Source organism: Leopardus geoffroyi, chromosome X (assembly GCF_018350155.1).
Source record: "Leopardus geoffroyi isolate Oge1 chromosome X, O.geoffroyi_Oge1_pat1.0, whole genome shotgun sequence".
NCBI classification, from domain to species: domain Eukaryota; kingdom Metazoa; phylum Chordata; class Mammalia; order Carnivora; family Felidae; genus Leopardus; species Leopardus geoffroyi.
The window spans coordinates 50,241,344-50,313,432 of NC_059343.1; the positions used below are offsets into that span (position 1 = coordinate 50,241,344).

Here is a 72,089-nt window from a genome sequence, read left to right on the forward strand (position 1 = left end):
AATATCATAGCAGAAGTAAACAATATAGAATCTAAAAAAAAAAAAAAAGTAAAGCAGATCAATGAAACCAAGAGTTGTTTTTTTGAAAAAGTAAACAAAATTGATAAACCTCTAGCCAGGCTTCTCAAAAAGAAAAGGGAGAGGACCCAAATAGATAAAATCATGAATGAAAATGGAATTATTACAACCAATTCCTGAAAAACACAAACAATTATCGGGGAATACTATGAAAAATTATATGCCAAGAAACTGAACAACTTGGAAGAAATGGACAATTCCTAAGCACCCACACACTTCCAAACCTCAAACAGGAAGAAATAGAACACTTGAACAGACCCATAACCAGCAAAGAAATTGAATCGGTTATCAAAAATCTCCCAACAAATAAGAGTCCAGGACCAGACGGCTTCCAAGGGGAATTCTACCAGACATTTAAAGCAGAGATAATACCTATCCTTATCAAGTTGTTCAAAAAAATAGAAGGGAAAGGAAAACGTTCAGATTCATTCTTTGAAGCCAGCATTACTTTGATTCTTAAACCAGAGACCCAGTAAAAAAAAGAGAAGAACAGGCCAATATCCCTGATGAATATGGATGCAAAAATTCTCAATAAGATACTAGCAAATCGAATTCAACAGCATATAAAAAGAATTATACATCATGATCCAGTGAGATTCAGACCTGTGATGCAGGGCTGGTTCGACATTCGCAAATCAATCAATGGGATACATCGCATTAATACAAGAAAAGAAAAGAACCATATGCTCCTGACAAACGATGCAGAACAAGCATTTGACAAAATTCAGCATCGTTTCTTACTAAAAACCCTCGAGAAAGTCAGGATAGAAGGAACATACTTAAACATCATAAAAGCCATTTATGAAAAGCCCACAGCTAATATCATCCTCAATGGGGAAAAACTGAGAGCTTTCTCCCTGAGATCAGGAACACGACAGGGATATCCCTTCTCACCGCTGTTGTTTCACATAGTGTTGGAGGTTCTAGCATCAGCAATCAGGCAACCAAAGGAAATCAAAGGCATCCAAGTTGGCAAAGATGAAGTCAAGCTTTCCCTTTTTCCAGATGACATGATATTATACATGGAAAATCAGATAGACTCCACCAAATGTCTGCTAGAAATGATGCACGAATTCAGCAAAGTCACAGGATACAAAATCAATGTACAGAAATCAGTTGCATTCTTATACACTAATAATGAAGCAACAGAAAGACAAATAAAGAAACTTATCCCATTCACAATTGCACCAAGAAGCCTAAAATACCTAGGAATATACCTAGCCAAAGATGTAAAAGATCTGTATGCTGAAAACTATAGAAAACCTATGAAGGAAATTGAAGAAGATATAAAGAAATGGAAAAAATATTCCATGCTCATGTATTGGAAGAATGAATGTCAATACTACCCAAAATGTCAATACTACCCAAAGCTATCTACACATTCAATGCAATCCCAATCAAAATTGCACCAGCATTCTTCTCGAAGCTAGAACAAGCAATCCTAAAATTTGTATGGAACCACAAAAGGCCCCGAATAGCCAAAGTAATTTTGTAGAAGAAGACCAAAGCAGGAGGCATCACAATCCCAGACTTTAGCCTCTACTACAAAGCTGTACTCATCAAGACAGCATGGTATTGGCACAAAAACAGACACATAGAACAACGTAATATAATAGAAACCCCAGAACTAAACCCACAAAGTATGGCCAACTAATCTTTGGCAAAGCAGGAAAGAATATCCAATGGAAAAAGACAGTCTCTGTAAGAAATGGTGCTGGGAGAACTGGACAGCAACATGCAGAAGGATGAAACTAGACCACTTTCTTACACCACTCACAGAAACAAACTCAAAATGTATAAAGGCCCTGAATGTGAGACAGGATACCATCAAATTCCTAGAGGAGAAAGCAGGAAAAAAACCTCTCTGACCTCAGCTGCAGCAGTTTATTACTTGACACATCCCCAAAGGCAAGAGAATTAAAAGCAAAAATAAACTATTGTGACCTCATGAAGATAAAAAGCTTCTGCACAGCAAAGGAAACAATCAACAAAACTAAAAGGCAATAGATGGAATGGGCAAAGATCTTTGCAAATGACATATCGGACAAAGGGCTAGTATCCAAAATCTATAAAGAGCTCACCAAACTCCACACCCGAAAAACAAATAATCCTGTGAAGAAATGAGCAGAAAACAGGAGTAGACACTTCTCTAGAGAACACATCCAGATGGCAAACAGGCACATGAAAAGATGCTCAATGTCACTCCTCATCAGGGAAATACAAATCAAAACCACACTCAGATACCACCTCACGACAGTCAGAGTGGCTAAAATGAACAAATCAGGAGACTATAGATGCTGGCGTGGGTGTGGAGAGACAGGAACCCTCTTGCACTGTTGGTGGGAATGCAAACTGGTGCAGCCGCTCTGGAAAACAGTGTGGAGGTTCCTCAAAAAATTAAAAATAGACCTACCCTATGACCCAGCAGTAGCACTGCTAGGAATTTACCCAAGGGATACAGGAGTCCTGATGCACAGGGGCACTTGTACCCCAATGTTTATAGCAGCACTCTCAACAATAGCCAAATTATGTAAAGAGCCTAAATGTCCATCAACTGATGAATGGATAAAGAAATTGTGGTTTATATACACAATAGAGTACTACGTGGCAATGAGAAAGAATGAAATACGGCCTTTTGTAGCAACATGGTTGGAACTGGAGAGTGTTATGCTAAGTGAAATAAGTCATACAGAGAGGGACAGATACCATATGTTTTCAATCTTATGTGGATCCTGAGAAACTTAACAGAAGTCCATGGCGGAGGGGAAGCAGAAAAAAAAAAAAAAAGAAAGAGGTTAGAGAGGGAGGGAGCCAAAGCATAAGAGCCTCTTAAAAACTGAGAACAGGGGAGCCTGGGTGGCGCAGTCAGTTGGGCGTCCGACTTCAGCCAGGTCACGATCTCGCGGTCCATGAGTTCGAGCCCCGCGTTGGGCTCTGGGCTGATGGCTCGGAGCCTGGAGCCTGTTTCCGATTCTGTGTCTCCCTCTCTCTCTGCCCCTCCCCCGTTCATGCTCTGTCTCTCTCTGTTCCAAAAATAAATAAACGTTGAAAAAAAAAAAACAACTGAGAACAAACTTAGGGTTGATGGGGAGTGGGAGGGAAGGGAAGGTGGGTGATGGGTATTGAGGAGGGTACCTTTTGGGATGAGCACTGGGTGTTGTACAGAAACCAATTTGACAATAAATTTCATATTGAAAAAAAGATTAAAAAATATTAAAATTAAAAAATTAAAACACACACAAAAAACAAATCTAATAAATGATGCTTGATCTTAGGTGTGTTTTGGTCTGGGTGTTGAAAGTAGTTGAATAATTAGAGAAAAAAGTGGGGAGGGGAAGGAAATCATTTGAGAATTTGAAAAAATGAATACACTGAAGTAGACTAAAATGAAATGTTGGGCATAAACTAGAATTTGAAAAAAATTTACACAAAAGTAAACAATATAGTAGAAAAAATTAAAGAAAATAATTTCAATAAAAATTAAAAATGAAAATGAATTTTTTCTCTTTCTCTTCAAGAAGATGAAAAGAAACAAAAAGAGAAAATATTTTTAAAAAAGAAAAAAAAGGAAATTATTTGAAAATTTGAAAAGGTGAATAAACTGAAGTAGACCAAATAAACTGATGGAAGTAAATACAATTTGAAAAATTTTACACAAAAGTAAAAAATATAGTAAAAGAAAAATAGTTTTAATAAACATTGAAAATAAAAATGAATTTTTTCTCTCTTTGTATTCAAGAAAAAGAAAGTATTGGAAAAGAGACTAAAAAGGAAATTAAATAGATGGACCTGGTAACAGTTTGAAATACAACTGAAATTGCTTCGTTTTTTCCTGGAAGTCAGACTATGAAGCGCTTTATAGTCCATAAACTAAGCAGGCGATGAGACTTGTGTTCTTGAAGAGAGAATGGCCCAGTTGGGCGGGGCTTAGTGTAACAGCCCCGTTCTCCACTAGATGGCGCTGCTAGCTTACTGGAATGGAATGTTGTGGCCCTCCTAGTTGCATATGTTCATGCGTGGGAGCGGTGAAAATGTCGTCAGCCAGCTACCCATTCTCTAGTATTGGAACTCTGCTCTCCCCGATCAGCAATCACGCACCCGTCCTCTCTCCTCAGCTTTCCTCTACCTCCCGCTTTCTCACTGTCCGTGACCAAGCCCCAGGCAGTACCTCTCTCCTGAGTTTTGTCTCAGATGTGGCTGTTTTCCCAGGCCCCTTGCTTCTGAAGGACTGTGGCTTTGACCCATTACACCCCTCTGTGAGAGGGTCTCACTAAGCAATGGCCGAATGTTGGCTTCACCCAGGAACGCTTCCTGGACCCTGCTGCTGCTGGTGCCCCGAGACTATGGCCAGGTTCCAGCCCACCCCAGAAAAAGTTCGTGAGATAGTGTAGCAGCAGCTTTTCATGGATTATGGAAAATCACAACACACATCTGGCACCAGACTTCACCCTTAACAACCTTGTTCCAGCACCAGTGAATGTGGCCATTCTCTGGGGTCTCCTGGGACCAGGTGGCCTCAACAGTGTATACCAAATGTCCTTCCAGCAGTGGAACCGCTTTTCCCCGTGTGGCCCAAGAGCCTCCTAGATCCCACTTTGCTCCTGGGGATTCACCCTTCCCCCCAGAGCACTGCCAGGTATGGAGCTGTGGAGTTGCAGCCTTTGCATTCCCCTTATTTACAGTCTTAATGTAATTTAAACCCTCTCCTTACTCCTTTCTCCCTTTTTAGTTTAGTCCCTGCAGCTGTTTCCAATTTTCCACTTTCTCTCCAGCTGCTTTTGGGGAGGGGTGCTTTTCCTGAATTCTCCCACCTCCCCGCCCCCCACCATCTCTGTCCTCTCTCCACCCACAAAAGCGGCTCCCTGCCTGCTGAGGCTCCTCTCTCCCCAAGTTCACCTCTCCACGCCATTTACCTGCTGAATTCTATGGTTCAGGTTGTGCAGATTGTTATGTTAATCCTGAAATCAGTTTTTTTTTTATGTGTGCAGGATGTTTTAGTGTTGGTCTGGCTGTATTTCATGGATGCAAGACACACAAAAATCTTCCATGCTGTTCCACCATCTTGGCTCCCCAGTCCCAATAGTTTATTTTTGACTTTGTTTCCTTTGTCTGAAGAGTCATTTACATAAATATGTTGCTAAGGCCAGTGTTCAAGGGACTAAAGCTTATGTTTTCTTTTTAGAAGTTTTGTGGCTTCAAGGTCACCTCACACCAGTCAGAATGGCTAGTATCAAAATGACAAGAAATAGTATGTGTTGGTGAGGATGTAGAGAAAAGGGAACACTTGTGTACTGATGGTGGATATGTTAATAGATGCAGCCAGTGTGGAAAACAGAATGGGGGGATTCCTCAAAAAAATTAAAAATTGGAATATCATAATGATCCAGTAAGTTCGCTAAGTATTCACCCAAAGTAAAAGAAAACACGAGTACAAAAGGATATATTAATCCTTCTGTGTATGGCACCATTATTTACAATAGCCAAGGTATGGAAGAAATATAAGTGTCTATCAATAAATGAATAGATAAAGAAGAAGTGGGACATTCCCAGGTATCTTATTTTTGTTGTCGCAGTTGTAAATGCGATTGGTTCCTTAATTTCTCTTTCTGCTGCTTCATTATTGGTGTATAGAAATACAAGATTCATGTGCAACTTTACAGAATTTGGGCATAAGTTCTAGCAATTTTTGGGTGGAATTTTTTGGGTTTTCTATATAGAATATCAAATAGTGAAAGTTTGATTTCTTCCTTGCCAATTTGGCTGTCCTTTACTTTTTTGTTGTCTGCCTGGTGTGGCTAGGACTCCCTAACCAAAGAGTTGAAAGACGTGCACTCTGAAACTATAAAACACTGATGAGAAAAATTGAAGAGGATGCAAATAAATGGAAAGACATACCATGCTCATGTATTGGAAGAACAAATATTGTTAAAATGTCCATACTACTACCCAAAGCAATCTACACATTTAATGAAATCCCTATCAAAATACCATCAGCATTTTTCACAGAGTTAGAACAAACAATCCAAACATTTGTATGGAACCACAAAAGACCCTGAAAAGCCAAAGCAACCTTGGAAAACAAAAGCAACACTGGAGGCATCACAATTCCAGACCTCAAGTTATATTACAAACCTGTAGTGATCAAAATAGTATGTTACTGGCACAAAAATGGACAGACAGTTCAGTGGAACAGCATAGCAAACCGAAACTACTGCTTCGTGTAGTAGTATGGACATTTTAATATTTAATTGAATTCTTCACTTTTGGGGTGTAGAGATTCACAAGTTCTTTATATATTTTGGATACTAACCCTTTATCAGATATGTCATTTACAACACAGTGTGCAGAACACATGACTAGACATTTTTCCAGAGAAGAAATCCAGATGGCCCACAGATACGTGAAAAGATGCTCATCACTAGTCATTGGGGAAATAAAAATCACAACTACCGTGGCATATCACCTCACACCTGTCAGAATGGCTAAAATCAACAACACAAGAAACGACAGGTGTCGGCAAGGATGTGGCAAAAGGAGAAGTGTCTTGCACTGTTGGTGGGAATGCCAACTGGTGTGGCCACTCTGGAAGACAGCTTTTTTATTTTGATATGGTCCCAATTGTTTATCTTTGCTTTCATTTCCCTTGCCTCAGGAGACATAGCTAGAAAAATGTTCGCCCAGTCGATGTCAAAGAAGTTACTGCCTGTGCTCTCTTCTAAGATTTTTATGCCTTAAAGTACCACATTTAAGTCTTTAGTCCATTTTGATTTATTTTTGTGTATGGTGTAAGAAAGTGGTCCTGTTTCATCCTTTTGTATGTAGCTGTCCAGTTTTCTCAACACCATTTGTTGAATGGTTTGTCCTTTCCCTTTGCATATACTTTCCTGCTTTGATGAAGACTAATTTAGCATAAAATTGTGGGTTTATGTCTGGATTTTCTATTCTTTTCCGTTGATATATGTGTCTATTTTTGTACTAGTGTATACTGTTTTGATTACCACACCTTTGTAGTATAACTTGAAGTCTGAAATTCAATACCAAAACTGGTATAACTCCAGTTTTGTTTTTCTTTTGCAAGATTGCTTTGGCTATTCAGGGTATGTTGTGGTTGCATATAAATTTGAGGATTGTTAAGAGGTTAGAGAGGGAGGGCGCCAAAACATAAGAGACTCTTCAAAACTGAGAACAAACAGGGTTGATGGGGGGTGGGAGAGAGGGGAGGGTGGTTGATGGGTATTGAGAAGGGCACCTGTTGGGATGAGCACTGGGTGTTGTATGGAAACCAATTTGACAATACATTTCATATTAAAAAAATAAAAATAAAAGGATTGTTTGTTTCAGTTGTGTGAAAAATGCTGTTGATATATTGATACTGATTGCATTAATCTGTCAATTGCTTTGGGTGGTATTGACATTTTAACAATATTTTTCTTCCATTATACGAGCATGGAATGTCTTCTCATTTCTTTGTGTCATCTTCAATTTCTTTCATCAGGGTACATGTCTTTCCTCTCTTTGATTATGTTTATTCCTAGGTATCTTATTATTTTTGGTGGAATTTTAAATGAGATTGTTTTCTTAATTTCTCTTTCTGCTGCTTCATTATTAGTGTATAGAAATGTCACAGATTTCAACAATAGCCAAATTATGGAAAGAGCCTAAATGTCCATCAACTGATGAATGGATAAAGAAATTGTGGTTTATATACACAATGGAATACTACGTGGCAATGAGAAAAAATGAAATATGGCCTTTTGTAGCAACATGGATGGAACTGGAGAGTGTGATGCTAAGTGAAATAAGCCATACAGAGAAAGACAGATACCATATGGTTTCACTCTTATGTGGATCCTGAGAAACTTAACAGGAACCCATGGGGGAGGGGGAGGAAAAAAGAAAAAAAAAAAAAGAGGTTAGAGTGGGAGAGAGCCAAAGCATAAGAGACTGTTAAAAACTGAGAACAAACTGAGGGTTGATGGAGGGTGGGAGGGAGGAGAGGGTGGGTGATGGGTATTGAGGAGGGCACCTTTTGGGATGAGCACTGGGTGTTGTATGGAAACCAATCTGACAATAAATTTCATAAAAAAAAAAAAGAAATGTCACAGATTTCTGTACATGTATTTTAAATCCTGAGACTTTACTTAATTAGTTATCACTTCTAGTACTGTTTTGGTGGAGTCTTCCTTGTTTTTTTAATATATAGTATCATGTCATCTGCAAATAATGAAAGATGTACTTCCTTCTTACCAATTTGGATGCCTTTTATTTCTCTTGTCTGGTTGCTGTGGCTAGTACTTCCAGTACTAAGTTCAATAGAAATGGTGAGGGTGGACATCCTTGTCTTGTTCCTGACCTTGGGGGAAAAGCTCTGTTTTTCCCCATTTAGTATTATTTTCACTGAGTTTTTCATATAAGTATTTTATTATGTTGAGGTCTATATTCCTTATAAGCCTACTTTGTTTAATGCTTTTGTCAGAATGGTGATTGTACTTTGTCAAATGCTTTTTTTTGTATCTATTGAAATGATCATATGCTTTTTATCCTTTCTTTTATTGATGTGATGTATCACATTGATTGATTTGCAAATATTGAACAATCCTTGCATACTAGGCATAAATCCCACTTGATCATAGTGATTTTTTTAAATATATTGTTGGACTTGGTTTGCTAGTATTTTGTTGAGGATTTTTGCATCAATGTTCTTCAGAAATATTGCCTGTAGTTCTCTTTTTTGGTGGTGTTTTTATCTGGTTTTGGTATCCGAATAATGCTGGTCTCATAGAATGAGTTTGGAAGTTTTCCTTCTTCATTTATTTTCTGGAATGGTTTGAGATGAATAAGTATTAACTGTCCTTTATGTGTTTGATAAAATTCCCCTTTGAAGCCCTCTGGTCGTAGGATTTTGGTTTTTGGGAATTTTTTAATTACTAATTCCATTTCCTTGCTAGTAATCAGTATGTTCAAATTTTCTATTTCTTCCTGATTCAGTTTTAAGATGTTATATGTTTCTAGGACTTTATCAACTTCTTCTAGGTTGTCTAATTTTTGGCATATAATTTCTTATAATATTCTCTTAATAATTGTTTGTGTTTCTGTGGTGTTGGTTATTAATTCTCCTCTCTCATTTGTGATGTGTTTGATTTAAGTTGTTTCTTTTTTTTCTTGATAAGTCTGGCTAGAGGTTTATCAATTTTATTGATGTTTTCGAAGACTCATCTTCTGGTTTCAATGATCTCTACTATTATTTTTTTAATTTATATATATCATTTATTTCTACTCTAATCTTTATTATTTTTTTTCTTTCTGATGGCTTACAGCTTTGTTTGTTCACCTATTTCTAGCTCTTTACATGTAGGGTTAGGTTGTTTATTTGAGAGTTTTCCTGCTTCTTAAGTTAAGCCTGTACTGCCATGAACCAGCTTTCCTTTGACTTCCATTTGCATGACAAATGTTTTCTCCATTGTGTCACTTTCAATCTGCAGGTATCTTTAAGTTTGAAATGAGTCTCTTACAGAAAGGATATAGATGGGTCTTGCTTTTTCTACATTCTGTAACCATATGTCTTTTGATTGGAACATTTAGTCCATTTGCATTCAAAGTAATTATTAATAAAAATGTATTTATTCCTATTTTGTTACTTGTTTGGTTGTTACTGTACGTTTTCTCTGATCTTTGTTCTCTTGCTCTCTTTCATGGTTTGCTTGTTTTCTTTAGCAATATACTTGGATTTCTCTATCTTTATTTTTTGCTTATCTATGACCTGTTTTTGATTTGTGGTTACCATTAATGTTGTATATAACATCTTCAGCATATAGTAGTCTACATTAAGTGGATGGTCACTTAACTTTTAACTGATTCTTTACTCCTCTCCCTGCCACATTTTACGTATATATTGTCATATTTTACATCCTTTCATTTTGTGAATCTCATGACTAATTTTTACAGATATACTTATTTTTCATACTCTCATTTATGGTATTTCCTTTCCAATCAAGGAGTCTCTTTTAGTATTTCCTGTAGGGCTGATTTAGCAGTCATAAACTACTTTAGTTTTTGTTGTCTGATAAACTCTATCACTCCTTCTATTCTGAATGATAGCATTGCTGGTTAGATGATTCTTGCCTACAGATTTCTCCTTTTTAGCACTTTGGATATATCATTCCACTACATTGCTGCTTATGAAGTTTCTGTTGAAAAATATGCCGGTAGCCTTGTGGAATTTCCCTTGTATATAATGTTATTTTCTCTTGCTGCTTTATTTTTTTTTTCTTTATCACTACTTTTTGCCATTTTATTATGTATCTTGCTGTGGATTTCTTTGGGTTGATTTTTGGGGGATATCTCTGTGCCTCCTAGATCTAGATGTCTGTTCCCTTCCCCAGATTATGGAAGTTTTTAGCTAGTATTTCCTCAAATAAATTTTCTACTCCTTTTTTTCTCTGTTCTTCTGGTATCCTTATAATGCAAATGTTATTACAATTGATGGAGTCACTGAGCTCCTTAAGACTATTCTCAGTTTGCATAATTCTTTCTCTCATCTGGCCAACTTGGTTACTTTCCATTACTCCATTTTCCAGGTCGTTAATTTGTTTTTCTGCTTTATCTATCTACCTTGCTCTTTTAGTCTATTTTAATTTCCTTTAGTTTTTTCTTCATACCTGATTGGTTCTTTTTATGTTTTCTCTCCCTTTGTTAAGGGTCTCACTGATGTCCTCCATTCTTTTCTCAAGCCCAGTGAATTCTCTATCAGGCATATTACTAAGGCTCACTAAGGTCTTCTGCTGTGATTTTGTCATGTTCTTTCGTTGGGGACATATTTCTCTGTCTTCTCATTTTATCTAACTCTGTGTCTGTTATCTGTGTTAGGAGAATCAGCTATGTTTTCTGTTCTTGAAGGTAATGGCCTTTTGAAGAAGTCCTGAAATGACCTGCAGTGCAGTGTGCCCTGTTCCTAGGACCTGGATCTTCAGGAAGTTACTCCTGTGTGCATTGTGTATGTTTTGTTGAGTTCTTGCAACCTTTCCCTTCAGTCTAGTGGCACTCTTTGCCTTTTGTGGGCAGTGTTTGATTCCCGGCAGGGGGTGGGGTGCATTTTAATAGGCACATGCTGGTCTGCTTGTTAAATAAGAACAGGAGCCATGGCTGTTGAAAATGGGTGGCCTAAACAGATCTGCAAAGTGCAAGTGGCTGGGTCATGCACTTTTAACAAGATGCACCTTAGGTTTCAGCAGTCCCTGCCTTTACTATTGCTGCCACTACTACTGCCACAGCTACTGCCACTGCCACCAGGACCAAAGCCCTGCAAAAAACTCAGGTCAGAAGAGGAGCTGCTGGGGAGGTTTGTGGTGTTCTTCTAGGAGAGGGTTCCCATAGCATCAGGACTGAGGCAATTGTGACTGCAAAGGGTAGATCCACAGAAGTATGAGTGTGGGAGGCACCAAGTTAGTGAGCGTTGGTGCTTTGCTGTCTCCTACAGGTGGCAGTGTGTTTATACTGGGGAGTGGAGGAGGTAAATGCTGCCTGCCCACTCCTTTGTTTCTGGAGGAGTCTCACTGAGGTCCCTATCTCCAGGACATCCTGTGTGTGATGAGTAAATCACTCTTCTTCTTGTGTGCCCCAGGCATTTTTCAAACTGTTGGTTCTATGCTGTATGTTCTCAAGCTGTTTGGCATGCTGCCACTTTAAGGGCAGGGTCTCAATTTCCTAATGCTCTCAGAGATTTTCCTAAGCCTGAGCTGGGGCCACTGATTTTTAGAGTTCCAAGCTTTAAGTCGCAAAGGTTGTTAAGAGTTCACAAAATTTGGCCCCTCTTGCTTTCAAAGTCAAATGTTATGGGGATTTGTCATTCCCATGTGGGATCTCCAGTATAATCGACTGTTTCTTACCCTCCCCCATGCTCCTGGAAACCTCTCATCTATGAAGAACCACAGTCTCTTTAGGTCTCAAATTGCATACCTGCCTTTCCTATATCTTTAATGTGGCTTCATCTCTACCTTTGGTTGTGGAGTTTGTTCTGTTTGTCTTCAGGGTGTTTTCTGAACTATTTAGGCTAATGTGAGTGTCACCTAGTTGTATCCATGGGAAAAAGTGTGCCTAATATCCTCCTACTTGACAATAACCCCTCTCCACAAGGTATTGCAGTTTTCTGTTGAAAAGCATCATGCCTGCTTTGTTAAATACATCAGTGGCTGATTCTGTTTTATGCTATTTAAAATGCAATCATATTCCTAACATTTTTTCTGATTCTTCATTTTTAATTTTCAGATATATAAGTATTTTTTTATTAATCTTTAATTCTACAACTTTTATGAATTATTTTATTATATCCAATGTTTATTTAGGGCACGGTTGAATATTCTCTGTATAAAATCATGATATTTGTGAATATATAAGGTTTTACTTCTTTCTTTTAAATTTGATGGAATTTTTTGTTTTGTTTGCATTTTTTTGCTTGCCTAACTGCTTTGAATAGATATTCCTGTATAATACTGAATAGCAGTGGCAAAATTGGGCATCTATGTCTCGCTTCTGATATTAAGGAGAAAGGTATCAGCCTTTCAGCATTGAGTATAAAGGTATGTGTGGATGTTTTTCTTTAAACTTTTTTTTATCATATTGAGGAAATTTCCATCTATTCCTAGTGTCTTGAAAATTTCTATTATAAAATGTATTTTCTTGGGGCGCCTGGGTGGCTCAGTCAGTTAAGTGTCTGAATTCAGCTCAGGTCATGATCTCATGGTTTGTGAGTTTGAGCCCCGCGTCAGGCTCTGTGCTGACAGCTCAGAGCCTGGAGCCTGGTTCTGATTCTGTGTCTCCCTTTCTCTCTATCCCTCCGTGACTAGTGTTCTGTCTCTCTCTTCTCTCAAAAGTAATGAGTGTAAACAAAAAATTAAAATGTATTTTCTCAAACGCTTTTTCTGTATAAGTTGAGATGAGTGTGTGTGTGTGTGTGTGTGTGCACACATGAGCCTATATTTTCTTTATTTCCTTAATGTGCTGCATTGCATTTTATTATTTTATTATTTTTTTAATTAAATATAATTCATATCAAGTTGCTTTCCATATAATACCCAGTGCTCATCCTAACAGGTGCCCTTCTCAAGGCCCATCACCCTTTTCCCCTCTCCTCCACCCCATCAATCTTCAGTTTGTTCAAAGTATTTAAGAGTCTCCTATGGTTTGCCTCCCTCCCTCTCTGTAACATTTTTTCCCCTTCACCTCCCCCATGGTCTTCTGTTAAGTTTCACAAAATCCACATATGAGTGAAAACATATGGTATCTGTCTTTCTCTGACTGACGTATTTCACTTAGCATAATACCTTCCAGTTCTATCCACATTGGTGCAAATGGCCAGATTTCATACTTTCTCATTGCCAGGTAATATTACATTTTATACATAATACACACTTTCTTTATCCATTTGTCAGTTGATGGACATTTAGGCTCTTTCCATAATGTGTCTATTGTTGAAAGTGCTGCTATAAACATTGGGGTACAAGTGCCCCTATGCTTCAGCACTCCTGTATCCCTTGGGTAAATTCCTAGCAGTGCTATTGCTGGGTCATAGGGTAGATATATTTTTAATTTTTTTGAGGAACCTCCACACTGTTTTCCAGAATGGCTGCACCAGTTTCCATTCCCACCAACAGTGCAAGAGAGTTCCCATTTCTCCACATCCTCTCCAGCATCTATAGTCTCCTGATTTGTTCATTTTAGCCACTCTGACTGGCGTGAGGTGGTATCTGAGTGTGGTTTTGATTTGTATTTCCTTGATGAGGAGCAACGTTGAGCATCGTTTCATGTGCCTGTTGGCCATCTGGATGTGTTCTTTAGAAAACTGTCTATTCATGTCTTCTGCCCATTTATTCACTGGATTAATTGCTTTTGGGGTGTGGAGTTTGGTGAGTTCTTTATAAATTTTGGATACTAGCCCTTTGTCTGATATGTCATTTGCAAATTTCTTTCTCATTCTGTTGGTTGCCTTTTAGTTTTGTTGATTGTTTCCTTTGCAGTGCAGAAGCTTTTTATCTTCATGAGGTCCCAATAGTTCATTTTTGCTTTTAATTCCCTTGCCCTTGGAGATGGGTCAAGTAAGAAATTGCTGTGGCTGAGGTCAAAGAGGTTTTTTCCTGCTTTCTCCTCTAGGGTTTTGATGGTTTCCTGTCTCACATTCAGGTCCTTCATCCATTTTGAGTTTATCTTTGTGAATTGTGTAAGAAAGCAGTCTAGTTTCGTTTTTCTTCATGTTGCTGTCCAGTTCTCCCAGCACCATTTGTTAAAGAGACTGTCTTTTTTCCATTGGATATTCTTTCCTACTTTGTCAAAGACTAGTTGGTCATACATTTGTGGGTCCAATTCTGGGCTCTCTATTCTATTCCATTGGTCTATGTGTCTGTTTTTGTGCCAATACCATACTCTCTTGATGATTACAGCTTCGTAGTAGAGGCTAAAGTCTGGGACTGTGATGCCTCCCGTTTTGGTCTACTTTTTTTCAATATTACTTTGGCTATTCGGGGCCTTTTCTGGTTCCATACAAATTTTAGGATTATTTGTTCTAGCTTTTAAAAGAATGCCTGTGCAATTTTGCTTGGGATTGCATTGAATGTGTAGATTGCTTCGGGTATTATCGACATTTTAACAATATTTATTCTTCCAATCCATGAGCATGGAAGGTTTTTTCCATTTCTTTGTACCTTCTTCAATTTCCTTCATAAGCTTCCTATAGTTTTCAGCATACAGATTTTTTACATCTTTGGTTAGGTTGGTTTCTAGGTATTATGATTCTTGGTGCAATTGTGAATAGGATAAGTTTATTTCAATTTCTGTTGTTTAATTATTGGTGTATAAAAATGAAACTGATTTCTGTACATTAATTTTGTACCCTGTGATACTGCTGAATTCATGTATCAGTTCTAGCAGAATTATGCTGGAGTCTGCCAGGTTTTCCATGTAGAGTATCATGTCTTCTGCAAAAAGTGAAAGTTTGACTTCATCTTTGCCAATTTTGATGCCTTTGATTTCATTTTGTTGCCTGATTGCGGATGCTAGGAATTACAGCACTATGTTAAACAGCAGTGGTGAGAGTGGACATCTCTGTCGTGTTCCTGATCTCAAGGGGAAAACCCTCAGTTTTTCCCCATTGAGTATGATATTAGCTGTGGGCTTTTCATAAATGGCTTTTATGATGTTTAAGTATGTTCCTTCTATCCCAACTTTCTTGAGGGTTTTTATTAATAAAGAATACTGTATTTTCTCAAAAGCTTTTTCTGCATCTATTGACAGGATCTTATCTTCTTTTCTTTTATTTGTGTGGTGTATCACATTGATTGATTTGTGAATATTGAATGAGCCCTGTAGCCCAGGAATGAATCCCACATGATCATGATGAATAATTCTTTTTATGTGCTGTTGAATTCGATTTCCTTGTATCTTGTTGAGAATTTTTGCATACATATTCATCAGGGATATTGGCCTGTAGTTCTCTTTCTTTACTGGGGCTCTGGTTTGGAAATCAAAGTAATGCTGGCTTCATTGAATGAGTCTGGGAGTTTTCCTTCCCTTTCTATTTATTGGAACAGCTTGAGAAGGAAATGTATTATCTCTGCTTTAAATGGGTCTAGTAGAATTCTCCAGGGAAGCTGTCTGGTCCTGGACTCTTATTTCTTGGAGATTTTTGATAACTGATTCAATTTCTTCACTGGTAATGGGTCTGTTCAAATTTTCTATTTCTTCCTGTTTGAGTTTTGGCAGTGTGTGGGTGCTTAGGACTTTGTCCATTTCTTCCACGTTGTCCAATTTGTTGGCATATAATTTTTCATAGTATTCCCTGATAATTGATTGTATTTCTGATGGATTGGTTGTAACAATTCCATTTTCATTCATGATTTTATCTATTCGGGTCCTCTCCCTTTTCTTTTTGAGAAGCCTGGCTGGAGGTTTATCAATTTTGTTTATTTTTTCAAAAAAAAAAAAAAAAAACAACTCTTGGTTTCATTGATCTGCTCTACAGTTTTTTTTTTAGATTCTATATTGTTTATTTCTGCTCTGATCTTTATTATCTCTCTTCTTCTGCTGGGTTTGGGGTGTCTTTGCTGTTCTGCTTCTATTTCTTTTTGGTGTGTTGTTAGATTTTGTATTTGGGATTTTTCTTGTTTCTTGAGATAGGCCTGGATTGCAATATATTTTCCTCTTAGGACTGCCTTTGCTGCACCCCAAAGTATTTGGATTATTGTATTTTCATTTTCATTTTCATTTGTTTCCATATATTTGTTTAATTTCTTCTCTAATTGTCTGGTTGACCCATTCCTTCTTTAGTAGGATATTCTTTAACTTCCATGCTTTTGGAGGTTTTCCAGAGTTTTTCATGTGGTTGATTTTATGTTTCATAGCATCGTGGTCTGAAAGAGTGCATGTTATGATCTCAATTCTTGTATACTTATGAAGGGTTGTTTTGTGACCCAGTATGTTATCTATCTTGGAGAATGTTCCATGTGGTCTCACGAAGAAAGTATATTCTGTTGCTTTGGGATGCAGAGCTCTAAATATATCTGTCAAGTTCATTTGGTACAATGCATCATTCAGAGTCACTGTTTCTTTACTGATTCTGTGTCTAGATGATCTATCCATTGTTGAAGTGGAGTATGAAAGTCCCCTGCAATTACCACATTCTCGTCAATAGGGTTGCTTATGTTTGTGATTAATTGTTTTATATATTTCGGTGCTCCCAAATTCAGTGCATAGACATTTATAACTATTAGCTCTTCCTGATGGATAAACCATGTAATTATTATATAATGCCCTTCTTCATCTCTTGTTACAGCCTTTATTTTAAAGTCTAGTTTGTCTGATATAAGAATGGCTACTCCAGCTTTCTTTTGGCTTCCAGTTGCATGATAGATAGTTTTCCATCCCTTCACTTTCAACCTGAAAGTGTCCTCAGGTCTGAAATGAGTCTATTGTAGAAAGAAAATAGATGGGTCTTGTTTTTTTATCCATTCTGTCACCCTATGTCTTTTGATTAGAACATTTAGTCAATTTACATTCAGTGTTATTATTTAAAGATATGGGTTTAGAGTCATTGTGTTATCTGTAGATTTCATACTTGTAGTGGTGTCTCTGGTACTTTGTGGTCCTTGCAACATTTCACACACAGAGTCCCACCTAGGGTCTCTTATAAGGCTGTTGTAGTGATTATGAATTCCTTGTTTTTGTTTATTTGGGAAAATGTTTATCTCTCCTTCTGTTTTGGATGACGGGATTGCTGGATAAAGGATTCTTGACTGCATATTTTTCCTGTTAATCACAGTGAAGATTTCCTGCCATTCTTCTCTGGACTGCCAAGTTTCAGTAGATAGGTCTGCTACTACCCTTATGTGTCTACCTTTGTATGTTAGGGTCCGTTTATCCCTAGTTGCTTTCAGAATTCTCTCTTTATCCTTGTATTTTTTCAGTTTCAATATGATATGTCATGCAGAAGATCGATTCAAGTTATGTCTGAAGAAAGTTATTTGTGTCTCTTGGATTTCAATGCCTGTTTCCTTCCCCAAATTGGGGAAGTTCTCAGATATGGTTTGTTCAAGTATACCTTCAGCCCCTTTCTGTCTCTATTCTTCTAGAATTCCTATGATGCAGATATTGCTCTGTTTGAATTCATCACTTAGTTCTCTGATTCTCCCCCTCGTAATATTGGATTTTTTTTTATCTCTCCTTTTCTCAGCTTCCTCTTTTCCCATAATTTTATCTTCCAATTCACCTATTCTCCCCTCCTCCTCTTCATTCCACACTGTAGCCACCTCCATTTTATTTTGCACCTTGTTTATAGAATTTTTTCATTCATCATAACTATTTTTTAGTTCCTTGATATATTTAGCAATAGATTCTCTGCTGTCCTCTATGATTTTTTCAAGCCAAGCATTTAATTTTATAACTATTATTCTAAATTCTTGTTCAGTTATATTGCTTAAATAGGTTTTGATCTATTCATTAGCTGTCACTACTTCCTGGAATTTCTTTTGAGGAGAATTCTTCTGTTTCATCATTTTTGGCTTTTCTGTCCCTTATGAGTTTTAGAACTTTGTTATGTACTCTGCACCTGAAAGCACTGCTATATTAAAGGAGAGATAATAGGCTTTCTTGGGCCTGGCCCTTCAGGAGGTTTTTTTGTTGTTGAGTGTCATTTGCTCTCTGTTGTTATGACTTTGGTTATTTTGTTTCCCTACTCGTAGTGATGTTTTTTACCCTCCACCAGGTGTGCTTTGATTTGTTCCCTGGAGTAGCCCTATAAAGGAAAACAAACAGACAAACAGGAGACAAAAACATGCAAACACACAAACAGATACAACAAACAAACAGATAAAAACAAAAAACTAAAAACTAAAAACAAACAAAAAAAACCAAAAACACCCACTACAAGTAAAGAATATGTGGAGACAGTGCTGATGGAAGAGTACATACAGAGAAAAATGACAGGACCGGGGGGAAAAAAATAAATAAACAGTGACTAGGCAGAAAGACTAAAAGTCTTAATCCATAGGTAGAGAAAGGAAAATAAAGAAGGAGGCTGGGAAAAAGAAACAAGATAAAGTTACCCAGAGAAACTGTATGGCTTGATTATTCAAGAGAGAGAAAGGAATGAAAAGAAGCAGGTGTAGAACATGTATCAAGAGAATGGATTAAATATGTCTATTTAGGCAAACCAATAACCAGAGTAACCAGTCTAGAAGAGGAAGAGATAAGGAGGAGAAATGGAGGGAAGAATATGTCTATATATCTAGAACTGACCTAGAATTAATCCATGCTGCAGAGCTGGTCTAGAGGAGCTTTCCATCTGGTTAAACAGGGTCTGTTTGGTTCCAGTCAATATGCAGTTACCAGGCATGGAGGGGCATGGTTTGGTGTAGGCTGGTCCCACCTCCACTATGGGCCCCAGGACTGATCCCTGAGGCCCCGCCTTGGTGGTAGTGGGGTGGGAAATGGCAATCTCCCATTTTCTTCTCCACGGACCTGGACCCGGTGGACTCCATTTGAGTCATCCTCACTGTGCCATGGACACAGATGGGGCGATCTTTCTCACTCAACCAACCCCCCTGACCATGTGCTTGGCTAGGATTCAAAGACCCGCTTGTGTTTTATGGCACTGGGGAAGCACCTCTCAGTGCAGCCCCATATGTGGTCCTGTCTGGATTTGTCTGTGCCACCACACTTCACGGAGGACCACCGTCTCCTATGGACTGTGCTGTCAACCTCGCTTCCGCTGCCAAGCCTTGGGGGTGGTGGATGCAGGCAGGCTTTGCTCTGTCCTACAGTATTTCAGGGAGGGGGCCACTTTCTCCTACTTTGGTCTGTGTCCCTGACCTACCCAGGGTTGGCTCCCCTTCTCCCCAGGTGCATTAACAGGGAGCCAGCCCCAGTCTGAAAAAAGCCCTGCAGTTAGAGATAAGATCCCTCTCAGTCCCAGTCTGAGGTCTTTCTCCTGCCCAGAAAAAGTCCTGCACTTCCTTAGCCGCTCTTTTTTTCTCTTTGCCTCTCTGCAGAAGGGGATCCCTCTCCACCGTGCCTACGAGGCCTGTTTTATCTCCCCCAGTTTGCTATCATCCACCTATGTTTTCTCAAGTTGTCTCGTGTTCTTTCCAGTACATTCAGTGTCTTTTCCTCCCAGACTCTTGGGGTTAAAAGTCTTTTGGCTTCAACCCTTCTTTGTTTGAGAGACATGGGAAATATGGATCCCTACCTTGCCATGTTGGCCCCAGCCTCCCCCTATATTTAATTTTAATGTGTTGAATAAACCATGTATTCTTGGCCTATATCTTGCCTTTGCATAATGTATAATCATTTTAATATGCTTCTGTATTTAGTTTACTAGTATTTATTTCATTAAAAACTTTTCATCTATATTAGTAGCAAGGTTTTACAAGCTTTTGATTACTATTTCATCTTTACTTGTTATAAGTTAGTTCAGATTTCTTACTTCTTTTTGAATCACCTTTAATATATTTGTTCTTAGATAATTTCCCATTTTATCTACTGAGGAATAATCAATTTACTGGTGTATAATTTTTATAGTATTTTTATCATACTTTTTATTACACACTATCTTGTTTACTACAGGTTTGTAGCATATATTGAAATTGAAAAGTGTATGTTCTCTAACTTTGTTTTTCTTTATAAAGATTGCTTTGAGAGAGTTCTCAAAATGGCAATATAGGTTGTTCTAACTTTAGTCCCCTTCACAAGAAAAGAAACTAGCAACTATACATATACAAGATATCATTGTCAAAATTCTTGAACATAGAGGTGAGGGTGAAGTGCACCTATGCATCACAGAGATCAAGAGGAACCAAATTAGAAGTGTAAGAGAAGCAACTATGTTTTGAGTACAAAACATCTTTTGCAAGGTAGTGTAGCATTGAACTGTGAAGGCCCCTCTGAGCTTATGGTTTCTCCAGTGGGAAAAAGAGATTGCAAAGTCAACATCCAGCTCACTCAGTGTTGTGGGTCACTTTCTGGGTGATTTTCTCAGGTCTTCTCACAAGGGTATCATGGGGGAGTTTATGGGAATTGACCACTGGTGATTAGATTGTGACAGATAAGGTTGGAAGGGCTTGCAGCAATCAGTACTGAGAACACCCAAGAAGTGAAATATAGCAGCATCCAAGTATATTTTTCAACCAGTTGCATTGCCAATCTGCAGAGCCAGTACATTTGCCCCATCTGCCCATGAAGCTCAAGGCACAGTTTTACCTGTTTTCAGACACTAAAAATGTGATTTGCTAGTCATGGAGACTGATTTGCTGATCTATCCAAGCAGGGGAAACAATTTATAGTCTGAACTACTAAGAATCGTCTTTGTCCCCACCTGACCAGGAAGCCTGTCCACAGCACCTAGAAAGTTGCATATCTCAGCAGCACTTGAGCACTCAGCACAGAGTCTGACCAGCAGCTCTGTAATTTAAAGAGGCCTCACCTGGAAAGGTAGATTGGTAATTTTTGCTTTAAAACTAGACTTATGAATTTAAATTTTAGTGTGATGTGTATTATTGCATCACTGCATATCTTATTCAGCACTTTTTGTTGTTGGGTGCAATTAAAATGGATGGAAACAGTTTGATCTTTTGGTGTACTTTTAGGCAATTAGGCACATCCTGAGCAGGGCTCAGTCTAGGTTTATTGCTCACTACTGACCTAATTGCTATATCCAATGCTCTCTGATCTAAGTTTTTCCAATGCACTGCTCTCAGTATAGTGAATGCGGGGCATTGTTACTTTTAATTCTTTCATTTGACTCTTTTCCTTTTCTCAAGTTATTAAAGATGAATACTCAATATCTCTGAAATCTCTCTCTAGACAACTTTCTTTTTGGTCTTTGTCCCATGAATTACTTCCACATTCATCTTAGGTGCTCAACTTCGTGTGCTCAACATACAAATTCTACTGACCTTTACCTGTGTTTCCCTTCTTTATGCTGTGACCTGCTATTGTGACTTTGTTAAATTAACGTTTTAGTAGATCCCTGTAGTGTTGGATGGTGAGCCTGAGTTCAACAACAACACAAAAGAATTGACATACAGAAGTGGTAACTTAGTAATTGGTAACAATATAAGTCCTGGAGGACCTAACACACTTTGAGGAACCACGCAGGAATGCAGGGTGCAGGCAGAGAATGCAAGGGGAAACCTGGAGCACATGCGTGTGTTATTCAAGCCAAAAATAACAAGGTATTATCTAAGGGATACACGAGAAGAATGTGCTATGAGACAAATAATGCTTATCACAAGGACAGCTGGGGGAGTTAGAAGCTGACATTTGCTTGTGATTCTGTGGGTTCTTATCTAAGGCATACGCATTCAAAAGAGGTTAGGGTAAGCTCAAAGCCCCTGCAGCTCAGGCCACTTGACCATGTAAAATGGATGCTGAGATCTCACATTTATATATCTAATCTATTTGGAGTTTATTTTTGGGTATGGTGTAAGAAAATGGTCCAGTTTCATTCTTTTGCATGTAGCTGTCTAATTTTCTCAGCACCATTTGTTGAACAGATTGCATCTTTCCCATTGAATATACTTGCCTCCTTTGTTACAAATTAATTGAGGATATAATTATGGGTTTTTATTCGGTTTTCTATTCTCTTCCATTGATCTGTGTGTCTATTTTTGTGCTAGTAGCATATTATTTTGAATACTATGTAATAGAATTCAGTACTATTCAACAGAATAGTAATACTATACTATTTTGAATACTATTTGACTTTGTAGTGTATCTTGAATCTGGGTTTGTGATACCTCCAGTCTTCATCTTTTTCGAGAGTACTTTGGCTATTTGTGGTCTTTGGTTTTATACAAATTTTAGGATTATTTGTTCTAGTTCGGTGTAAAATGTTGTTGGTATTTTGGTATGGATTGCATTAAATCTGTAGATTGTTTGGGTAGTATGGACATTTTAACAATATTGGTGTTCCAAATCCATGAACATGGAATATCTTTCCATTTCTTTGTATCATATTTAATTTCTTTTATAAATATTTTACAGTTTTCAGAGTGCAGATTTTTCACCTCTTTGGTTAAATTTATTTCTAGGTGTTTTAATATTCTTGGTGCAATTTCAAATGGAATTTTTCCTTAATTTCTCTTTATGCCACTTTATTATTAGTGTATAGAAATGCAACATCTTTATTGCTGCACTATTTACAATAGCCATGATATGAAAGCAATCCAAATGTCCATTTGTAAATAAATGGATAATTAAAAGCAGTACACACACCAACACACACTCACACACACACACAAACACACACACACACTGGAATATTGCTCAGCCATATGAATAAAATCTTGCTATTTGCAACAACATGGATTGATCTAGAAAGTATAATGCTAAATGAAATAAGTCAATCACAGAAAGATAAATAGCATGTGATTTCACTTAGGTGTGGAATTTAAGAAGCAAAACAAAGAAACAAAGGAAAAAATAGAGGAACAAAGAACAGATTCTTAAATACAGAGAAGGAACTGGTTGTTGTCATTGGGGAAAGGGGGAAGGGGGAAGTAGGTGAAGGGGATTAAAAACACATTTACCATGATAAACACTGAGTAATGTACAGAATGTGGAATCACTATACTGTACACCTGAAACTAATATAATACTGTATGCTAATTATACTGGAGTTTAAACAAAAAATAAAAATTTAAAATTGGATACTGAGGTAGCAATATTGTGGAGTATTTTAACTAAACCTATAATACCTGCAAATGCTCACAGCAGTAGACTGGGAAATCAAAGTTCTGACCTTTTTATTTATTTGTTTATTTTTACTATTTTTCAGGTATGAATGTAGTTTAGTGTCATATGTCCTGTGTATTGAAAGCTGTTTGTTTCTGTATTTTGTCTTTTTTTTTTTTTTTATTTCAAACTCAGGAGAATATGTTCAGTCTTTGTTAATCCACCTTTTCTAGAAGGACAACTATCATCAATTTTTTAAAGATAATAAGATATTCCCATTGTTCAAAATAAATTTCTAAAGCATTAGAAACAACTGATCAGAAAGATTTTAATTGCTACAATATATGTGTTTTCCAATATGAAAAAAATAATCTGGTATACAATTCCCTTTACAATGGGTTACTTTATCCTGAGAACATAAACATGGGTTAAATTTAAGGGAATATTGGTTTTATTAATAGTTAATGAAAATTATTTATATAAATTTTGTCTATAGAGAAAAATAAATGAACAATATAATAATTAAGTTGAACCTAAGTATAATATTTATACATGTGACTTTCACCATATCCAGAAGAGGGAATCATATTGAGAAGGTCAGTCTCAGGGGAGAGAGAAGTTGGCAGAGTAATAAGTGGACCCTATGCTTTCCTCATCCCTGGAACACAGCTAGATAAATAAATAATTCTGAACACCCAAGAAATCAATTTGAGGATTGAGAGAACAAACTGCACAACTAAAGGGAGAAAAGAGGTCACATTGTGGAAGATAAGAGTTGCAGAGATGTGATTTGAGGTAGAAAAAAATTGCAGGTGCTGTGAAGGGGATGAAACCCTGACCACAGAGAGAGAAAGAGACAGAGAAGAGAGAGAGCACATGTGCAGGAGATTGCATAAGAAAAACACTTCTTCAAAACCATTGACCAGGAGCATGAGAGAGGCTGATTATTGCAAGTATTTATAAGCAGCATAACTCGTCTGACATTTTAGAAGTCCATGCCATTGCCAGAGTACAGCCTGACAGAAATAGTGGTACTCCTGTGGAGAATGATGGTGGGGACTCAGGAAAAAACAGCATAGCTTGAGAATCTGCTGGGTCACACTGGGAGACACAATTCCCCTTCTTGGAGTGCATTTGGGAGAGGTAGCACTGCCTCTCTGGGGACAAAAGAGCTGGTGGATGACATTGAGCTGTTCTGCTCATTATCATAGGTGCAGAGGCACCTGCTGAGGGTAGCTAACCTGGATGCCAGTTTTTGCTCTGCTTTTCCATAAATTCCATACCCTGTGCATTCATGCAACTACCCTTCTGGACAAACTGGTACAAGGCCCAGCATGGTGAGACCCTCTCCCAGAGAATCAGTGCAGTTCCATGCTGTGCTGGATCCCTAAAATTTGGAGTTCTGAAAAACAGACAGTGAACCTGAGATAAAACACAGGAGCATTGCATTGCCAGATGAGCAGATGGCTCAGACACAGGGTAAAAGCAGGCACCTGAGGGATGCCTGGGACAAATGAGAGCAGATGGTTCAATCTTTTGTGAGGGCTTCCGAACAAAGGAAGGCAAGAACTCCTCTGTCTGAGAAAGAGAGAACCAGGTTAGGCCATTTTTATCTTGGCCCATCAGCAGGGACGAACCTCAGGGAGCAGCACAGTGCCCACAGTGCAGGCTTGACTGGCTTACACCAAGCCTACCCCCCACCCCGTGTTCTACTGGTGCTTTTTTCTTAGGTCAAGTGTGCCTGAGAGCCAGAGCATCAGCAAGGCCCTTCCCCCAGAAGACCAGCAAATCCCCCCCACACACCAAGTCTACTGACCAGAATGCTACAAAACCTCAGCTTTAGTGGAAATTGGATCATGACATTTTTAACAAGTAGACCAAAACATACCTAGTGAAAACTTACCACACACTGGACAAAGTCCATACACTACCCATTGCAGGCAAGGTGAAACTCTGCAGAGAACTGACCTGAGGGAAGAGTGCTTAAAAACAAGAGTTCACAAACCTGTACCAGAAACACTCTTTGAAGTGCAGGCACTAGTCATTATATGACATCTTTTTAATATAGCCATTACTCCCAAGAGCAGAAAATATAACAGGTTTTCACAAAGAAAATAGACGCTTGGGCAAAATGCCAGGAAGGAGGAATTCACCCCCCCAAAAAAAGAACAAGAAAAATTCATGACCAGAGATATAATTGAAACAGATGTAGATAATATGCTTGAACCAGAATTAAAAACAACCATGATAAGGATACTAGCGGGGCTTGAGAAAAAGCATGAAAGACATCAGAGAGACACCACAGAGATAAAAGAGCTAAAATCCTATCAAGCCAAAATGAAAAATGCAATAAATGAACAAGATTTGAAACAAACTGGAAGTAATTGCTACAAGGATAGAAGAAGCAAAAGAACATAACAGATATAGAAGATGAATTATGGAAAATAATGAGGTGCACAGAAGAGAGGAAGAAAAATCTTGGATCGTGAATGTAGACTTAGAGAATTCAGATACTCCATAAAGAGTAATAAAATTAATATCTTAGGAATATCAGTTAAAAAAAAGAAAGAAAAAAGAGGGCAGAAAGTTTATTTGAGGAAATTATAGCTGAAAACATCCCTAATATGGGAAAGGAAAGAGACAGAGAAACCCAGGAGGCACAGAGAAATCCCATGAAGATCAACAAAAACAGGCCTACACCAAGACATATCATAGTATAATTTGCAGAATCCAGAGACAAGGAAAACATTTTGAGAGCAATGAGGGAAAAGAAATCCCTAATTTATAAGGGAAGACAAATCAGGCTAGCAGTAGACTTATCAACAGAAACTTGGCAGGCCAGAAGAAAATGAAATGACATATTCAACATATTGAAAGAGAAAGATATGGAGCCAAGAATACTTTATCCAGCAAGGCGGCATTCAGAATAGAAAGAGAGACAAAGAGGGGCGCCTGGGTGGCGCAGTCGGTTAAGCGTCCGACTTCAGCCAGGTCACGATCTCGCGGTCCGGGAGTTCGAGCCCCGCGTCGGGCTCTGTTCTGGCAGCTCAGAGCCTGGAGCCTGCTTCCGATTCTGTGTCTCCCTCTCTCTGACCCTCCCCCGTTCATGCTCTATCTCTCTCTGTCCCAAAAATAAATAAACGTTGAAAAAAAAAAATTAAAAAAAAAAAAAAAAAAAGAAAGAGAGACAAAGAATTTTATAAACAAAAACTAAAGGAATTCATGATCACTAAACCATACCTGCAAGAAATATTAAAGGAAACTCTTTGAGTGGGAAAGAAGGACCAAAAACACCAAATCCTAGAAAGGAACCAACAAAATCTCCAGAAACAATGACTTTAGAGGTAATACGCTAGCACTAAATTCATATCTATCAATAATCTGAATGTAAATGGACTACATGCTCCAATGAAGAGGCATCGGGTATCAGAATGGATAAAAACAAGACCCATCTATATTCTGCCTTTGAGAGACTCACATTAGACCTAAAGACACTGACAGACTAAAAGTGAAGGGATAGAGAAATATTTATCAGGGTAATGGATGTCAAAAGAAAGCTGGAGTAGTCATACTTATATCAGACAAACTAGATTATAAGCCAAACACTGTAGCAAGAGATGAAGAAGGGCACTATACCATAATAAAAGGGTCTATCCAAAATGAAGATCTAACAATTGTAAATAATTATGACCCAACTTGAAAGCACCCAAATATATAAATCAATTGATAACAGACAAAAGAAACTCATAGATACAGAGAGGGAGGGAGGCAAACCATAAGAGACTCTTAAGGACTGAGAACAAACTAAGGGTAGATGGGGGTGGGGGAGAGGGGAAAGTGGGTGATGGGCAGGGAAGAGGGCACTTGTTGGGATTAGTGTTGTATGGAAACCAATTTGACAATAAATTATATTTAAAACAAAAACAAAAACAACTCCTAAAAAAAAGAAAGAAATGAATATACTAATATGATAATAGTAGAGGACTTTCATACCCCACTTACAACAATGGACTGATCATCTAAGCTGAAAATCAATGAGGAACAATGGCTTTTAGTGGTGCACTGGAACAGATGGACTTATATTCAGAACATTTTATCCTAAAGCAGCAGAATACATATTCTTTTCGAGTGCACATGAGAAATTCTCCAGAATAGTATTCTCCAGAATACTTGGTTGAAAATCAGACTTCAACAAATACAGAAAGATTGAGATCATATCATTCATATTTTCTGACCATAATGTTATGAAATTTAAAGTCAACCACAAGAAGAAAAATTAGAAAGACCGCAAATACATGGAAGTTTATGAACATCCTACTGAAGAATAAGTGGGTTAACCAGGAAATTATAAAAGAAATAAAAACATGCATGGAAACAAATGAAAGTGAGAATATGACCATCCAAACCCTTTGGGATGCAACACAAGCAGTCATGGGGAGGAAGAATATAGTAATATAGGTATACATCAAGAAGCAAGAAAAATCTCAAATAAACCTTACAGACAAAGAAGCAAGAAAAGGAGCAGCAAATGAAGTCTAAGGCCAGAAGAAGGGAAATAATAGAGATTAGAGCAGAAATAAATGATACAAAAAGAACAACAAAAACCCCTAGAACAGATAAATTAAAAAAACGGAGCTGGTTCTCTGAAACAATTAATAAAATTGATAAACCCTTAGCCAGACACATAAAAAAGAAAAAAGAAAGAACCCCAAAAATAAAATCATGAATGAAAGAAGAGAGATCACAACCAACACAAGAGAAATACAAACAATTATAAGAGAATACTATAAAAATTGTATGCCAACAGATTGGACAATCTGGAAGAAAGGGATAAATTCCTAGAAACATATGAACTACCAAAACTGAAACATGATGAAAGAGAAAATTTTATCAGACCCATAACCAGCAAATAAATTGAATCAGTAATAAGAAATCTCCCAACCAACAAAAGTCTAAGGTCAGATGGTTCCCAAGGGGAATTCTCACAAACATTTTTTAAAGCGTTAATACCTATTCTACTCAAACTGTTCTGAAAAAATAGAAATGGAAAGAAAACTTCCAAACTCATTCTAAGAGGCCAGCATCACCTTGATTCCAAAACTAGACAAAACCCCACTTGAGAGGAGAATTACAAGCCAATATTCCTGATGAACATGAATTAAAACATTCTCAAAATGATACTAGCAAATCGAATTCAACAGTATATTAAAAGAATTACTCACCACAACAAAATGCTATTTATTCCTGAGCTGCAAGGGAGGTTCAATATTCACAAATCAATCAATATGATACACCACATTAATAAAACAAAAGAACCATATGATCCAGTCAGTAGATGTAGAAAAAAAAAAAACATTTGACAAAATAAAACATCCATTCTTGATAAAAATCCCCAATAAAGGAGGGATAAAAGAAACATACCTCAATGTCATAAAGACCATATACAAAAGACCCACAGCTAATATAATCCTCAATTGGGAATAACTGAGAGATTTTCCTCTTCAGTCTGGAACAAAACAAGGATGTACATTCTCACCACTTTTATTTAACATACTACTGGAAGTGCCAGTCATAGTAGTCAGACAAGACAAAGAAATAAAAGTCACTAGATTGACAAAAAAGAACTCAAACTTTTGCTATTCACAGACAACATGATAGTCTAAGTAGAAACCCTGAAAAATTCCACTAAAAATTTCTAGAACTGTTACACGAATTCAGTGAAGTTGCAGGATATTCAATCAATGGGCGGAAAGTTGTTACATTTCTATACACCAATATTGAAACAGCAGAGAGAGAAATCAAGGCATATGTCCCATTTATAATTGCACCAAAAAAACGTAAGATACCTAGAAATAAACCTAACCAGAAAGGTAAAAGATCTGTACTTTGAAGAGTATAGAACACTTATCAAAAATTGAAGAATACACAAAGAAATGGAAAAAAATATTCTAAGCTCTTGGATTGGAAGAACAGATATTGTTAACATATCTATACTACCCAAAGCAATCTACATATTGAATGTAATCCCTATAAAAATACTACCAACATTTTTCACAGATCTAGAATAATCCTAGTATTTGTATTGAGCCACAAAACTCCTGGATAGACAAAGTAATCTTGAAAAAGACAAAGCAAAACTGGAGGCATCACAATTCCAGATTCAAAGCTATATTACAAAGTTGTAGTAATTATGAAAGTATGGTAGTGGTAAAAAAAAAAAAAAAAAAAAAAACAGACACATAGATCAATGGAACAGAATAAAAAACCCAGAAATGGACCCACCACTATATGGTCAACTAATTTTCGACAAAGCAAAAAAGAATATCCAATGGAAAAAAAAAAAGACAGTCTTTTCCACAAATGGTGTTGGGAAAACTGGACAAGGACATTCAAATGAATGAACTGGACCATTTTTTTATACCATACACAAAAATAAATTCAAAATGGATGCAAGACCTAAATGGGAGACAGAGAACCATCAAAATTGTAGAGAACAGAGGCAGAGACTTCTTTGATATTGGCCACAGCAACTTCTTACTAGGCACGTCTCCACAGGCAAGGGAAACAAAAGCAAAAATTAACTATTGGGACTTTTTCAAAATAAAAACTTCTGCACAATGAAGGAACCAATCAACAAAACTAAAAGACAAAGTACTGAATAGAGAAGATATTTGCAAATGTCATATTGGATTAAGGGTTAGTATCCAAAATCTATAACGAACTTAGCAAACTAAACACCCAAAAAACAAAAAAATCCAGTTAAGTAATAAGCAGAAGACATGAATAAACATTTTTTTCCCAAAGAAGACATACATTTGGCTAACAGACACATGAAAAGATGCTCAACATCACTTATCATCAGGGAAATACAAATCAAAACCATCCTGAGGTATCAACTCACATCTATCAGAATGGGTAAACTTACCAACACAAAAAAGAACAGATGTTGGTGAGGATGGGGAGAAAGGGGTACCCTCTTACACTTTTGGAGGGAATGAAAACAGTTGCAGCCACTGTGGAAAACAGTATGGAAGTTCCTCAGAAAGTTAACAATAGAGCTATCCTACAATCCAGCTATTGCACTACTAGGTATTTACCCAAAGGATACAATATTATTCATTTAAAGGGATATTTTCACTTCTATGATTATAACAGCATTATCAACTATTGACAAAATATGGAAAGAGCCCAAATGTCCATCTTCTTACTAGAAATGTCTCAGGAAGCAAGGGAAACAAGAGTACAAATGAACTATGGGACTTTATCAGGATAAAAAACATGTGCACAAGAGAGCCTGGGTGGCTCAATCGGTTAGGCATCCAGCTCTTGATTTTGGCTTAGGTCATGATTTCACGTTGGTGAGATTGAGCCCTGCATGGGATTACTTGCTGACATTTCGAGCCTACATGGGATTCTCCCTCTCCCCCTCTCTGTCTCTGTTAATTCCTTGCTTGTTCATGTGCTCTCTCTCTCAAAAAAAAAAAATTAAAAATCATCTGCACTGTGAAGGAAACAATCAACAAAACTAAAAGGCAACCTAAAGAATGGAAGAAGATATTTGCAAATGGCATATCAGATAAAGGGTTGGTATCTAAAATCTATAAATAACTTATCAAACTCAACCCCCCCAAAAGAAATAATCCAGCTAAGAAGTGGGAACTAATCATGAACAGACATTTCTCCAAAGAAGACATACAAGTGGATAAAAGACACATGAAAAAATGCTCAACATTACTCACCATCAGGGAAATACAAATCAAAACCACAATGTGATACCACCTCACACCTGTTACAATGGCTAAAATTAATAAGTCAGGAAAGAGCAGATGTTGGCAAGGATAAGGAGAAAGGGCAAGAAACACTCTTACACTGTTGATACGAATGCAAACTGGTGAAGCCACTCTGGAAAACCGTGTGGAGGTTTGTCAAAAAGGTAAAAATAGAACTACCCTATGACCCAGCAATTGCACTACAAGGTATGTATCCAAAGGGTACAAAAATACTGATTTGAAGGTGTGCATGGACCTCAATGTTTATAGTAGCACTATCAACAATAGGCAAATTATAGAAAGACCCCAAGTGTCCACAAATGTCCATCAACTTATGAATACATAAAGAAGATGTGGTGTGTGTGTGTGTGTGTGTGTGTTGGAATATTACTCAGCCATAAAAATGAATAAAATCTTGCCATTTGCAAAGATGTGTTAGGAACTAAAGTATATTATGCTAAGTGAGATAAGTCAGAGAAAGATATTATATGAAAATTATATGATTTCACTCATATGTGGAATTTAAGAAATAAAAGAGATGAACATAGAGCAAAAGAGGAGAAAATAAAATAAAAACAGAGAGGGAGGAAAACCAAGGAACTCTTAAATACAGAGAACAAACTGAGGGTTGCAGGACCAAAGGTAGGGGAATGGGCTAAATGGGTGAGGGGCATTACGGTGGTCACTTGTGATGAGCACTGAGTGTTATATGTAAGTGAGGAATCACTAAATACTACTCCTGAAACCCATACTACACCATATATTAACTAACTTGAATTTAAAGAAAATCCTGGAAAGAAAAAACCCACAACCAACCAAACAAAAATCTCCCAACAAACAAATCTCCAAGGTCGTATGGCTTCTAGGGGAATTTCCCCAAACATTTAGAACAGAGTTAATACCTATTCTTCTCAACTGTTCCAAAAAATAGAAATGGAAGGAAAACTTCCATACTCACTCAACTAGGCCAGCCATACCTTAATTCCAAAACCCAAAAGGACCCCACTGAAAAGGGTAATTACAGGTCAATATCCCTGACAAACAGATATAAAAATTATCAACAAAATACTAGCAAATCGAATCCAATGGTACATTAAAAGAGTAATTCATCACAGTCAAGTGGGATTAATTCCTGGGCTGCAAGAGTGGTGGGCTTCAAGAATATTCACAAATCAATCAATGTGATACACAATATTAATAAAAAAGAATAAGAACCATGTGATCCTCTAAATACATTAAGAGAAAGCATTTTACACAGTATAACATCCATTCATTATGAGAGCCCTCAACAAAGTAAGGATAGAGGGAACAAAGATCAGGTACGAAAGACATGCTTATATCATCTTCAGGCCAAAGGCCACGTACGTAGATAGCTTATACCAGCCTAGAGTGGAAAAATAGAGCTTTTCTTCTGTGGTCAGGAACAAAACAAAGATGTCCATTCCCACTATTATTTAACATAGTAGGGGAAGTCCTAGCCTTAGCAATCAGACCACAAAAAGAAATGAAAGGCATCCAAATCGGCAAAGAAGTCAAACTTCCACTATTCACAGATGACATGATACTCTATGTAAAAAACCTGAAAGATTCCACCAAAAAATTGTTTAGAACAGACACAGGATATCAGTATAATCTCTGGACAGAAAGTGAACATACATAAATCTGTTGTGTTTCTATACACCAATAATGAAGAAGCAGAAACACAAATCAAGGAATAAATCCCATTTACAATTGCACCAAAAAACATCAGATACTTAGGAATAAACCTAACAGAAAGGTAAAATATCTATATTCTTAAAACTATAGAACATTTATGAAAGAATTTAAACAGGATACAAAGAAATGCAAGTAGAGTCCATTCTTATAGATTTGAACAAAAATTTAACATGTCTATACTACCCAAAACAATCTACACATTTAATGCAATTCATATCAATATACCACCAGCATTTTTCACAGAGCTAGAACAAAGAAGCCTAAAATCTGTATCGAAACACAAAAGAACTCAGATAGCCAAAGTATCTTGAAAAGCAAAAGCAAAGATGGAGGCACCACAATTCTTGACTTTAACTTATATTACAAAACTGTACTCCTCAAGACAGTATAGTACTGGCACAAAAACATACACATATCCCAACGGAACAGAATAGAAAACCCAGAAATCAACCCACCACTATATGGCCAACTAATCTTCTACCAACCAGGAAAGAATATCCAATGGAAAAAAGACAGTCTTTTCAAGAAATCCTTTTTGGACAACTGGACAATGACATGAATAAGAATGAAACTGGACTACATTCTTACACCCTACACAAGAATAAATTCAAAATGGATGAAATACCTAAATGGGACACAGGACACCATCAAAATCCTAGAAGGGAACATAGGCAGCAGCCTCTTGGTCCTTGGCCAGAGAAAATTCTTACTAGACACATTTCCTGAGGCAAGGAAAACAAAAGCAAATATGAACTATTGGGGCTTCATCAAGATAAAAGCCTTCTGCTACAGCAACAATCAACAAAACTAAAAGGCAACCTATGGAGTGGGAGAAGATATTTGCAAATGACATATCTGTTCAAGGGTTATGGAATTCAACACACACACACACACACACACACACACACACAAATCCAGTGAAGAAATGGGCTGCAGTCATGAATAGAAATTTTTCCGAAGAAGACATACAGATGGATAACAGACACATAAAAGGGTGCCCAACATTACTCAACATCAGGGAAATTCAAATCAAAAGTATGATGAGATACCACCTGACACCTGTTAGAATGGCTAAAATTAACAACACAGGAAACAACATATGTTGGCAAGGATGGGGAAAAAGGGGCATCCTCTTCCACTATTGGTGGAAATGAAAAAAGGTGCAGCCTCTGTGGAAAAAAGTACAGTGGTTCTTCAACACGTTAAAAATAGAAGTACCATATGCTCCAGTAAGTGCACTGCTAGGTATTAACACAAAGGATACAAAAATACTGATTTACAGGGACACATGCACCCCGGTGTTTATAGCAACAATGACAACAATAGCCAAATTATGAAGAGAGCCCAACTGTCCATCAACTGATAAATGGATAAAAAAGGTGTGGTGTATATGTAAACAATGGGGCATTACTCAGCCATTGAAAAGAATGAAATCTTGACATTTGGAAACACGTGGATGGAGCTAGAGTGTATTATGCTGAGTAAAACAAGTCAGTCAGAGGGGCAGAGGGGTGGGTGGCTCAAGTGGTTGAGCGTCTGACTCTTGATTTCAGCTCAGGTCATGATCTCAAGGTTCATGGGTTTGAGTCCCACATTGGGCTCTGCACTTAGAGGGTGATGCCTGCTTGGGATTCTATCTCTCCTCTCTCTCTCCTCCTCTTCCCACTCACACTTTCAGCCTCTCTCTCTCTTTCTCTCTCTCTCTCTCAAAATAAATAAATAAACATTAAAAAAAAAACAAAGAAATAAGCCAGTCAGAGAAAGTAAAATACTATATGATTTCACTTGTATGTGGAATTTAAGAAACAAAACAAATGAAAATAAGGGAAGGAAATAAAATAGAGAGAAGGAATCAAACCAAGAAACAGACTGTTAACTATAGAGAACAAACTGAGGGTTGCTGGGGGGGAGGTGAGTAGGGGGGTAGGCTAAATGGGTGAAGGGTATTAAGGAGGGTGATTGTTGTGATGAGCACTGGGTGTTATATGTTAGTGGTGGATCACTAAATTCTACTGCTGAAAGAAATATTACACTATATGTTAAGTAATAAGAATTTAAATAATGAATCATGAAAAAATATATTTTGAAGCTACATTAATGAAGGGAGTATAGTACTGGCATAAGGCTGGTATATGTACCAATGGAAGTGAATAAAGAGTCCTAAATAAATCCATGCATATATGGTCCATTAATCTTTGACAGGGGTGCCAAGAGCTCACAATGGGAAAATGGCAATCTTTTCAACAAATAGTCTTGGGAAAACTGGATATCCACCATATAGAAGGAATGAAACTTGGTACTTATCATATACACAAATGTCAACTCAAAATAGATTAAAAACTTAAATATAATACCTGAAACTGCAAAACTCCTAGGAGAAATCATAGGAAATATAGAGGAAAACAATCGTGATATTGGCATTGGCAATGATTTGATGGATAGGACACCAAAAGCACAGGCAACAAAACGCAGAACGAACAAGTGGGGCTATATCAAACTAATAATCTTCTGCATGGGAAGGGAGTGAACATACAGAGTGAACATACAAAACTACAGATTGGGTGAAAATGTTTTAAAATCGTAGATTTGATAAGATATTGATTTCATAAATGTGTAAGGAATTCATACTACTCAATAACAAAAAATCTAGGAACCCAATTTGAAAATGGGCCAAGTACTTTTTTAGGCATTTATCCAAAGAAGACTTGCAAATGACCAACAGATATATGGGGGAAAAGTGCTCATTGTCACTAATCATCAGGGAAATGGAAATGAAAACCTCAATAGGATATCACCAACTCCCTGTCCAGATGACTATTATCAGCAAAACAAAGCAAAAGACTGCAAGTGTTGGTAAGAATGTGGAGAAGGTGGAGTCTTTTACACACGATGGGTAGGAATACAAAATGGTGCAGCCACTATGGAAAATAGTATGGAGGCTCCTCAAAAAATAAAAATAGAACTACCATATGATCCAACAACCATACAACATATACTTCTAGGTACTTATGCAACAAGATTGAAATCAGGATGTCAAAACGATATCTGGACTCAAATGTTCATTGCAGCACTATTCATAATGACCAAGACGTGGAAACAGCCTTAATTTCTAGTGACAGATGAATGGATTAAGAAAATGTGGCATATGGGGAGGAGGGAAGATGGCGGCGTAGGAGGACGCTGGGCTCACTGCGCATCCTGCTGATCACTTAGATTCCACCTACACCTGCCTAAATAACCCAGAAAACCACCAGAGGATTAGCAGAACGGAGTCGCCGGAGCCACGCGCAGACGAGAGGCCCACGGAAGAGGGTAGGAAGGGCGGCAAGGCGGTGCGCGCTCCACGGACTGGCAGGAGGGAACCGGGGCGGAGGGGTGGCTCGCCGGCCAAGCAGAGCCCCCGAGTCTGGCGGGCAAAAGCGGAGGGGCCTGACGGACTGTGTTCCGACAGCAAGCGCGACTTAGCGTCTGGGAGGTCTTAAGTTAACAGCTCTGCTCAGAAAGCGGGAAGGCTGGAAGACAAAGGGAGGGAGAGCTGCTGAGCCCCCGGACGACAGAGCTCAGTTTGGTGGGGAACAAAGGCGCTCGCCAGCGCCATCTCCCCCGCCCATCCCCCAGCCAAAATCCCAAAGAGAACCAGTTCCTGCCAGGGAACTTCCTCGCTCCGCGCAAACACCCAACTCTGCTTCTGTGGAGGAGCCAAACCTCCGGCAGCGGATCTGACTCCCTCCCGCTGCCACAGGGCCCCTCCTGAAGTGGATCACCTAAGGAGAAGCGAGCTAAGCCTGCCCCTCCTGCCCCTGTGCACCTTGCCTACCCCCCCAGCTAATACGCCAGATCCCCAGCATCACAAGCCTGGCAGTGTGCAAGTAGCCCAGACGGGCCACGCCACCCCACAGTGAATCCCGCCCCTAGGAGAGGGGAAGAGAAGGCACACACCAGTCTGACTGTGGCCCCAGCGGTGGGCCGGGGGGCAGACATCAGTTCTGACTGCGACTCCGCCCACCAACTCCAGTTATACACCACAGAACAGGGGAAGTGCCCTGCAGGACCTCACCACGCCAGGGACTATCCAAAATGACCAAGCGGAAGAATTCCCCTCAGAAGAATCTCCAGGAAGTAACAACAGCTAATGAGCTGATCAAAAAGGATTTAAATAATATAACAGAAAGTGAATTTAGAATAATAGTCATAAAATTAATCACTGGGCTTGAAAACAGTATAGAGGACAGCAGAGAATCTCTTGCTACAGAGATCAAGGGACTAAGGAACAGTCACGAGGAGCTGAAAAATGCTTTAAATGAAATGCAAAACAAAATGGAAACCACCACGGCTGGGATTGAAGAGGCAGAGGAGAGAATAGGTGAACTAGAAGATAAAGTTATGGAACAAGAGGAAGCTGAGAAAAAGAGAGATAAAAAAATCCAGGAGTATGAGGGGAAAATTAGAGAACTAAGTGATACACTAAAAAGAAATAATATACGCATAATTGGTATCCCAGAGGAGGAAGAGAGAGGGAAAGGTGCTGAAGGGATACTTGAAGAAATAATAGCTGAGAACTTCCCTGAACTGGGGAAGGAAAAAGGCATTGAAATCCAAGAGGCACAGAGAACTCCCTTCAGACGTAACTTGAATCGATCTTCTGCACGACATATCATAGTGAAACTGGCAAAATACAAGGATAAAGAGAAAATTCTGAAAGCAGCAAGGGGTAAACGTGCCCTCACATATAAAGGGAGACCTATAAGACTCGTGACTGATCTCTCTTTTGAAACTTGGCAGGCCAGAAAGAATTGGCATGAGATTTTCAGTGTGCTAGACAGAAAAAATATGCAGCCGAGAATCCTTTATCCAGCAAGTCTGTCATTTAGAATAGAAGGAGAGATAAAGGTCTTCCCAAACAAACAAAAACTGAAGGAATTTGTCACCACTAAACCAGCCCTACAAGAGATCCTAAGGGGGACCCTGTGAGACAAAGTACCAGAGGCAACACTACAAGCATAACACAGGTAACTCCAGGAACAGGCAATTTCACTGGTAAGTTTTTCAAAACAGTTAAAGAGGAATTGACACCAATCCTTCTCAAACTCTTTTAAAAATTAAAGGGCAGGCAACACTAGGAAGAAAACTACAAAATTCAAAAATCAGGAAAATGCAAATAAAAATTACAGTGAGGCACCTTTTAGGATGGTTACTATTAAAAAAACCAGACAACAAATGTCGACGAGGTTGTGGAGATACTGGGCCTCTGTACATTGCAGGTAGGAATGCAAAATGGTACAGCAGCTATGGAAAACAGTATGGAGGTTCTTCAAAAAATTAAAAAAAAATGAACTACCATATGATCCAGCAACCCCAGTTCTGGGTATTTATCCAAAATAATTAAAAACAGCATGTTGAAAAGATATTAGCACTTTTTTTTTTTCATTGCAGCACTATTCGCACTAGCCAAAATATGGGAAACAACCTATACATCCATTGGAGAGATGAACGAGAAAAAAATGTGGTATAAACATACATAGAGTATGATGCAGCCTTATAAAAAGGAAATCTTGCAATATGCATTAACAGGGATGAAACTGGAGGACATTATACTAAGTGAAATAAATTATTCACAAGAGGGCAAATACACATGATTGCTCTATATGCAATGTTAAAAAAAATCAAACCAATGAAAGTAAAGAATAGTATTACCATGGGCTAGGGAGAGAGAGAAATGGAGAGTTGTTAATCCACAGGTATAAAATTTCAATTATACAAGATGAATAACTTCTAGAAATCTGCTGTTACAGCATCATGCCTATAGATAATAATACTGCACTGTGCACTTAAAAGTCTGTTAAGGCAGATCTCATGTCAAGTGTCCTTAACACAGTAAAATATAAAATTATATGTATAAGATCTATAGGAGGAGAACTACAAAACTCTGAAACATGAAATAAAAATAGAGATCTAACAAAATTGGGAGACATTCTGTGTTCATGGTTTTGATGATAAAGTTAACGTGTCAGTTCCCCCAACTTGATTTGTAAAATTCAACAAAATCCCAATCAAGTTTCCAGCAAGTTATATTGTTGATATTGACAAAAAGATTCTAAAATTCATAGGGAAAGGCCAAAGATCAAGAATAGCCAACTTTGGGGCGCCTGGGTGATTCAAGTGGTTAAGTGACCAGGACTTGGCTCAGGTCGTGATCTCGCGGTTTGTGAGTTTGAGTCCCATGTTGGGCTATGTGCTGGCAGGGTGGAGCCTGCTTCGATTCTCTGTCTCCCTCTCTCTCTTCCCCTCCCATGCTAGCAATCTCTCTCTCTCTCTCTGTATTTCTCTCACTCTCGCTCACTCAAAAAATAAGTAAAATAAACATTAACAAAAAAATAGCCAACACAAGGGGTGCCAGGGGCTTCAGTCAGTTGAGCATTTGACTTTTGATTTCTGCAGGTCATGATCTCAGTGTTTTTGAGATAGAGCTCGGAGTCAGGCTTTGCACTGACAGTGCAGAGCCTGCTTGGGATTCTCTCTCTCTGCCACTGCCCCACTTCCCTGCTTGCAATCTCTCTCTCTCTCTCTCTCTCTCTCTCTCTCTCTCTGTCTCTCCCCCCCATCTCTTTCTCTCAATAAATTAACACTTAAAAAAAAGAGTAGCCAAAATAATACTGAAGAGAAAAATTTTCAAGATTCATACTGCCCAATTTCAAGACTTGATTGTAAAGCTATATAGTACTGGAGACAGTGTGGTATTGCTGTAGAGATAGAGATACAAATGGATAGAACAGAATATAGATCCCATAAGTAAAGGCACAAAAATAGAGTCAACTGATGTTTGACAAAGTCACAATGGTAATAAAACAGAGAAAATATATACTTTTTAACATATGGTGCTAAAAAATGGATATCCTTAAACAGAACAAAAATATAGAAAGGAAAGAAGGAAGGAAAGAAGGAAGGAAGGAAGGACAGAAGGAAGGAAGGAAGAAGAAAGGAAGGAAGGAGGAAGGAAGGAAGGAAGGAAGAAGAGAGGGTGGGAGGGAAGGAAGGACGGAGGGAAGGAGGGAAGGAGACAACAAGGGAGGGAGGGAAGAAGAGAAAGAATAGAAAGAACAAGATAAAGAGAAAAAGAAAGAACAAACCTAGACATACAACTTACAACTTATCCCCAAATTAACTCAAAATTATAAACCTAAATCCAAAATCCAAAAACAAAAAATAAACCAAAAGAAACAACTAAAAAAATTCTAGAAGAAACAGACGATATCTACATTACCATAGATATGGTGATGAGTTTTCCATACAATATAAAAAATATGATATGCAAAGAGATAAAGAAAGAAACAAAACCATAGAATTTGACCTTTATTCAAAACAATTAGGCTTACAATGTATGATAGGCAAAATTAGCTAGCACTCACTTAACTCTCAAATAGGGAAACCACAGACTACAAGAGACTGAAATGCATCTGTTTCTATTTCCAACAGTTGCAGGTTCAACTTTTGCTTGCCCAAAGCATAACAAAACAAAACAAAACAAAAATCTGGAAAAATGTAATTAATCTATTTTTAAGTGAATATAATACTTTTCACAAGAAAAAGAATATTTAGTAACAGGGATAGGACAATCTGCAATGGTAGTGGCAGCATCAGGAGAATAAATTTAATTTAGTCGATTTTCTGTGGTTGTTAATTGTTTGCCAGTCTCATGGTGATGGAAACTGCATAGCCGTTTTTTAAAGGGACTGAGAAACTACTGGAGAGTTGGTTCTCAGGGTGATATCTTGGAGCAAACCAAGCATCTGGGGATCTTAAAATTTTTTTTTCAACGTTTATTTATTTTTGGGACAGAGAGAGACAGAGCATGAACGGGGGAGGGGCAGAGATAGAGGGAGACACAGAATCGGAAACAGGCTCCAGGCCCTGAGCCATCAGCCCAGAGCCCGACACGGGGCTCGAACTCACGGACCGCGAGATCGTGACCTGGCTGAAGTCGGACGCTTAACCGACTGCGCCACCCAGGCGCCCCTGGGGATCTTTACAACATCCCAAGATCTAAGTGAGACATATTTTTGAAGAATGTACAACATGCAATCATCAATGTGACAAATAACTGGAAAGTAGGAAGCTTATGTATTCAGAGAGGATAGTGAGGTTGCCTACAGATGTTCCATTTTGGGCACCTGTGGTACCACCCTCTCCACTGAAAGCAGAGGTTTCCCTGTTGAAGCATGTAGGGATTACAGTGGATTTGACTGAATTAAAAACTTCTTTTATTCTTGTAAGAATTTCTCACCGAGGGTGCCCATACCAGAACTTCCAGAAAGAAATAGTGTTTCTTCACTATATTGCACACCTTAAAGTAGCATTACACTGTATATTAACTAACTGGAACTTAAGTAAAGACTGAAAACACAGTGTTTCTCAATGCAATTTTCCCTCGTAGAGCAGCATATTGCATGAGATATCTGAATTTTGACTGCTGGTACTTGTATATTCTGGATTTCCCAGAGAGTCAGGTAATGTGTCAGTGAGATCAAACCTTAGAAATTCTGATGACTAAACTGGACCCAGTATTGATGGACCAGCTGTACAGGAAAGACGGTTTTACTATAAAGGATGACACTGGTAAGAATGGACTTTGTGACTTAATACCAGGCTCTGTAATTGTTGCCATACTGTACAATCTTTGTGAGTATTTAATGAATAGAATGGAATCAGAGGGAACTTAGTGGAATATTCACATCAGTCCACAACCAGAATTTTCTTATGGTAGCTTTGAAACAAACTTCAGTCATCTCTTATAATGTCCTGATTGGGAAAGTTGTGGGAATCTTCATGCCAGAAAAATTTGTGACTACCTTGTTTGTAAATCAGAGTTCCAAATGTCACAAAATGTTTTCTTCACCCACAGAAGACTGACATTTTAAACCTCTTGGTTGCCAGAGTGCTATGTTCAACAGATAATACAACTTTGTCTTGACCAGTTTTGGTAAGCAGCAGCAACAGCAGAGTTAAGAAAAATAAAGAAAATAAAAAATACATTCACACACACACACACACACACACACACACACACACGCACACATAGAAGAATGTGGTGACTGCTTTCTAGATGTTGGTAAGGGGGGGGGGGTGCTGTGCTTTCTAAATCCACCATCATGTAGTGGCAGAGAACCCTGGATATAATCATAGTGTAATAATTTTGAATTATATGCATTATTATATCAAGGAATTAGATATCTGGCAGGAATGTTCTTTTCTGTATTTAGGTATTCTCTTGCCACTCTTGCTGTGAAATCAATGTGCATGTAGAAAAATTCCTCTACTGTATAAAACTTTATAACATTTATAAAAGCAATTCAATTTGGTCTATGTGTAGTGTAATACTTCTACAGGGATTGCTCAAAATTTATCACAGACAAGGTTTTTGTCCTCATTAGGTGTTGGCTTCAGCCTAACAATCTAGAATTGTTCTATTAAATTGCTGCCAGGATTTTGCATCCTGTTACAACCACTTTATACAATGTATTTTCTACTACTGCTAATTTTCTACTAATGCCAATTTCTACTTCATACAGATTATTTTCTGCAGTATCAATCGATGTTTCTCTTACACACACACACACAGATTAAATTAAATTAAACTTATAAAGCTCTGCTCTATGAAAAATACAGTTAAATGAATGAAAAGACAAGACACTGGAAGAAAAAATTCAAAACATATCAGATAATGGACTTGCATCAACAATATACACAAAACTCTTAAAAGTCAACAATAAAAATATTCATCCTGATTTTAAAATGGGCAGAAAATCTGAACAGTAACCTCACCAAAGAAGATAGATAGTTGGCAAATATGCATATGGAAAGATAATCAGAATTATTTGTCATTAGGGAAATTTAAATTTAAATAAAAATGACATACCACTGCACACATATTAGAATGGTTAAACTTTGAAACCAAATGAATGAGGTTTGTGAGTGGGTAGCATCCTTGTCCACTTGTTGCCCAAACCAGAAACCAAGAAGCCATCATTAATACTTACTATTTTCTTCTTCACCTCCTATAACTGTCTAATTCTTTTTATGAGGGCGGGGGCCTGAGGGGGAGGGAGAGAGGGAATCTTAAACAGGCTCAATGCCCAACCCAATGCAGGGCTTGATCTCACGACCATGAGATCATGATCTGACCCAAAATCAGGAGTCAGACACTTAACCAACTGAGCCACCCAGGTGCCTCTAACTGTCCAATCCTTCTCAGTTCTACCTCCTAGACTGTCTGAACTCCACTCCCTTCTCTTGATCTCCACTAGCAACAATCTGGCCCAAGCCTCCAGACTCATAACTCATATTATTACATTCAGTGGCATATTTTACATAATGAAGATGGCTATGTCATAATCTATTTTCAAAAATCTTCAAATATTTCCCTTTATTTTCAGAACAGGTATTGCCCTGGACTAAACGGTTCAAGGATGGGCTTCAGAAGGTCCATGAACTTCTTAATACTTTATGCATATTTCCTGTGATTTTTGCTGACATTATTTTCTGGGGAGAGGGTCATAGCTTCCATCAAGTTTTCAGTAGGCATCCCTTCCCCAAAACAGGTTTAGGAAGTATGCTTAGATAAAACCCCAAATCCTTCCATTACCACTCAAATGTCATTACTTTGTTAGCTTTTGGTAACTGTCTTTCCCCCAACCCTCCCCAACATGCCCACGGCATGTTGATGTTCTCCTTGTTTTACACTCTTGCATACACCTGGATTTTACTCCAGAGTGTGTATTATAATTTGTAATTATATGATTCTATCTGTGACAATCCAGGTATGGTTTATCACCTCAACTGCACTTTCACTTCCATGATGATAGGGTCTGTGTCAATTTCATTTACCTGTGTATCTCCATAGCACAGCTCCTACCACTTAAGTCCCCAGTAAGTATCTTTAATAAGTGAACAAATGAATGAATGCCACCTGTCATGTAAGTGTGCATTTAACAGTGGCATGCGATAGATAATATTGTTTATAAAATTATATGGGTGGATTTCTGGCCATGTTTAGTTGGTTAGAAGGTTCATATAGATGGATAATAACATGGTGTATTCAGCCAGTATTTTTAAGTGAAATCAGCTGAGATTCCTGACAGAATTGAGTAAGCCTTTGGATACCCTAGTAACAAAGTATTCCAATAAAGGGCAACCTTTTGTGTTTAGAGCTAAAGTGTAAGGTAGAAAACCACTGGATTTATGGCAGGAGGGGAAAAGTGCATTGGATGAAATGTTTAGATTTGATAACCTTAATTAAATTAGGTAACATAATTAGGAAGAAGGAAAGTTTTCTTGTAGTTTGGGAAGTTGACATTATTAAGAATTACACCAAGACTCTTAAAGTATTAAAACACGGACCTCCACTTTGGAAAGTGGAAGTCTTTACCTTCTGTGGTAAGGAAACAGGCATCTGGGAGCCTGTATCAAACTGCATGAATGAGCATACTAATGGCGCTGAAGCTAGTGTCCTACACTGACTGTGTGAGAGAACAAAACCTTTTATCATGCTGACACACCAGGACTGGCACATGGTGATGACAAACTTCTAGCTGAGTCTTCAAGTACTGAGGACCTCTGAAAAAATAATGTGAGAGAAGTGAACATACACATAAAGTTAGGAATATATATGAGCATTGGACTTCCAAAAATGTTTTTCATATGGGAAAACTCATTTTAAGTTCTGAATCCTCTGGACCTTTGTATGACAAAGCCAAATATGTACTGAAGACCCTAGTGTCAAACTTGGTGACAGTAGGTGACTACTGGCCAGGAACTTATGCATAAGTGAAAGAAGGAGGAGGACTAAGGCATCTAGAAAACAGGTAGGTCTCACCTCACTGAGCCCAAGTTAACATGAAGCTACTTAGTCTGTAGAGTGTTTATTAAGCTTGTCCCTTGACATCAAATTGCAGAAAGTTGGTATGTGGCTGCTCAAAATTTGGGAGGAGTCTTGCAAAGTAAATGGAAACATTCAATTTACTTTGAGGGTTCTTATATATAACTCTGAGAGGAACCTCTCCCATTATGGAAGACGTTCATCACAATATAGAATAGGGTCTGGAAACTGTAGTGGAGATTATTCCCTCAATAAAAGTCACCAAAGATTTTGGAATTGTGGGGCTGGAAGATGCATTTTCTTAGGTCACTTATTGTGCATAAACCAGATTTACTATTGAATAAAATCGACCATTAAATCTCAAACATCAAAGATTCTCAGTTTCAAATTTGTAGAAACCTATAGGAGTCAGTGATACTATATAGAAAATTATCTTTTTGGGGGGTCGGATTATATCACTGGACTAAGGGTAGAACTAGATGTGTTGGAAGTGTCAAGGGTTTATGATCACACTTTTATCAACAACCTTGTCCCATGCCTCAGAAACCCACTTTTCCATTCCCTATTCACACTGAAATGAAATTTCTTTTTTTTTTTTAACTATTTTATTTTATTTTATTTTATTTTAGAGAAGGAGCGATTGCACTAACTAGACAGAGGGGAGAGTGAAAGAGAGAGAGAGAGAGAGGGAGAATCTTAAGCAGGCTCCATGCTCAGTGTGGAGCCTGATGCAGAGCTCGATCCCACGACCTGGGAATCATGACCTGACCCAAAATCAAGAGTCAGACACTCAACCAACTGAGCCACCCAGATGCCCCTAAAATGAGATTTTTAAAATTAGTTCTCACTAGAATAGTGGGATTATAATGTCCTGGTGTCGTGTAAAAGATGGCACAATCCCAGTATCTCCAAGAGAAGACACTCTTCCTAAAGAGAGAAACCCAAAGATTAAGCATGCAAAAGGTGCTATCTGAAATCTCCCATTCATTGAATACCTTTCTGTTTTTGTCACCATGTCAGTGCACAGGAAGACAAAAGAGGGATTTCCACATTAAATAAACTAAGGAAAAACTTGAGAGGATATATAACCTGCAGGTAACTTTACTTGGGAATACGTATAGCACATGCATTCTGAATTTGTTGGCATTCCCTAGTAATGGTGACAGATTTGCTTGATTCAGCTGTTCACCAATAGGTTGAAGAGACTAGTCACCTAAAGTAGCCCCTTTTTTGTCAGTCTGCCTAGGTGGAGGAAGAAGTTCTACTACAATTATATGCACTGCTGGATTTCCCCCCTTCTAGGACTGGGCAGATTTTTCTTACTGACTTTGCGATGGCTATTTGTCACCTTCTTCATGTTTGTGGCTCTTTCACTTGATGTGTCCAGGCTTTGGATGGTCGGAATGTTCTTTCATTTCTCCTTTTTGGCAGATCTTATAATATAAGGTATATATAATAAATAAATTAATTTTATGTATTACAGAGAGGGAAAGCTAAGATGGTGGCATAGTAGGAGGACTTTAGGTTTGCCTCGTCCCTCAAACACAGCTAGATCATTATCAAATCATTCTGAATACTAAGGGAATCTACCTGAGGACAGACAGAACGAGCTGCACAACTAGAGGGAGAGAAGAGACCACATAGAGGAAGGTAGGAAGTGTGAAGATGTAGTTTGGAGGAGAAATGAATCACGGGTCCTCTGGAGGGAAGGGAGGCCTAGTCATGTAGAAAAGTGAGAGAGAGAGAGAGAGAGAGAGAGAGAGAGAGGAGCACACAGGGATTGCACAAAGAGAACACTTCCCCAAAGCCATTGGCTGGGAAAATAAGAGGGGCTGAATTTTGTGAGTTTTTGCAACCAGCGGGCCTCAAAGACTGGAGTTGTAGAGGTCTGCGGTGTGGCTGGGATAGAGCCCTGAGGTTGCTTCCCTACTCCCGGAGAGAAGACAGGCAGAGAACCCGTGGGCATGATCTGAGAATTGCCTAAGAGCCTTGGGGAGAGACTGTTCTTTCTTCTTGGAGTGAATCTTTGAGAGGGGCATTGCCTCTCTAGGGCCAAAAGAACCAGGGGGTGCAATTTCCCTCCCCTGACCCTCAGGGGGAGCCACAGCAATCTTGAAAAAGAAAAGCACAGCCGAAGGCAGCAAAATTCTGGACTTCAAGTTATATCACAAAACTGTAGTGATCAAGACAGTATGGTCCTGGCACATAAACAGACACATAGACACTTAGATCAATGGAACACAGTAGAAAATCCAGAAATGAACCCACAACTATATGCTCCACTAAGCTTCAACAAAGTAGGAAAGAATATCCAATGGGGGGGGGGGAACATATTCTCTTCAACAAATGGCGCTGGGAAAAGTGGATAGCAACATGCAAAAGAATGAAACTGGACCACTTTCTTGCATCACACACAAAAACAAATACACAATGGATTAAAACCCTAAATATGAGACAGGAAGCCATTGAAATCCTACAGGAGAACACAAAGAGGCAGCAACCTCTTCCTCTTTGACATAGCAACTTCTTACCAGAAATGTCTCCAGAGGTGCAGGAAACAAAAGCAAAGAAAAACTATTGAGAGAGAAAAAAAAAACAAAAACAAAAAAAAAACAAAAAACAAAACAAACAAACAAACAAACAAACAAACTTCTCCACAGTGAAGAAAACAATCCAGAAAACTAAAAGGCAGCCAATGGAGTGGGAGAAGATATTTGCAAATGACCTATCTGATAAAGGGTTAGTATCCAAAATATGTAAAGGACTTATCAAATTCAATACCTAAAAAAGAAATAATCCAGTATAAAAATGGACGGAAGACATAGACATTTTTCCAAAGAAGACATCTAGATGGCTAGCAGACACATGAGAAGTTGCTCAACTCATCATCAGGGAAATACAAATCAAAACTGCAATGAGATATCACCTCACACCAGTCAGAATCCTAAAGTGAACAACACATGAAACAACAGATTTTTTCAAGGATGCAGAGAAAGGGGAATGTTCTTACACTGTTGGTGAGAATGCAACATGGTGCAGTCACTTTGGAAAACAGTATGGAGGTTCCACAAAAAGTAAAAAGAAAACTACCCAACAGTCCAAGAATTCCATTATTAGGTTTGGATACAAAAATAGTGATCCAAAGGGATACATGCACCCCAATGTTAATAGCAACATTATCAACAGTAGCCAAAATATTGAAAGACCCCAAATACTAATATATTGATGAATTGATAAAGAAGATATTATATATATATAATATATGTAATATATATATAATATATATACGTGTGTGTGTTTGTGTGTGTGTGTGTGTGTATACACACATACAGTGGACTATTACTCAGCTGTAAAAAAAAAACAGAATGAAATCTTACCATTTGCAAGGACATGAATGGAGGTAGAGAGTATTATGCTGAGTGAAATAAGTCAGTCATAGAAAGATACCATATGATCTCACTCGTTTGTGGAATTTAAGAAACAAAACAGATGAACATAGGAGTAAAAGAAGAGATAGGCAATCCAGATAATGACTCTTAACTATAGGGAACAAATTGAGGGTTGCAAGATGGGAGGTAGGCAGAGGGATGGGTTAAATGTGTGATGGTTATTAAGGAGGGTACTTGTTATTATGAGCACTGGGTGTTGTATGTAAGTGATGAATCACTAAATCTTACATCTGAAACCAATATTACACTGTATGATGACTCACTGGAATTTAAATAAAAACTTGAAAAAAATAAAATATATATATATATATAATATGTTTTAAATATGATATGTTTATACACACATATGTAAAACATACATATACATGATTACATGATTATGTATATATGTGTATATATATGTATATATGTGTGTATATATATGTATATATATATATATGATTTACATATTATCTATCTAGATAGACATGATTTAAAAGGTCTAATAAATAGATCAATAGATAGATAGATAGATAGACAGATATGATTTAAAAGGTGTAGCTTCAGTATGGGAGGGGCAGTCCACCATGAGCCCTGCACCATTCACTGTGTATTCTTGTTGCGAATGCAAAGAATGAAAGAGCCCTGTCTGCTCTTTATAAAAGGCACTTCTGGGCAATATGATTTCAACAAGCAACCTGGAGTGGTGAGGTAACATCTCTCACCCCACAGAAGAGGAATATTTCTGCTTGTTGTAAAAGTGGTGAATCCTCTAAATTGCTGTTCTTCACCTTCACAGTCCACAGCATATGCAGGTATCCATCATGGGCTCTTTGCCACTTCCCCCAGCTCCTGTGGGACTTGGGGACCATGCAGAATGCAGAAGAACATTAACTGTGAATACTTCCCTTTTCATATGCAAGTAATGAAACTCTCTGTCTCTGTTCCAAGAGTTTCATGTCTCCACTTGTATCAATCAAACAGTAATAGGTCAGTTTATGAACTTGTAAGTACGATAAAATCATAGACCCTGAACAGTTCCTGATAGTGCAAAAATTGATGAATATTTATGTGTAATAGAAGACTTTGCTTTTCACATGGTATTGGGTCCAGAATGAAAGCATCATAAAATATGACAGGTGGTGGACTCCATAAACAAGTATGTAGAAATATACTTCTACATAGGAAATATGAGTGACTTAATGACAGAAAATTCTTCAAATAATGGAACAGGCATTCTTAGAAAGTTGAACTTTACATTGTGTCTTTTGAATTTATTCCTATTTTAACAGCAATCTGCAGATGGCAGAGTGGGAAAAAGTGATGAGAGAAGCCACACTACTTGGGATGAAGGCAATCACCATTTGGCTATTGGCTACTGGCTATTGCCCTGTCTTTGAAAAATTATGATGCAGTCAATGAATTGTTATAAGATCTATTGAAAGTTACAATAGCAGTGGGCATACAGATCAAAAGGAAAAGAACATTAAGTATAGTAATCAACTGCTTCCACTCTGGAAACTGATTACCAGCAATTGCACCCACAAACAAATGAGAATTTTTATTTTGTAGACGATGGGAATTCACTTTGATAAAACTTTGAAAGGCATCACCTAAATCAGTATCTAATCACATATAAACAACATACTTTAAACAAAATAAATAGAGCTCAACTCCCAATATAAGTAAAGGTGTAGAAAGACACTCATAGTGGTATCTTGGGGTAGGGGTGGAAGAGACAACAACTTTTTCTTAAGCATGTTTGTTGAAGATTAAACCACCACGTGTTTGTGTTTTAGAAAACAAAATTTTGTCTGAATAGGTTTTCTGAGCATTTCTTATGCTAGAGATTATATAAAAATACTGTGACCTGTCCAAATAAACTTGTTGTGAATTGTCACTTATGTGTCATATTATAATCTTCTGAACATAAACAGAGATTTTTCAAGACAGCCGAAGTATACATAGGAGCCTTACAGCAGCATGTTATACCACCCACCCAGATGGTCAATAATAGCTGTTTAGTATATGCGCAGTCTTTAGGAATGACTTGTTCTAAACATGCAGAAGAAAGTCTGTTTTAGGACTTGTACACATTTTCAGAAGGAAATTTTAGTAATCATTCATAAACCATGGTTTTACTCCATAATGCATCAAAATTGAAGCACTGGACATAGTTGAAGGTCTATAAAAGGGTACTATGCTGCAGTGTAGAGAAAGAAAATAATATGTGCCAATTTGTGTTAAGATGTGAGCGAAAAGCCCTTAATTCCCCCAGAAGAATTTGTCATTTAAATGGAAAAGGCACAGAAAGGAAAAGAAAACCATCTGATTCATTTGCTCTAGTCTATTTGAAATATAAAGGATCTTAGTAAGAATTGCACTTAAGTAAATAAGGTGGTTTTCACACAGGAAGAGGATATTTTGGGTAGGGACAAGTGGTCCTTCAGTAGTAGAAGCTGCCATGTCATGAAGTCTTCCTTCTGCAAAACTTTCCCTAAATAATTCTTATTTTTACTTCTACATCTGAATTTACTGGCAGTCTGCTATGTGTTATTATATATATAATATATATATATATATATAATATATATAATATATATATGTGTGTGTGTGTATTGAACTGATTTTGCTCTGAGAGTTGGAAAATGATGGCAGAGTAATAGCACCCTAGGCTCAACATGTCCTGTGAACACAACTGGATAACTATCAAATCATCCTAAATTCCCCGGAAAGTGACCTTAAGACTGACAGAGCAAACCGCACAACTAGAAAAAGAGAAGAGGCCATGTCAAGAAAGGCAGGAAGTGTAGAGACCTGACTTGGAGGGGGGAACAGGATATGGGTGCTGTGGAAGGGAAGGAGATGTGGTCATGGAGAAGGATTCAAGAGAGAGAGAAGCAAACAAGGGACCACACGGAGAGAATGGTGACCCAAAGCCATTGGCTTGGAAAATGAGAGGGGCTGAATTTCATGGGTTGTTGCAACCAGTGGGGCTTAAAGCCTGGAGTTTGAAAAGTCAGCGGGCTTGGCTGGAATAGAGCCCAGAGGACACTGTGCTCATCCTGGAGTGAAGGCAGGCAAAAAACCCAGGGGAAGACGGCATGGAAACAGTAATCTGAAGAGAGCCTGGGTACACAGTGGGGGAGATTATTCCCTCATTGTGGAGTGTGTCCCTGAGAGGCTGCATTCATGGGGACACCACACGTGGAAAGGAGCTGGCTGGTGCCATTTCCCTCTCTTGCCACTCATAATAAATACAGAAGCACCCACAGGAAGCAGCACAAAACTGACACTGGCCACCTAACTTGCTTACACTGAGCCCCACACTCCTGCACTCCAGTGTAACTGCCCTTTTCAGTCACACTTGCCTCAGTCCCAGCAGGGTGGGCTCCTCCTTCAGAAGACCAGCACAAACCCCTGCCCACACCCTGTCTTCCCACTACAGAGTTCTGCAAGACCTCAGTTCTGGTGGAGTTGGTGTCATGTCTCATTTCACAAGCATACCAGAGCACATCTAGTTAAAACTTGTCATTCAGGCCAGAGACCAAACACTGTCCACAGCAGGCAAGGAGAGCATCTACAGATGATTGGCCTGAAGGACAGAGTGGCCAAAACACAGCAGCAGAGGGCAACCAGCACACACCATGGACACTCCCTGAAGCATCAGGCCTTGGGCACTAGATCATGTTTTTTTCATAAGGCCATTACTTGTAAGAGTAGGGTATACAACTGTTTTTTCTAACACAGACAAGAAGGCAGAGACTTAGAGAAAATTCCAAGATGGAGGAAATTTTCCACAAAGAAATAACAAGATAAAGCCACATCCAGAGATCTAAGTGAAACAGATATAAGTAACATGCTTGATGGAGAATTTAAGGCAACAGTCATAAGGATACTCACTGGGCTTGATAAAAGAATAGAAGACATCACTGAGACCCTTACCACAGAGATAAAAGTTAAAAAACAATCAGAGATGAAGAGTGCAATAAATGAGAATGGAAAGTGGCTTGATACAATAACAGCAGGTTCAAAGAAGCACAGCAACAAATAAATGACCTGCAAGGAAAAATAATGGAAAATAACTAAGCTGAACAAAGACAGAAAAAATTATGTCACATGAGAAAGGACTTATGGAACCCAGTGATGCCATCAAATGTAATGACATTTTTATTATAGGAATCCCAGAAGAGGAAGAAGCAGAAGCAAAAAGAGGAGGAGGAGGAGGAGGAGGGAGAAAAGGGGGAAGAAAATTTATTTGAAAAAATAATAGCAGAAAACTTCCCTAATCTGAAGGAGGAAACAGACACCCAGATCCAGGAGACACAGAGAATTCCCATCAAAATCAATAAAGGCAGACCAACACCAAGACATATTGTAATTAAATTTGCATAATATAATGATAAAGAAAAAAAACCCTTAAAATCAGAAAGACAAAAGAAGTCCTTCACTTACAAGGGAAGACTTACAATCTGTTGGAGATTTCTCACCACAAACTTGGCAAGCCAGAAGGCATTGGCAGGATGTATTGAAAGTGCTGAAAGGGAAAAATCTGAAGCCAAGAATACTCTATCCAGCAAGGTTGCCATTCAGAATAGAAGGAGAGATAAAGAGTTTCCCAGACAAACAAAAACTAAAGGAGTTTGAGAACACTAAATCACCCCTGCAAGAAACATTAAAGGGGGCTCTTTGAGAGGAAAAGAGAGACCAAAAGTAACAAAGATGAAAAAGGATCAGAGAAAATATCCATAAACAAGAAAACAAGAAATAAAATGGCAATGAATACATATCTATCAATAATTACTTTGAATGTAAATGGACTAAACACTCCAATCAAAAGATGAGGGGTGTGTCAGAAAGGATACAAAAGCAAGACTCATCTGTATGTTGCCTACAAGAGATTCAGTTTAGACCTAAAGACACCGAAAGTCTGCAAGTGATGTGGATGGAGAAGCATTAATCAAGCAAATGGATGTCAAAAGAAAGGTGGAGTAGTAACACTTATATCAAACAAAATAAACATTAAAACAAAGACTGTAACAAGAGACAAAGGGCACTATGTAATAATAAATGGGTCATCCAACAAGAAGATATAACAATTGTAAATATTCATGCACCCAATATGAGAGCACCCAAATATATAAAACAATTAATAACAAGCATAAAGGAACTAACTGGTAATAATAGAATAATAGTAGGGGACTTTAACACCACACTTACATCAATGGACAGATCATCTAAACAGAAAACAAACAAGGAAAAAATGGCTTTGAATGACACGCTAGACCAGAAGGACTTAACAGATACATTCAGAACATTACATCCTAAAACAGCAGAATACACATTCTTTTCAAGTGCACCTGGAATATTCTCCAGAATAGATCACATATTAGGTCACAAAACAGACCTCAGCAAATACAATAAATATGGAAGTCTTAACCATGTACCTTTTCTGACCACAACACTATGAAACAAAAAGTCAACCACAAGAAAAAATATGGAGGACCACAAAGACATGGAAGTTAAACAACATGCTACTGAACAATGAATGGATCAACCAGGAAATCAAAGAAGAAGTTAAAAAAAATACATGAAACAAGTGAAAATGAAAACACAATGGTCAAAATCTTTGGGATGCAGCAACAGTGGCCCTAAGAGGGAAGTATAAAAGAACACAAGCCCATCTCCAAGAAGAAAGGAAACTCTCAAACAACCTAACCTTATAACTAAGGGAGCTAGAAAAAGAACAGCAAATGAAGCCTAAAGTCAGCAGAAGGACAGAAATAATAAACATTAGAGCAGAAGTAAATGATATAGAAACAAACAAAGAAACACATAAATGAAACCAGGAGTTGATTCTTTGGAAAAAATAATAAAATTGATAAACCTCTCTCCAGACTTATCAGAAAGGGAAGAGAAATGACCCAAATAAATGAAACCACAAATGAGATAGGAGGAATTAAAACTGACAGCAAATAAAAAACTTATAAGAGAATATTATGAAAAATGATGTGCCAGCAAACTGAACAATCTGGAAGGAATGGATAAATTCCTAAAGAAATGCAAATTACTGAAACAAGAAGAAATAGAAAACTAGAATATATTGACAACCAGCAATGAAATTGAATCAATAATCAAAAACTTCCCAATGAACAGAAGTCTGGGACCAACAGAGGATGGCTTCACAGGTGAATTCTACCAAATATTTATTTATTTTTATGTTTTTCAAATTCTACCAAACATTTAAAGAGGAGTTAATACCTAACCTTTCCAAAATATACCCCCCCCGCAAAAAAAAAAAAATAGAAATGAAAGGAAAACTTCCAAATTCATTCTATGAGTCCAGCATTACTCTGATACTAAAGCAAGATAAAGACACCACTAAAATAGAGAACTGCAGGAGAACATCCTTGATGAACATAGATGCAAAGCTTCTCAATAAAATACTAGCAAACCCAATCAAACAATACATTAAAATAATCATTCACCACAATAAAGTGAGATTTATTCCTGGGTTGCCAGGGTGTTTCAATATGCACATCACAATAATAAAATGAAGGTTAAGAATGATATCATTTCAATAAATGCAGAAAAAATCATTTGACAAAGTACAACATCCATTCATGATAAAAACCCTCAACAATGTAAGTTTAGAGGGAACATGTCTCAATATAATAAAGGCTGTCTATGGAAATCCCACAGCTAATATCATCCTAAATGGGGAAAAACTGGAAGGTTTTTCTCTATGATCAGCAGCAAACAAGGATGTCCACTTTCACCACTGTTACTTAACGCAATACTAAAAGTGCCAGTCACAGCAATCAGACAATAAAAAGAAAGAAAATGCATCCAAATGGGCAAGAAATAAAACTCACTATTTGCAGATTACATGATACAATATATAGAAAACCTGAAAGACTCCACCAAAAGATACTAGAACTGATGTGTGAATATCTATTTGGCTATTTCTAGTTATTAAAATTATTTACCGAAACAGGGTCTCCCAGAAGATGGCAGCATAAGAGGATGCTGGGCTCACCACGTCCTGCTGATCACTTAGATTCCACCCACATCTGCCTAATATACCCAGAAAACCACCAGAACACTAGCAGAATGGACTCTCCAGAGCCATGCATAGACAAGAGGCCCACAGAAGAGGATAGGAAGGATGGAGAGGTGGTGCGCACTACAGGGACTGGTGGGAGGGAGCCAGGACGGTGGAGGGGCAGCCCGCCCAGCAAGGCAGAGCCCCCAAGTCTGGCTTGAAAAAGCAGAGGGGCCAGATAGAGTGAGTTCTGACAGCCAGCGGGACTTAACATCTGGAATGTTATAAGTCAACAGCACAGCTTGGAGAGTGAGAGGGCTAGAGGACAATGGGAGGGAGAGTTGTTGAGCCCCGGAAGACAGAGCTCAGCTCAGTGGGGAAAAAAGGTGCTGACCAGCACCATCTCCCTCACCCATCCCCCAGCCAAAATCCCAAAGGGAAACACCTCTCTTCACGGAACTTGCTTGCACTGTGCAAACTCCTAATGCTGTGCTTCTGTGGATCCATCCCTCCAATGGGTCTGCCTCCCTCCCAGTGTCACAGGTCCCCTCCCGCAGTGGATCACTGAAGGCAAAGTGAGGTGAGCCTGCCCCTCCCACCCCTGTGCACCTGGCGGATCCACCCCGGCTAATACACCAGATCCCATCCAAGCAGCACCACAAGCCTGGCAGTGTGCAAGTAGCACAGAAAGGGGCCACACCACTCCACAGTGAGTCCTGACCCTGGGAGAGGGGAAGATAAAGCACACACCAGTCTGACTGTGGCCCCAACGGTGGACTGGGGGCAGACATTGGGTCTGACTGCGGCCCCGCCCACCAACACAAGTTACTCCAGACAGCACAGGGGAAGTGCCCTGCAGTTCTGCGCCACTCCAGGGACTATCCAAAATGAAGAAACGGAAGAATTCTCCTCAAGAGAAACTCCAGGAAGTAGCAACAGCTAACGAATTGATCAAAAACAATTTAAGCAATATAACAGAGCATGAATTTAAAATAATAGTCATAAAATTAATGGCTGGGCTTGAAAAACAGTATAGAGGACAGCAGAGAATCTCTTGCTACAGAGATCAAGGGACTAAGAAACAGTCAGGAGGAGCTAAAAAATGCTATAAATGAGGTGCAAAATAAAATGGAGGTGACTACACCTCAGATTGAAGAGGTGGAGGAGAGAATAGGTGAATTAGAAGATAAAATTATGGAAAAAGAGGAAGCTGAGAAAAAGAGAGATAAAAAAATCCAGGGGTATGAAGGGAGAATTAGAGAACTGAGTGATGCGTGGAAACAAAATATTATTCGTATAATAGGGATTCCAGAGGAGGAAGAGAGAGAGAAAGGGGCTGAAGGTGTACTTGAACAAATCATAGCTGGGAACTTCCCTGATCTGTGGAAGGAAACAGGCATTGAAATCCAAGAGGCACAGAGAACTCCCTTCAGACGTAACTTGAATTGAACTTCTGCATGACATATCATAGTGAAACTGGCAAAAGACAAGGATAAAGAGAAAATTCTGAAAGCAGCTAGGGATAAACATGCTCTAACATATAAAGGGAGACGGATAAGATTAGTGACAGATCTATCTAGTGAAACTTGACAGACCAGAAAGGAATGGCAGGAAATCTTCAATGTGATGAACAGAGAAAATATGCAGCTGAGAATCCTTTATCCAGGAAGTCTGTCATTTAGAATAGAAGGAGAGATAAAAGTCTTCCCAAACAAACGAAAACTGAAGGAATTCATCACCACTAAACCAGCCCTACAAGACACCCTAAGGGGGATCCTGTGACACAAAGTACCAGAGACATCACTACAAGCATGAAGCCTACAGACATCACAATGACTCTAAACCCATATCTTTCTAAAATAACACTGAATCTAAATGGGCTAAAAGCCCCAACCAAAAGACATTGGGTATCAGAATGGGTAAAAAAACAAGACCCATCTATTTGTTATCTACAAGAGATTCATTTTAGACCGGAGGACACCTTCAGATTGAAAGAGAGGGGATGGAGAAATATCTATCATGTTACTGGAAGTCAAAAGAAAGCTGGAGGAGCCATACTTATATCAGACAAACTAGACTTTAAATTAAAGGCTGTAACAAGAGGTGAAGAAGGGCATTATATAATAATTACAGGGTCTATCCATCAGGAAGAGCTAACAATTATAAATGTCTATGCGACGAATATGGGAAATCCCAAATATATAAAACAATCACAAACATAAGCAACATTATTGATAAGAGTGTGTGAATTGCAGGGGACTTTATTACTCCACTTACAACAATGGATAGATCGAGACACAGGATCAATAAAGAAACAAGGGCCCTGAATGATACATTGGATCAGATGGATTTGACAGATCTATTTAGAACTCTGCATCCCAAAGCAACAGAATATACTTTCTTCTCGAGTGCACATGGAACATTCTCCAAGATAGATCACATTCTGGGTCACAAAGAATACGTATACAAGAATTGAGATCATACCATGCATACTTTCAGATCACAATGCTATGAAGCTTGAAATCAACCACAGGAAAAAGTCTAGAAAACCTCCAAAAGCATGGAGGTTAAGGAACACCCTACTAAAGAAGGAATGGGTCACCAGGCAATTAGAGAAGAAATTAAAAAAATTTATATGGAAACAAATGAAAATGAAAATACAACAATCCAAACACTTTGGGATGCAGCAAAGGCAGTCCTGAGAGGAAAATACATTGCAATCCAGGCCTATCTCAAGAAACAAGAAAAATCCCAAATACAAACTCTAACAGCACAACTAAAGGAGCTAGAAGCAGAAGAGCAAAGACACCCCAAACCCAGCAGAAGAAGAGAAATAATAAAGATCAGAGCAGAAATAAACAATATGGAATCTAAAAAAAAAAAACGTAGAGCAGACCAATGAAACCAAGAGTTGTTTTTTTGAAAAAATAAACAAAATTGGTAAACCTCTAGCCAGGCTTCTCAAAAAGCAAAGGGAGATGACCCAAATAGATAAAATCATGAATGAAAATGGAATTATTACAACCAATCCCTCAGAAATACAAGCAATTATCAGGGAATACTATGAAAAATTATGTGACAAAAAACTGGACAACTTGGAAGAAATGGACAAAGTCCTAAGCACCCACACACTTCCAAAACTCAAACAGGAAGAAATAGAACATTTGAACAGACCCATAACCAGCGAAGAAATTGAATCAGTTATCAAAAATCTCCCAACAAATAAGAGTCCAGGACCAGATGGCTTCCCAGGGAAATTCTACCAGACATTTAAAGCAGAAATAATACCTATCCTTCTCAAGCTATTCCAAAAAATGGAAAGGGAAGAAAAACTTCCAGACTCATTCAATGAAGCCAGCATTAATTTGATTCCTAAACCAGACAGAGACCCAGTAAAGAAAAGAGAACAACAGACCAATATCCCTGATGAATATGGATGCAAAAATTCTCAATAAGATACCAGCAAATTGAATTCAACAGCATATAAAAAGAATTTTACACTATGATCCATTGGGATTCATTGCTGGGCTGCAGGGCTGGTTTAACATTTGCAAAACGATCAATGTGATACATCACATTAATAAAAGGAAAGAAAAGAAAAGAACCATATGATCCTGTCAATCGATGCAAAAAAAGCACTTGATAAAATTGAGCATCCTTTCTTAATAAAAACCCTTGGGAAAGTCAGGATAGAAGGAACATACTTAAACATCACAAAAGCCATTTATGAAAATCCCACAGCTAATATAATCTCAATGGGGAAAAACTGACAGTTTTTTCCCTGAGATCATGAACACAACAGGGATGTCCACTCTCACCGTTGTTGTTTAACATGGTGTTGGAAATTCTAGCATCAGCAATCAGGCAACAAAAAGAAATCAAAGGCATCAAAATTAGCAAAGATGAAGTTAAGCTTTCACTTTTTCTAGTTGACATGATATTATACATGGTAAATCCGATAGACTCCACCAAAAGTCTACTAGAACTCATACATGAATTCAGCAAAGTCGCAGGATACAAAATCAATGTACAGAAATCAGTTGCATTCTTATACACTAATAATGAAGCAACAGAAAGACAAATAAAGAAACTGATCCCATTCACAATTGCACCAAGAAGCATAAAATACCTAGGAATAAACCTGACCAAAGATGTAAAAGATCTGTATGCTGAAAACTATAGAAAGCTTATGAAGGAAATTGAAGAAGATATAAAGAAGTGGAAAAACATTCCGTGCTCATGGATTGATAGAATAAATATTGCTAAAATACCAATGCTACCCAAAGCTATCTACACATTCAATGCAATTCCAATCAAAATTGCATCAGCATTCTTCTCGAAGCTAGAACAAGCAATCCTAAAATTTGTATGGAACAACGAAAGGCCCTGAATACCCAAAGTAATTTTGAAGAAGACCAAAGCAGGAGGCATCACAATCCCAGACTTTAGCCTCTACTACAAAGCTGTAATCATCAAGACAGCATGGGATTGGCACAAAAACAGACACATAGACCAATGGAATAGAATAGAAACCCCAGAACTAGACCCACAAAAGTATGACCAACTAATCTTTGACAAAGCAGAAAGAATATCCAATGGAAAAAAGACAGTCTCTTTAACAAATGGTACTGGGAGAACTGGACAGGAGCATGCAGAAGAATGAAACTAGACCACTTTCTGACACCATTCACAAAAAGAAACTCAAAATGGATAAAGGACCTGAACGTGAGACAGGAAACCATCAAAACCCTAGAAGAGAAAGCAGGGAAAAACCTCTCTGACCTCAGCTGCAGCAGTTTCTTACTTGACACATCCCCAAAAGCAAGAGAATTAAAAGCAGAAATGAACTATTGGGACTTCATCAAGATAAAAACTTTTGCACTGCAAAGGAAACAATCAACAAAACTAAAAGGCAACCAACGGAATGGGAAAAAGATATTTGCAAATGACATATCGGCCAATGGGCTAGTATCCAAAATCTATAAAGAGCTCACCAAACTCCATACCCGAAAAACAAATAACCCAGTGAAGAAATGGGCAGAAAACATGAATAGACACTTCTCTAGAGAAGACATCCGGATGATCAGCAGGCACATGAAAAGATGCTCAACGTCGCTCCTCATCAGGGAAATACAAATCAAAACCACACTCAGATATCACCTCACGCCAATCAGAGTGACTAAAATGAACAAATCAGGAGACTATAGATGCTGGCATGGGTGTGGAGAGACAGGAACCCTCTTGCACTGTTGGTGGGAATGCAAACTGGTTTAGCCACTCTGGAAAACAGTGTGGAGGTTCCTCAGAAAATTAAAAAGAGATCTACCTTATGACCCAGCAATAGCACTGCTAGGAATTTACCCAAGGGATACAGGCGTGCTGATGTGTAGGGGCACTTGCACTGCAGTGTTTATAGTAGCACTTTCAACAATAGCCAAATTATGGAAAGAGCCTAAATGTCCATGAACTGATGAAAGGATAAAGAAATTGTGGTTCATATACACAATGGAATACTACGTGGCAATGAGAAGGAATGAAATATGGCCTTTTGTAGCAATGTGGATGGAACTGGAGAGTGTTATGCTAAGTGAAATAAGCCGTACAGAGAAAGACAGATACCATATGTTTTCACTCTTATGTGGATCTTGAGAAACTTAATAGATGTCCATGGGGGAGGGGAAGAGAAAAAAAAAGAGGTTAGAGAGGGAGGGAGCCAAAGCATAAGAGCCTCTTAAAAACTGAGAAGAAACTGAGTGTTTATGGGGGTGGGAGGGAGGGGAGAGTGGGTGATGGGTATTGAGGAGGGCACCTTTTGGGATGAGCACTGGGTGTTGTATGGAAACCAATTTGACAGTAAATTTCATATTAAAAAATAAAAAAAGAAAAAGAAAAAAGAAAAAAATATTTACCATTCTCTTGGGTAGAAACTAGCCTTTTTTTTATTACTCATTTACATTCTTTTGGCTCCCTGAGGCAATTTATTTTTTTCAAAACATCTCATTAAATGCCTCTTTGATATATATATCCTCACCGACACCCCACACACAAACACACATTTTATTTTATTGTTTCATAACCTTTTTAATAACCCTATAACAGTATATTGGATATGTCTTCTTGTCACATTTATTCCCACTACCTTGTTTTTGGAAAAGTTTTTCACTGTTATACAAGAATGGTACAAACAGCATCCTATTCATCATTTCTTTTGCAAAATCTTTAATATTATTAGAGTTATTTGTGGGAATAGAATTACTAGGTTCCAAGGAATAAGTAGCATTTTAAAACTTTTGACATATGTTGTTAAACTAACCTCCAGAAAGTTCGTACCATTTCACATTTTTGTCCACAGTACTTGCTTGTTTTTACAAACATGAGAATTGATATAGCAGGTAAGACAATGTAGGTTTTATGAGATATTCATCTGCTTTAAATATTACCTTCTAGAATTTTATCAGAGTAAATGCCCAACTTCTGGAAAATTGTGATTTTAAATGGCCTGAGAATTTATTTACTGACCATACATTTTTAACATGGTAGAGGATTTTGCAACACTTATGTCATATATTTTTTCATCTGTATGCCCTTGCCTGATGTAATTTTCAATAGTAACCCTGTTTTGGTTGTAAATATATATTCTTTTTTATCACTATAGAGCAATGACTAATTATCAAGTGGCTTCATCCTAAGTAGTGTGATGTCTTTGATCTGTTTTGAGTGCTCTGATGTTTGTAGATTAAGTCAGCTAGAAATAAAAAAAGACAATTATAAAACTTAACTTTATGGAATACATCATATTATTCTATGAGCTTTATATCATGAAGACATTGATTTTTATTGAAACAGGACTTTTCCATGTAAACTACACAATTATAAAACTAACAATCTTGTCTAAGTTTACCAGGGTTTATCTTGAACCTGGGCTGCGTCCCAGAAGTATTAACTTAGAATATTACAATGACATGTGAAAATTACCACAATATCAAGTGAAACATGCAAAATGCAAAACGGAACACACAGCATGAGCTATGCTTTAAGACAAAAGTCCCCACTATGTTCCAGCTTCTGAGCTAATGCTATCCTCACTACAGCCCTTTGGGAGTAGGCATACTGTTCATGTTGATCCCTAAGGACTGTGCACAACTTGTAGCAAGTGTGGCAGACAAGGGCAATAAGTTATAAAGCATGATGTCTGACAACAAAGCGGGTAGCAAAAGGTGACATCTATGTTCCTTTGCTAAATAACTTAAGTACCCAGGAGTTATTTAGCAAAGGGATAAAACAGACCCTCTACTCGCCCTTGGCTTTTGAAGCTTCCCTATTACTAATTCTGAAAAACTATTAAAGTTGGTGTTCTCCAGGATAATTTTGAGTCATTCACCTGGAGTGAAATTGTATTGGATTCCATCCACTGTTTGCAAGACAGGCAACAATTTAACTACAGAAGTCCAATATCGTAAAGAACTCCTTTTGCTCCTTAAAGTGGTTAAGATTCAGGTATATTAAAATAATGTGGAGTACTTCTTCTCTTGAACTCTGCTGATGAATGGGCATTACTTTAGTACTGAAGCAAATGTATTCATACAAACAAAAATGGCATAGGTAAAACGGAATGAAACAAAAGCATCACCTTTTAAAACAGACAGAGAGGCAGACAGACAGGCAAACACTGAAGTAGACCATTTAATTTTTCCTCACATGTCTTGGGTGCTCTGTCCCTTTTTGGTTTGTTCTGTTTTGGTTTTTTGGGTGTGTTGATGCACTTTTTTTTTCCTTTTTGAGTTTCAGTTAGGTAATTTCTGCCAGCCCATGTTCAAATTCTCTGATTCTTTCCCCAATTGTAACTCTAATGAACCCACTGCAATCATTCTTCATCTCTGTTACTAGGTTTTTCACTTCCAGCATTTCCCTTTGATATAGTTTCCATCTCTCTGCTGAAATTACCCATCTGAAATTCTGTTGCCCATCTTTTCTTATGAGGACTTTAACATGCAATTCTTTTCAATTCCCTGTTAGGTATTTCCAATATTTATGTAATATCCAAGGTTGATTCTGATTATTGCTTTGTCACTTGGCTGTGTGTCATTTTTACACGCCTTTTTTCATACCTTGAAATTTATGTTGTTGTCAAAGGCCAGACATTATGTGTAGAGCAGTAGAGATTAAGGTAAATAGATTTTATGTCTAAAAATGGGCCATGCCTTTTGTTCTGCTACACTTTGGTCTGGATGTTTGAAAATAATCTAGTCAGAGGGTGGAGGTGGGTTGGCTTTGTGGTTTATTTTTGTTATGTACACTCAGTACACCACAGGTCTTACATTAGTTTAGTGATGCCTTGTCTTTTGGGTGGCAGTGGTGTGTATGTATGGGGGGGGGGTGATTTACCAGAAGACTTCTCTTAATTCCTGCTCCACTCACAGCTTTAGAGCTTCTCTTCCTACTGTATCCTCCATTGAAGACTCCCTGTTCTTCCCTCATAGACTAGACAAAATTTTAAGATGTGACGAGCTCCGTGATAAAAGTTTTCTGATAGAATTTTGTACATTTTTTTTCTTCATTCTTTACCTTGAAGATGGATGTTCCTCCTAGTCTTTCTTCTTTCCTCACTCCATCCCTGTGTCCACTAATGATGGAATCAACCATAGAGAGACAGATGAGGAATGACAGCCAGAGAAACAGAGACAGGCAGGCAGAGTGACACAGACAGTGAGAGACAGACAGATAACCAGACTGACAGACTAACAAAGATGGACAGAGAGAAAGGGAGAGAAAGAAACAGATAGAGATAGAGATGCAGGCAAAGAGCAGGGCAAGCAGATGGATCAAGATCTAAAGGGAGGCAGAAACAGAAAAAGAAAAACACAGACCTACAGACAGAGACAAAAATAAACAGGGAGACTGAAAGATAGAAATTGACAGATACAAACAGGTAATAGAGACAGAAAGACAGGCAGAGAAAGGTAGACAGACACACAGAAAAAGGGATGTTTAGGCAGACCAGTAGAGGAAGAGCTGTTGACTGATGGACAAGCAGAGACAGATGAACCAAATGAGAGAGACAGGCAGAGACAGGAAGTCAGGGTAAGGCACAGAAATAGAGAAATGTAAAAAGACAGATAGGCAGAGAAAGATAGAGACTTACAGGGACATATTTGATTTGACAACCAATATAAAGACAACCAGAGAGACACAGACATATAGACAGAGGCTGACTGACAGACAGAGACATACTAAAGAAAAAGGGAGATGGACAGAGACAGGCAGAGTTGGACAGATAAATAGGCTAACAAAGAGTCAGATGGAGAGAAACAGATACAAATAAATAGAAAGGTAGATTGAGGATTGAGATAGAGATGCATTGGCAGAGACAGAAAGAGGCAAATTCAGGAAAAGACAGAGGCAGAGACAAAGACAGAAACGCAAAGACAGAGATAAAGAGAGGGAAAAAAAGATAGGTTTACACAGATGGTCTGAGATTAAAGGATAGAAGTGAGAAAGAGGAAGACAGACAGAGACAGACAGACCTACAACAAAAGGGAGATAAAACAGAGATGAAGACTTATAGGAAGAGAATGACAATAAAAAAAATCCAGAAAGACAGAGATGAATAAAAAATGAGCAATTGGGTGGAGGGATGGGTAAAATAGGTGATGGGAATTAAAGAACACACTTATGATGAGCACTGAGTAATGTACAGAATTGTTGAATCACTATATTGTACACCTGAATCTAACATAACACTGTATGTTAACTACACTGGAATAAAAATAAAAGCTTAATTTAAAAAAAACGGGCAATAGGTAGACAGAAACAGAGACAGATAGAGGAGATAGACACTAAGAGACAAGATGCACAAAGACAGATGAAACATAAAGACACTGGCAGACAAGCAGAGAAAAACAGAGTAAGCATAAAGAAAAAAGACAGAAGGAGAAAAAAATACATGGATACAGAGTCAGGGAGAGATAGTCTGAGACAAACAGAGTCATAGAGAAAGAGACAAAGAAGACAGGGCATAATCAGAGATAGATTCATTCAGAGAGGTAGAGACAGAGAGAAAAACAAAGAGTGATCCAGACACAGAAGGACAGACAGACAGAGTGGGACATACAGACATAAATAGACACATGGAGAAAGAAATCTAGGCAGAGAAAGACAGAAGAACAGACACTGGGAGATAGAGGCAAACAGAAATGCATACATAGAGACAAACAGGGCGAGACAAGCAGACAAGGTGAGAGACAGACTCAAAGACCTACGGAAACAGACTGAGACAGAAACAGAGTTGGGGCAGGTAGAGAAAGACAAAGATACACCACCATAAAGAGAGATAGATAGACAAACAGACAGACAGACTAAGAGAGACAGAGATTAGTGGGCATATAGACAGATGGCCAGAGATAGAGACTGACAGAAACTGATAGACAAAGATAGACAGAGAAAAATAGAGGCAAAAAGAGACAGAGCATTAGAGACAGAGAGACAGAAAATAACAGGCACTACACAGAGAAAAAAAAAGACACAGAGACAGATGGGCAGGGAGAAATAGACAGTGGAAACCACCCCTAGTGTAGGAGAGTCCTCTGTTGTAAACCTACACACCCTCCTTGTGGGTAGAAGACTTGAAAGCATTTGGTACATCAGAAGGTCTTTTTCAAAAGTTTTCTGAGATAACTTTGTACCACTTTATCTCTTCATCTTTTACCTTTTAGAGTGTATGCTTCTGCTGCTTCTGCTGTTCTCACTCTCTTCTAAGCTCTACTCCTGTATTTTCTGATACAAGGTGCTTGGGTGTCTATTGTATAAAACCAGGAAACAGATTTTTGCATTTGTTGGCAAATAAACTCTAGTATCATTTATATATTGGCATCCAGCCCAAGAATACATGTATTAAGTGGAGATAGTTGATTTTAAACCAGACTAAAGAGTTCATCCACCACTGACCTTTGGAAGTCCCTAATCTTCCTTCTCTTTTCATTCATAGGTATCTCCAGAAGAGGAGTAGATTGGTGGCTGAAATTAAGAGCTTGACTTGGGAATTCTTTGCAGCCTGCTCAGGGATGAAGGTGAGAAGATTTGGAGTCCTTCTCTAAGTACCAAGGAATAGGTCGTGGGAATATATTTCTAGGGAGGTCATAGCAGACCCATTCAGGGAGTCACAGAGGTATCTGCCCTTCTTGTGCAAATCCTCTCTCAATAGTGGGACAGAGATCACCTCATCCCCATTTTTATCCAGGAAAATCCCCAAGCCCTTTTGTCTCCCTCTGCTGGGGCTGCATGAGACACACCTCAATAAGATGTGAAGTAGTCTTGGGGTGCCTGGGTGGCTCAGTCGGTTAAGCCTCTGACTTCAGGTCAGGTCATTGTCTCGCAGTTCATGGGTTCGAGCCCTGCATTGGGCTCTGGGCTGACAGCTCAGAGCCTGGAGCCTGCTTCTGATTCTGTGTCTCCCTCTCTCTCTGTCCCTCCCCCACTCATACTCTGTCTCTCCCTATCTCTCAAAAATAAAGAAACATTTAAAAAATTAAGATATGAAGCAGTTTTGAAAGTCTGTCACTGCAATTCATGACAATGAAGAATGTAAGATATTGTCCCCACACAACCGCAGAAGAAGGTGAAAGCATTATTTATTCAGCAAGGCATTTTGCAATATGTTGACAAAGCCATAATGAGAAAGGGAGCTTGGCCTATCTTATTGCCTTGACTTTGGTATCTTATTACAGAAGTATTTGTCTCTATCACTTGTCACAGAAGTATGACAACTCAGCTGCTCCCTAGGTAAAAGTTGAAGAAATTAATGCAAGATAATTAGAGAAATGTCAGTGTGATTCATTTGCTATCAGGTATGTCTGCATTCTAGCTGTATCATCAGTTTTGCCAGTAAGTTGCTGAGTTTTTCCTCTCCTTGGGATGGGTTACATCTTAATTTTAGAGGACCATAGGGAAGTAAACTCAACAGTCCTTACTCTGAATCCTCTCCCTCCTAAGCAGACCCTAACCTGTCTCTGTTCCTATTAAGTGTCCCACTCACCAGAGTCAGTATAATGCTCCAAGTGTGGTCTGATGGGACAACACATTTCTTTTAAAGTAGGTTCAGTATCTGTTATTTCTGAGAGCTGTTACATCCCTCTGACGTTTCCTACTAGACTTCCTGTCAGCTGAAGGCCCCATAGCCTTTGCACACATAATGCTAATGTCTACTCATAAAAGGAAATGTGGAAGAAGTATATACTGACTCTTGGTGATCACCACATCTTTTCCTGAGTGTTCACAAGCCATTCTTCTATCTCATTCTAGAATCTTGGGGACACCAAGAGCTTTGGTCTATAGGTAAATTGAGATAGCCCCACTCTCCCCATTTTTGTTCCCCACCTGTAGTGCATTGCATAGTGTCCCCCCAAAATGCATGTCCATGTGGAGCCTCAGGATGTGAAATTATTTTGAAATAGGGCCTTTGCAGATGTACCTACTTAGGTTAAGATGACATCATATTGAATTAGGGTAGCAATTTGTTAAGACAACCCTGGGAAACTAATACACTACCTTTGCTTATCCCCAGACTTTCTGCATACCTCCCGGTACTCCCTCCTAAAAAGACATTAAGCCTTGCATCAGCAGTCACCCGTTCAGCATCTCCCAGTGCCCAGGGACATAACTTACCCAGGTTCTGAGATGCAAACTAGTTAGAAATTACCAGCTATTTACTTAGACCCTTCTCTCTTTCTTTCTATCCCTGGATTTGCTTCCTTATATTCAAAATTTGTTTTATTTCTTTCAAAAACAATTTTATTGGGGCGCCTGGGTGGCGCAGTCGGTTAAGCGTCCGACTTCAGCCAGGTCACGATCTCGCGGTCCGTGAGTTCGAGCCCCGCGTCGGGCTCTGGGCTGATGGCTCAGAGCCTGGAGCCTGTTTCCGATTCTGTGTCTCCCTCTCTCTCTGCCCCTCCCCCGTTCATGCTCTGTCTCTCTCTGTCCCAAAATAAATAAACGTTGAAAAAAAAATTAAAAAAAAAAAAAATTTTATTTTACTTGAAATAGATGGTAGAGGAAGAGAGATGGGAATTGAGGAGGTGTGTGTGTGTGTGTGTGTGTGTGTGTCTGCGTGCGTGTGTGTCTGCGTGCGTGTGTGTGTGCCTGTGTGTGTGTGTCTGCGTGCGTGTGTGTGTGCCTGTATGTGTGTGTACTTTTTGCTTGTATGTTTCTTTTAATTCCACATATCAATGGTTTTTCATCAGCTTCTAGTATCAGAGCTGATCCCACTCCCAGTTTTTTTTCCCTATTTTTTAACTTCTTTAAAGATCATTTGGTGCTATTAAAAACTATCAACAGGGGCGCCTGGGTGGCGCAGTCGGTTAAGCGTCCGACTTCAGCCAGGTCACGATCTCGCGGTCCGTGAGTTCAAGCCCCGCGTCGGGCTCTGGACTGATGCCTCAGAGCCTGGAGCCTGTTTCCGATTCTGTGTCTCCCTCTCTCTCTGCCCCTCCCCCGTTCATGCTCTGTCTCTCTCTGTCCCAAAAATAAATAAACGTTGAAAAAAAAAATTAAAAAAAAAAAACTATCAACAAACTAAAAGGGCAATTAAACCTCTCGGTACATCAATTGCTTTTCAAAGTGTCTTTTGGGCTTGTGGGGTTTCTAGTTCATTTTCAAAGGATCACCCTGTCATTATGACTGGCAGGAATTTGTTTTTAGAAAGTATTCCCTGGTGTGTTTGTGGTCACATTATAAATTTAGATTTCAGATTTCAGTGGTAAAGGGCAAGTTCCTTTTCCTACAGTGCCTTCCTCAGATGCCAATGCTGCCTGATTCATATGACTCTGAATTCCAGATTTTACTTTTTTTTATACTGAATCTAAGACCAAATTAATGTCACATGATATTTTTCATTTATTTAACTTATTTATTTTCATTTTGTTATGCTTGCTAATTGATGTGTCTTCTTTCCACTGAGTTCATATACTCAGGTGTGCATTTTCATGCTCAATTTACAGATTACAGAAAAAAAAAACTGAGGCTCAAATGGGATGAGGGATAGGGAAGGCAGGGAGCTAGTCAGCAGCAGATCTGGGATTCTAAGCCGTGTCTATGAGTCTACAAACCAGAAGCGCTTTACTATAGTATCTGCCTCTGAACTCTGAATACTTTGCTCGTTACCAATATAAGAATCCTCTAGTACAAAGGTGCATTGATACTAGAGGCAGTATCTCATGTTGCTCAGAGATTGGGCACTTGGAGTGTCCACTGGAAGAAAATAACAACAAAACATTGAATTAAGTTTATTACCTTTCCCACTCATCCTCCACTCAACTAATGTTCATTGAATACAATGCAATATATGCTATGGAGGGCATATGAACACAAGGAATTGTACAACTGATTTTTGATCACCTACTACTGGAGAGGAGAATCTCAGATAACGCTGAGCATCATTATTTGGATGTTAAATGGTGGATGGGGTGAAGTGAGCCAAACGTTATAGGAGTGCAATTCAAAGTGATAAGGATAAGAAGTGTTATCAGGTAAAGAAGGAGTACAGAGGAAGGAAGGACACATTCTGTTGGGGTCAGCTAAAGGTGGGGGAATTCTTGAGGATTTCAAGTAACAAAATGATGCTCATTTTTAGTTGAGATATAATTCACATAACAAAGAGAGTCCCCTTTTAAAATGTACATTTCAGTGTGGCTTAGTAGGCTGAGCATCCGACTTCGGCTCAGGTTATGATCTCGCGGTTTGTGAGTTCGAGTCCCGCATCCGGCTCTGTGCTGACAGCTCAGAGCCTGGAGCCTGCTTCTGATTCTGTGTCTCCCTCTTTCTCTGCCCCTCCCCTGCTCACACTCTGTCTCTCCCTCTCTCAAAAAAAAAATAAACATAAATTTTTTTAAATGTACAATTCAGTAGTTTTTAGTATAGTCACAAGGATGTTCAACAATCACCACTATCTAATTCCAGAACATTTTCATCAGTCCAGAAAGAAACTCCATACTAATTAGCAGTCAGTCCCCATCCTCCCTCCCCCTAGCACCTGGCAACCAATAATCTGTCTTCTGTCTCTATGGATTTGCCCATTCTGGACAGTTCATATGAGTGGAATAATACAATATGTGGCCTTTTCTGAGTGGATTCTTACACTTACTTAGCATAATTTTTTCAATGTCCATCTATGTTGTAGCATGTATCAGTACTTCCTTCCTTTTTATCGATGAATAAATAACACTTCATCACGTGGAGTGTACCGCAATGTATTTATCCATTGATGGGCATTTGGATAGTTTCCACTTTGGGGATATTACAGATAATGCTGCTATAGAAATACGTGTTTGAACCTTGTTTTCAATTTTCTTGGGTATACACCTACAAGTGGAATAACTGGGTCACGTGGTAAATATACATGTAATTTTTGAGGAAATATCAAACCGTTTTTCAAGGTGGCTGCACCGTTTTACATTCTCACCAGCAGTGTATGAGGGTTTTGACTTCTCCACGTGCTTTCCAGCACTTGTTATTTTCTGTTGATTTTATTATAACCATCCTAGTGTGTGTGAAGGAGTATCTCACTGCGGTTTTGATTTGCAGTTTCTAATGACTAATGAGGTTGATCATTTTTATCATGTGATTATTGGCCATTTACATATCTTTTGGGGGGATATCTATTCAAATCCTTTTCACACTTTTTAATTGAATGATTTATGTTTTAGGTGTTGTTAGAGTTGTTTATATATTCTGAATGAAAAATTCTTATCAGGTATATGACTTCACAAATTTTCTCATGTCTAGGGCTTGTCTTTTCATTTTCTTGTGAAATCACAAATGTTTTTTTTATTTAGGTGAAGTCCAACTTACCATTTTTCTGGTTGCTACTGCTCTTAGTGTCATTCCAAGAAAGCATTGCCTAGATAAATTCATAGAGTTACACCCAAGCAGTCTCCTAAGAGCTTTATAGATTTGATGCTTATATTTAGGTCTGATCCATATTATACATTAATTTTTATATATAGTGTTATGTAGGGACCCAATTTCATTCCTTTTGCATGTGGTACCCAGTTGTCTATGCACCGCTTGTTGAAAATACTATTATGGCTCCATTGAATTATCTTGGCACCTCACTGAAAATCAATTGAACACAAATTTATTGTCAATTTATTCCTGGACTCTCAGTTCTATTCCATCAGTCCGTATACTTGTCTTTCTGCCAGTGCCACGCTGTGTTCATTACTGTAGCTTTGTAGTAGATTTTGAAAATAGGAAGGGTGAGTCCTCTAACTTTGTTCTTTTATTTTTAGGCTGTTTTGACAATTCTGGTTTTCTTAAATTTCCATATGAATTTTAACATTAGTTTTTCAATATCAGCAGAAAAGCCAACTGGGATTTTGGCAGTGTTTGCATTTAATCTGTAGATACATTTGGGGAGTATTGCCATCTTAATAATACGAAGTCTTCTGTCTCCTGGCAGAGAATATCTTTTCACATAGATAAGGCTAATTTCCTTCAATGATGTTTTGTAGCTTTCAGTGTACAAATCTTTTTACCTCTATTATTAAATATAGTCCTAGGTATTTTGTGCTTTTAGATGCCACTGCAAATATGGAATTTTCTTCTTAAGTCCATGTTCAGTACTAGTGTATAGAAGTACACATGAATTGCCTTTACTGATCTTGTATCCTATAACCTTACCAAACTTGTGCATTGGCTTTTTTTTTCCTTTCTTTTGTATGATCCTTTTGGATTCACCACATACAAGATCATATCATCTGAGAACAAAAAATATTTCTTTCCAATATGGATGCCTATTGTTTATTTCTCTTTTCTAATTCTCCTGCCTAGAACCTTCAGTACCATATTGAATAGGAGTGGTGACAATAGACATTTTCTTTTTTCCTGATCTTAGGTGAAAAGCTATTTAGTCTATCACCACGAAGTATGGTATTAGCTTTGGGTTTTTCTTAGATGCCGTTTATTCAGGCTGATGA

General features: G+C 38.3%; 1 long non-coding RNA gene and 1 pseudogene across 1 annotated transcript; one reads left to right on the forward strand and one right to left on the reverse strand.

Annotated features, from left to right (window-relative positions):
* Nucleotides 1-8,079: 8,079 nt before the first annotated feature.
* On the reverse strand, nt 8,080-31,858 carry LOC123594127. The gene is made up of 3 exons (XR_006710674.1): nt 31,748-31,858; nt 30,678-30,680; nt 8,080-8,104 (listed from the first exon to the last, which is right to left on the reverse strand). It is a non-coding gene; the product is annotated as an uncharacterized LOC123594127 (long non-coding RNA).
* Nucleotides 31,859-40,476: 8,618 nt separating this feature from the next.
* LOC123595023 lies at nt 40,477-41,780 on the forward strand (annotated as a pseudogene).
* The last annotated feature ends 30,309 nt before the right edge of the window (nt 41,781-72,089 follow it).